Source organism: Magallana gigas, chromosome 9 (genome assembly GCF_963853765.1).
Source record: "Magallana gigas chromosome 9, xbMagGiga1.1, whole genome shotgun sequence".
Classification (NCBI taxonomy): Eukaryota; Metazoa; Mollusca; class Bivalvia; order Ostreida; family Ostreidae; genus Magallana; species Magallana gigas.
The window spans coordinates 2140425-2212513 of NC_088861.1; the positions used below are offsets into that span (position 1 = coordinate 2140425).

The 72089-nt window shown below is 33.3% G+C and overlaps 7 protein-coding genes and 1 long non-coding RNA gene across 13 annotated transcripts; 5 read left to right on the plus strand and 3 right to left on the minus strand.

The window, feature by feature from the left end:
• Positions 1–656: 656 nt before the first annotated feature.
• LOC105346280 (radixin) lies at positions 657–17495 on the minus strand. Of its 4 annotated transcripts, XM_034475887.2 has the most exons (15): positions 17381–17495; positions 15955–16041; positions 9133–9216; positions 7958–8053; positions 6575–6679; positions 5614–5783; positions 5022–5105; positions 4610–4756; positions 4397–4493; positions 3917–4190; positions 3541–3701; positions 3108–3137; positions 2291–2507; positions 1745–1848; positions 657–1396 (listed from the first exon to the last, which is right to left on the minus strand). In XM_034475887.2, exons 2-15 carry the CDS (start codon positions 15964–15966, stop codon positions 1232–1234), a joined length of 1746 nt encoding a protein of 581 aa, XP_034331778.1. In that variant the 5' UTR covers positions 15967–16041; positions 17381–17495; the 3' UTR covers positions 657–1231. The 4 variants fall into 4 exon arrangements, with proteins under 4 accessions (XP_034331778.1, XP_034331777.1, XP_034331779.1 ...); XM_034475886.2 differs by lacking the exons at positions 15955–16041; positions 17381–17495 and adding an exon at positions 15310–15458; XM_034475888.2 differs by lacking the exons at positions 15955–16041; positions 17381–17495 and adding an exon at positions 11049–11448.
• Positions 17496–25349: 7854 nt separating this feature from the next.
• LOC105346270 (pre-mRNA-splicing regulator WTAP) lies at positions 25350–34102 on the minus strand. Its single transcript, XM_011454780.4, has 8 exons — positions 34013–34102; positions 32570–32614; positions 32399–32451; positions 32191–32252; positions 31830–31951; positions 31379–31557; positions 27336–27490; positions 25350–26684 (listed from the first exon to the last, which is right to left on the minus strand). Exons 2-8 carry the CDS (start codon positions 32594–32596, stop codon positions 26062–26064), a joined length of 1221 nt encoding a protein of 406 aa, XP_011453082.2. The 5' UTR covers positions 32597–32614; positions 34013–34102; the 3' UTR covers positions 25350–26061.
• A 188-nt stretch (positions 34103–34290) lies between these two features.
• LOC105346262 (superoxide dismutase [Mn], mitochondrial-like) lies at positions 34291–37080 on the plus strand. Its single transcript, NM_001308918.1, is given in 4 exon segments — positions 34291–34349; positions 35280–35482; positions 35736–36035; positions 36688–37080. Coding segments are annotated over 4 exon segments (678 nt in total). The 5' UTR covers positions 34291–34317; the 3' UTR covers positions 36831–37080.
• Positions 37081–38990: 1910 nt separating this feature from the next.
• On the minus strand, positions 38991–42764 carry LOC105346246 (uncharacterized). Of its 2 annotated transcripts, XM_034475892.2 has the most exons (3): positions 42648–42764; positions 42276–42345; positions 38991–40893 (listed from the first exon to the last, which is right to left on the minus strand). In XM_034475892.2, exons 2-3 carry the CDS (start codon positions 42341–42343, stop codon positions 39906–39908), a joined length of 1056 nt encoding a protein of 351 aa, XP_034331783.2. In that variant the 5' UTR covers positions 42344–42345; positions 42648–42764; the 3' UTR covers positions 38991–39905. The 2 variants fall into 2 exon arrangements, with proteins under 2 accessions (XP_034331783.2, XP_065928465.1); XM_066072393.1 differs by lacking the exon at positions 42276–42345.
• Positions 42765–44483: 1719 nt separating this feature from the next.
• On the plus strand, positions 44484–50549 carry LOC105346233 (uncharacterized). Its single transcript, XM_020074527.3, has 9 exons — positions 44484–44637; positions 45319–45768; positions 46311–46420; positions 46667–46778; positions 47639–47739; positions 48351–48409; positions 48630–48707; positions 49118–49199; positions 49779–50549. Exons 2-9 carry the CDS (start codon positions 45324–45326, stop codon positions 49986–49988), a joined length of 1197 nt encoding a protein of 398 aa, XP_019930086.3. The 5' UTR covers positions 44484–44637; positions 45319–45323; the 3' UTR covers positions 49989–50549.
• Positions 50550–51964: 1415 nt separating this feature from the next.
• On the plus strand, positions 51965–52374 carry LOC117690973 (uncharacterized). Its single transcript, XR_010709286.1, has 2 exons — positions 51965–52070; positions 52289–52374. It is a non-coding gene; the product is annotated as an uncharacterized lncRNA (long non-coding RNA).
• A 5982-nt stretch (positions 52375–58356) lies between these two features.
• Positions 58357–61332, plus strand: LOC105333665 (uncharacterized). 2 transcript variants are annotated; one of them, XM_011436737.4, is made up of 6 exons: positions 58369–58548; positions 58850–58929; positions 59238–59343; positions 59579–59682; positions 60048–60348; positions 61132–61332. In XM_011436737.4, exons 1-5 carry the CDS (start codon positions 58449–58451, stop codon positions 60228–60230), a joined length of 573 nt encoding a protein of 190 aa, XP_011435039.3. In that variant the 5' UTR covers positions 58369–58448; the 3' UTR covers positions 60231–60348; positions 61132–61332. The 2 variants fall into 2 exon arrangements, with proteins under 2 accessions (XP_065927518.1, XP_011435039.3); XM_066071446.1 differs by lacking the exons at positions 59579–59682; positions 61132–61332 and having other exon boundaries at positions 58357–58548; positions 60048–60627.
• A 1096-nt stretch (positions 61333–62428) lies between these two features.
• Positions 62429–64608, plus strand: LOC105333664 (uncharacterized). The gene is made up of 5 exons (XM_011436736.4): positions 62429–62560; positions 62981–63060; positions 63209–63314; positions 63854–63957; positions 64305–64608. Exons 1-5 carry the CDS (start codon positions 62461–62463, stop codon positions 64488–64490), a joined length of 576 nt encoding a protein of 191 aa, XP_011435038.3. The 5' UTR covers positions 62429–62460; the 3' UTR covers positions 64491–64608.
• Positions 64609–72089: the final 7481 nt, after the last annotated feature.

The following is a 72089-nucleotide window of genomic DNA, read 5'->3' on the forward strand; positions in this document are numbered from 1 at the left end:
AATAAGAAGACAGATGAAGTGACCAACTGGAATGCTGAATGACGATTGGCTAATAATCACCGTTGTATAGACACCAATCAAATGGTTCATTTCTAACATATCATTTTCCTTAGGAATCCAAAGATAATTTTTTCCAACTTGCATTAATTTAAAAACTGAAATGAATAGCTATGCTATGAAACTCATGTTAACTAATGCAATAAACAATAAACGAAGCTTGTACAGAACATAATGGCAGTATATAAATAGGAATGATGTAAGCCCCAAGTTAACTCAAAATTTAGGCATGCATAACCAGCTGGCAAGTCTTTTCTTTTTGAAGTTTTACAACAACATAGTGACACAACCTCCTCGATGTAATTGTAACTAACACAATTAATCGAGAATACGTTGTTTGTCAAAATAATATCACAAGTCTACAATATCTTACAGGGGAAATTAACAAAGCTACAAAGATCTAATTGACTCTTTGGAATCCCAGATTTGAACACGTCATTAGATTTTCATATACATATATTCAGTCATATAAGGATCTAACAGGTACACTGAATCAAAATGCAGCCACGAAAAATTAGATGGTCTATTAAACAATATATAAAAATCTCTGCATACATTATAAACTTGAAATCTAGCAAAAAAAGAAAAGAATAAATATACTTAGTGAAAAATAAATTTATGTCACTAACAAACATCAAATAATATATGCCAGCTTTACAATGTACAAAGGTAAACTTTCCGATTACATCATTTCAAAGTTACAAAAATAAATCTATCTTGATGCCCACCCTCCCAAAAGTCAGTACTACAACTGAATAAACCTATACAGAAATAAACCAAAAAAAGTTTTTTTCCTTTAAACATAAAGCTTTGAATCTGTGATGCAATGTTATGAAATCTTTATCTTTGCATGTCGCCACCATGTGCAAAGTAATCAAATGAATGAATAACTATTTGACAACCCATCATTCTGTTGATGATATAACAATCTGGTTATAAGCATGTCTTTTCTAGTTTCAGGTACTATAGTAAAATTAACTTTCAAAAACAAAAATGAAGTAATTTTGTTTTCAGTCCATCTTTGATGCGTCTTTTTCACACACCCCTTAACACTTTGTGGAAGAGACCATAGTATTACTGTACACATGTCCCAGCCCTGGTAAAAACTCGGATTACAGACAGATGATATGGTCAGTAAAATATATAAATTTGTTCCTATGTATGCAGGCTTCCTCTACAAGGCTTCAAACTGATCCACTCGGTGCTTGGTGTTGCCACTGCGGATCTGTTTCAGAGTCTTATACTTGTCACGCCCCTGCTTCACATTTTGTTCATGCAAGACGTCGTTCAGGGTGGCTTTCTGGGCATCTTTGGATTCTTCAAGTTCTCGCTGTAATGCCTGCAACGACAATAAGAGATATAGATATGAAAGTACATGGAGAAACATTGAACAATAGCTAATGCTTCAGTTGCTTCATCAAATAATTAATCAATCTTTTAAAACAATAAAAAAATTGAAAAAATTCTAAAAAAAAGTAAACTGCAACAATCTAGTCTGAACGACATTCAATTCTACATTTTTTTATGCTGTAAAAATGCACAACTTTACATCAGTAAATCTAGTAACTATAGGAAGATCTCAACCTGATCAAATTTGATACTCCTGTTATAGAATTCAAAATAACTGAGTGGAAACCTCCTTCAGATAAAACTTGACATTTAACTTTCAGTATTAGTGGGACTTTACCTCTAACTGTTTCTGCAGAGTGATGTTCTTCTCGGCTTCAGTGATTCTCTCCTCTTCCGGTCGGGCCATGTCTTCAGCATTTTCATACTGGGTCAACTCAGCATCTAATGAAAAATCCAAACAGCATTTAGGTATAATCTTACTAAACATATCTAAGATAGAAGAAGTCATATATACTTCACTGGTCACCAACAGCATTTAGGTATAATCTTACTAAACATATCTAAGATAGAACAAGTCATATATACTTCACTGGTCACCAACAGCAAAAATACATAAACCTCATGCTCACTATTTGACAACCCATGTCTGTAATTGTACATTATGGAACCAAATAACCAATTGCAAAGAATACAAATTTCTTCCTATACCATGTATACAGAAGACCTTCTGTACCACAAAAAAATCATGGATATGCTGAAAACTGGAAGTCTCAGCCACTGTTTGTATTTTAACTATTATTTCTTGAATCTTTACATTAACACATCTCAAAAAATTTTTGGGTGACCAGATTTGATTATAAACCATACAACTTAACTAACTCACCATATGACATTCCGTTTTCACCGATATCGTTTTCCTCTGACTCGTGCTCCTTGACGTGGATGTTGGCCATGGCTTCCATCAGGGCCCGCTCTTTCTCCTCCCTCTCTCTCTGAGCGGACTCCAGGTCAGTCTGTAGGCGGCCCATCTCATTCTCTTTTTCGTTCAGAGTGGACATACTCTTCTCAATCTCCTCCTGGGCAGCGGCTAACCTCGCGGCCTAGAGTACAAAAATGACACAGCACTGTGAACCTTTTTTTGTTCAAAATCATCGTTTCATTTACATGTATAATGCAATGAAAAATAATGCTCATGTCTGTATCATCAGTTGTATAAGAATAAAATTGAAGAATACTTAGCTTTGAAGTACATTTTTGATACAAAGTATGCATGCAAGAAATACTGTTGTACCACTGTTTTAAATCTTGTTATGCCTCTGTTGTAATTTTGCTTTTTGTAAGAATGCAATTAATGAGCTCTTTGGTCATAAATTTCTGCTTTTTCTTTTCATTTCTATTTTCAATTTACCTATATTCCAATATGCTTGTATAAAGTGTTAGTTTGTTAAACATAAATAAATTGGGCTAATATATCATATGCTCTACTAGTCAGTAATGTTTGACTGGACAAGAATACCTGATTTGGATGTGTTAACAATAGAGTGCATTATGTTGCATCTTACATCAGGTGACTAAATCTATTACTTTGTCCTTATATAAAGTATTAATTGTTTCTGAGGTATTTTCTGGTATACTTTCTGTCAGGTGTTAAGATATAGCACCTGTAAGGATATACAAATCTATAAATTTCACAGACATACCAGTTGTCTTTTTTCTGTGTATCGGTTTTGCTATAATGATAATGGTCTGGGTACAGAGATAATGGAAACCAAGATTGCATACAGTACTGCACATTAATGTGGACACTCACCCAACCCCAAACAATACACAACTACTGGCCCATACCAATGCACAACTACTGGCTTCACCGATCAAAGAGACGCATAACAAAACACATTAATAATTTTCAACTTAAAAAAAAAATGAAACAGTGTTAATCCTCATAATTGAAAATATGTACCAATGTTGCATTAAAAAGAGCAATGGAAAAATGAAGATAAAATCAGACCATGCACTATGCCTCAATTTACTTCCCAATACCCCAAACATCCCTAATGGTAGATCGGCTCTGACCCCTATCTCTTCATTATACCATAATCTGTGTTGTACAGTGATCGAGAAACAATTGCCTACCATCTGTGCCTTCTCCTCCTCTGAGGCATGTCTTGTCTCCTCGAACTGCCTCTGGAGCTCATCAGCTCGCCGTCTCTGCTCGTCGAGCTCCTCCTGCTGAGCTTTGTATGCCTCCATCTCCTCGTTCAGCTCGCGGATCTTGCCCTGTTGGTCTTCCAGCTCTGCAATCATTGTTACCAACATTTAATACAAAACATTCCGAAACCAAAACTTTTTGATATATTATTTAAGTCCATGTATTTAACTGTTCTTTTTTATAATCTAATAAAGTGCAAAAAGGATTGTTCGAAGTAACTTCATCCATAGATTTCTATTTCTTATTTCAGGGTGGCATCTGAAGGGTGGATATTGTTTTTAGGCTTATTGTTTTTTATACCTTTGGCTCTCCTTGCATTTTCCTCTTCGTACAGCTGTAATTTCTCTAGCAGCTCCTGTTGCCGTTTCTCAGCAGACTCCCGAGCGTGTCGTTCCTGCTCGAGCCTCTGTCGCTCCATCTGTTTAGCCAGCTTGTCCTCACGAGCCTGAGCCTTCATCTGCTGAACTTCAATTGTGTCTGGCTTTCTTCTCCTCATGTACAGTTCGTGGTTGCCCATGCACAGAGCAAGAATTCGCTTGTTTATCCTCAGACGAGGTGCATAGAATACGAAGTCCTGAAAAATTATGCATCAATGGGTTTAAAACTGAAAAATTCAGCATCCATGATTTTTTGGAAATCTGTGTAAAGCTGAACTACCTTTTATATTGCCAGTCAAGTGTTATAAAGATTTTTGTTATGTAGCCTATTTGTTAGAAAAATGTATAAAGTAGCATTTCCTTTCTATTTTTATGTTGAACAGAATATAAAGTTAATACTTACAGGCGCTTTCTTATCAATGGGTTTAATGACGAATTTCTTATCATTAAATGAAATGTTCCTAATTTCACTCCAAGGGAAGCCTATTTTAGGTGTTAATCTGCAGAAGAAAAAAATTGAACAATTAATGAATATTTCAAAATTACATTTGTCTGTACTTAAAAACTTCTACGGAATGTTATTCACAAAGTTCAAGGTAAAATATTCCCCACTTACTTGTCCTCTTTGTCATACACATTCAGACCCAGTGCATCAACTCCTAGTAAAAGTTCTGTGCCTTTCTTGTTTTTGATTTCAAAATAATTAACACCATACATCTCCAAATCTTGTGCGATTTTTAAGTACTCCATCATAGCATCTTCCCTGCAAAATGCCAATTATAAATATGAATCATTATTTTCAATGACAGTAAACCATTTATTTTTCTTCAAGAAATGCATTCAGTGGTGATTTTGTAAGCTTTCCACTTCTACTAAGTCATATTCTTGACAAAAGATGTTTATTTCATACCAAATATGAATTTAACATTTATTTCAAGGAAAAATTGATAAAACATGCTTTACTCAATATACAAAGACAACAAACTACAATGAAGCACCTCCCTTAACATGCCTCTGTGTTCACTGACCTTAACATGCCTCTGTGTTCACTGAACCAGTTCTGTATCCTTTCCTCCCACTGTTCTTTAGATAATTTGTGCTGTTCATACACCCTAAAAAACAAAAAAAAAGTTTTGAGTTTATGAATTAACCCGGGGCTCTGCTTCAGGAATACATCAAAATTTTAATTCACACAATTCAAATGTACAGTCAATATGAAATTCTTAATTTTGGTACATTCTTAAAAATCTATTTTACAAAGAAAATGTTAAAGAAAAGCTTCAGAAAGATTAGATACATCCGAAAAAAAGCTTCATCAGAATTTAACAGACACAAGTAAAATGAAAACTGTTATAATTGATAATGCACTTGATGTTCGGGTTTCATCAATTTTCATTAAACACCAATTTTCTTAGATTACATTGTTGAATTGATCGACAAATTCTAATGCTCACTGTAGCGCAATTTTTAGTAATGCACTGAAATAGTACGATTAATGGCCACAGACTGAAGTAAGTGAAATTTTCACTAAATTAACAAAAATTGATGCCCAAAAACTTAATGAAACAACAACTTTTTAAACTTGACCACATCTGTGGAAAGTGGCCATGAAGAGCTTACCTCTGGGGTAGGAGTCTGTCATTGGAGAGGAAGCCGGGCTTGTGTTTCTCAGGGTCATGGTCTCCGTATTTGGCCTGACAGGCATAAGAGGCCAACAACACCGAGGTTTCTGGGGGACAGTAGATTTCATCATTCAGGATGCCTTCTTTCACTTGTAGGAAGAACATTCTCTATAGAAGTAAACAAGACATCAGTTAAGTCACCTTGCATGACTTTGTAATTTTTATTTCATTTGACACTAGCAATTCCAATGCCTGTTTGAAGTAATTAAAGTTGCAGCAGTTTTGTGCATAACATTTAATAAACAAAAATTAGAGACATTTTCAATTACATAATTGATTGTTTCATGGTGATAATTTGCATTGCTTTGATTTAGAGATTTTTACATTCTGTGAGTTGCAGGATTATCTTTCTTGTCCAAGAGACATACTATATACATAATCATCAACTTAAAATATTGATTAAGTATTTCACCCTATATCAAATTCTATATATGTCATGAGTTCTGCTATGGTTTGATGCCAATACTTAAACTAACGGAAACAATCATCATCGGTAAAAAAACAAAATAAATGTACGGGAAGGGCATCAAATGATACGTCTACTGCAAAAAGCGCTAAAAGACAGGAAGTATGTTCATTGCGTTAACATTACACAATCATGCATTTGTATTGCTGTGTGCTTGTTCACATTACACAGTGGGCACTAATCACTTCCAATGCTAGAGTTTGACAGCACTATTTCCAGTGCAACAAAGGAATCTTGTAAACAAGCAATCATGGTTAGCATCAACTGCTGCACATCAGAGGCGAGAGCAAGGCAGGGAGTAATAAAAAACCCAAAGAGGGTATATCCGTCATTTCTGTCTGCAATCATTTCTTTAACAGAGTAAACATGGACATCTGGCCCTTCACTGCTCTACCCTGCATCAGCCCACGATTGAGTCACTCCCCTTTAGTACCTGTGTGATTTCCTGTATAAGCTCTTCTGAGACATCCTCTGGGAAGAATTTGGCACGGAATTTGAATTGTAGAGGGGTTTCCTTTTTGACATCTTGGCTGAGGACCTGAAATGGAGAAATTTCAAATGAGATTGTCTGCTTTAAAATGTGTGCAGATTCACAAGGAAGTGATGATGGGGATTTAATAAGAGATTCCTAAGACTGCCACTTGAACTCGATTTTGTGTGTGAAATGACACATCAGAACTCAACAATTAACAATTACATCATTCAGAATCACTTTTCTACCATTGGCTGAGGCTGTTCACCTCAGTCTAATACAAGTAGACATGTGACCTTGAATTTGGCTTCATGTTACATTTCACCGAGTACTTTTATACAATGTGGTTTATCCCCACACAAAGCATGTGTTTGCTTAATTATCTACAATCTCAGTTCTCACTTGAAAACTAGGTTATTGAGCTTAAATCTAGAATAAGACCTGTATCCTCAAAAACTGATGGGGTGGAAAGGTGAAGATTTAAAGCTCTCTACCAACAAATACATATACCAGTTTTGTGGGATATTCATAAAATAGCTTCTATCCAGATATAACAGGGAGTTGGCACATTTGAACAATTATTCTGATGTGTATTTCAAAAGGTTCAACTAGGTTTTTACGACTGCAAGGCAAACAAAGGTATACATGTATGTACTTAAACCCCTTGACTTGCTTGAATGTTCCAACATTTCAAGACAGCGACTATACGAGAGAAGTCACAAGTTATGCTTGCATTTGACAACTTTTATAGACCCAGTGTAGCTTTTGAACTTGATTTTATGGACGGTTTCATTTTTCAAACCCACTGAAGCATGACCACACAATTCCTGAGTCAGCTGTAAATTTACATTTGATATACATATCTCAGGTAAGTTCCCATCAGGTATGGTCTATCATAAAACATACACTGCCTACTACAACAGGACAACTGAGGCCCGGGAACTCCCACTCAGCCAGTGGACGTGTTCATTGAAGACCGGAATAATAATTATAGGTCAAGTAACAACTTCACTGGCCTAGCCGGGTCCTTATTACAGGGGGAGGCATGGAGCAGGTCCTCAAACACCTTTAAATCAGATGTAAGCAGCACCCCAGCCTGACAATTCAATCTATTCAGCTATTCACTCGGGATATCAAATGTATGTAAATTTCGGGGTGATTTTTACCTCTTCCACTGTACATAAACTTTAATGTGATATCAGGCACTTAAGAGCATGGGAAAATATATGGTGGAACATGTCATAAAATCATATATTCTGAATCCATAGAATAAAAAGTTTTATAGACAATGCGCTTTTAAACAGAAGATGACAATGTCTCGTAGAGCTTGTCTAGGGTTTTTACCTTTTTGTTCAGCTTGAGCCATGTTGAGTAACCTTTGCTGTCAACATACTGTAGACCAAAGAACCAGATCTCACGCAAACCAATAGTCTTCACGACCTGAAAAACAAAATAGGTGTACGTAGAAGGAGTGTTATCTGAGATCTTTTATCAGTTCATTATCTGTATCAAATCAAGATATTATGACATAATCTACCCACATCAAAGCTAATCTATTTGTCAGAGATTATTTAGATAAACACTTAGCACATAGTATATGCGTATGTTGATACATTGTAAAGTTTTTCTTGAGGTACAATTCCTTTATAAAACAACCAATAAAACTAAATGTTTGAGAAGTACATCAGTCAAAGTTGCTAATATACACGTGGTTCCTTACTGATTATGGTATCTAACTTCTGAACTTTTAAATAAAGAGCAATGTCGTATTAAACATAGAGAGCATAAGCAGAAAAAAAAATCTCCTTGTCAAGGCATTGTATGGTAATTAATACAATACATTTAAGTACAACTTCTTATTATGCCTTCAGAAAATTACTATTTGATGGTCTTAGGTAAGCATTGACAGCCGATAAGCAGAGTACTTGGTAGAGTCGACAGACTGTAGTGTTTGCTTCAAATATTCATAAACTTTTTTAATATGACTATCTAGAATTGCATATGCTGCAGACATAGCCGTAATTAAATACCAGGATAAAGTGTCAACCATCATCTACATTTTGTTCAAAGTGCATGTTATATAATAAGTTGACAGATTGTGCTAGCTAGGTGGCATTATATTAAGCTTAGTTTCTGTTCTACTTAAATGTCACCATGCTTATGTCTCTATTTCTCACTCTTTTTTTAATACCAAATTTCCAAGTTCCAACCAGGAGTTTTTCTAGGTTTAAACATAACTAGTGTACTAATTTGTTTTATGACCCCTAGATTACCACTTGCCATTAAACATCTCACTACATGAACATGTAGATCACAGAGGAAAATGCTTAGTATAATTGGAAACGATGCAAGTCTAGAACATTGACACATGGAGATTATTCATCACCTAGGCACCCTTGAGTCTGGATTTTTCAGCAGACTAGCAGAACTTTCAATAAATGATGGGTATTTGGTGGTTGAGTTAATACCTTAGGGGGTGGGAGGGAGGGTGATAGGAATAACGTTATTTTTTAGCTTACCTGGTCAAAGAGCTGTTTGCCTGTGGTGCTGGTCTGGATGGCAAACTCCAGCTCCGCATCCATAGTCGTGACACGCACATTGTACTGTAAAATACAACAGTTACAGTCAAATACAGCATTACAGTCAAATACAGCATATCAGTCAAATACAGTATTTACAGTCTAATACAAACATTATAATCTAATGTAACATTACAGTCTAACATAACATTACAGTCAAATATAGATTACATTCAACCAACAAAGCAGAATCATACTCATTGACAAATTTGTTTATATAATACAACTTCTCTCCGTTTATATATTTTCAAAAAATGCCCTTGAAAATTTATGTAGGCATCACCTTTTCATCAATAAAAAGGTTAAATATAATCAGATAATTCAGAGAAGAACAAACTGGTTTGTAACTTGTTGCAAATCTGTATATCATCAAGCAGCTGCTGTCTGTCAAGCTTTAACATCACAACAATAATCATTACAAAAGAAAAAGATGTAAAAAAGAATAATTTCTTATATGCAAAATTTTATGCATGCTATTTTTGATCTCCTTTATAAACTGCCTTCACAATGTCATTTCAGACAGCTGTCTGTAAGCTCTTTTGATCTGCTCTGTACAGGACAGTCAACTAAGGCAAAGTTTGAACCTATAATCTCAGCTTTCCATTATTTCCTGTTTAGCAGTTCACATGTATTTGTCAAACAATCTTACAACACAACTAAAGGACATTATAAATTTATAGAAAAGAGCTGTTTTTATATACACATGTGGCAGTCCCATACAAAATATTTCATGGTGCATGCAATGTTTGGAAATGAATTGTTTCTCTACATCAATAGTCAATACCAATAAATGGACTACTAGTATTTTCCCCCACCTATTGACCTAGATTAGACCATGCCAAATGATAATCTAGTCTGTGTTGCCCTACTGCCCCCAGCCCTGTGCTATCCTATCAGCTTCGTTGCTAGTTTCATCACGACTATGGAGAAAATTCACCTGGCACGAAAATCAACACATCTTCGTCTCAACACAACATCGATACACAAAACGTCAAAAACACACAAGCCCGCCTGCCACCAAAACCTGTTGCAATTCAGCCATTATCGTCACTGAAAAATCTAGTATTAATCATCATACATACAGTCTAGGCAATACATCATACTATCCTTAGTTTTCCTGACTAAGTCAAACCTATAAAAAGCAGTACTGACGAGTCTTGGTAAAGTAGCCAAAATATGCCAAACTTTGCATTGCCATAAATATGCCAAAATTCCCAATACCATAGAACTTTGCAATATCTCATTTTGACAAAAACATAAATCGCTATGATATTTACAAACACATCTGTAGTTAATTTCATTCAAGAAAACCGGATGTTATAAAGAAATAAGTTATGGGTTCTTGGAAGAAAGTAATTCAGTGACTCATAATGGAGTTGGTGTGCTTAGTTGTAGTTAATCCCCTGGTCCAGCCTTTTATGCAGCTCACACCAAAAACGTGTGATGTACAAATGTCCATCTATTTATCAATGTTGAAGGCAAGACCTGAATGAACGAGACACGCCCAAAAACATTGAATCATGGGATATACCGGTATATCTCAGCTTTTTTTTCTCATTGAGAATTTGCTCTTGAAAAGAATTATCCCTGCCACAATTTAAACCTCTATTTAAAGCTCCGATGAAAATTAAATAAACACAACTTTAGTTGTTGACTGGTATGTGTGATATGCTTGTTACCATTTGTATAACTAGATCACTCCTTAGCACATTCTTAAGGCATGACAATAGTCCCTCATACATGCTTAATAATCAGTTTAGACAAGACCTGAACACCTTGACAAATTAACAGCTTGAAAAAAGTTGCGCTCAATAAACATAAAACGTATATATAGACATAAGAAATAAAAGTCTTACTGTCTTCATCTTTATATCCGAATGCTGAGGGGAAAAAAAATCCAATTATCCGAACACTTCAATCTAAGATCCTTTCGAGCAAGTATCAATACACAATAAAATAAAACAACAATTAATCCACAAAGATTTCAGTTCACTTCAAAACTCTCACAAAACCCCAAGTACTGTGTCAGCAGGGTTCTCTCCTGTTCTAGCTGGAGCAGCAAGCACTGATTCACTGGGCACCAACCACACTGACAGAGAGAGACACAGAAACACAAACCACAGTTATGTGTTCCTCCACCAACATTCACAAAGTGTGTGGGACTCGCAGCCTAGCCCACGACAACAAGTGGCTGAAAAATGGTCACACCTTGATTGTGTACAAGGAAAAACTCCTACAACCTTAATCCCGAACAAACTTATGAATTTAAAGGCCATCCATTACGTTTACAGTGAAGACGCTTGTATGCACTCTGTCATCGTTCATAATATATACACCTATACAATCATACAAAAAATCTCAGACACCAAGTTAGAAATCAACCATGCGAGACAGTTATCCTAATCATTTTGCTTTTAATTAATGACTCATTCCAATGGATTCTTACAGTGTATATATGTAATATATGTATGATTCAATTATGCTTCTGACTTAGCTGTTGAAAGTTATTTTTGTTCACTTGAATACCACTCCCATTTATCAAGAATACATACATTTATTTATTGTCCGCGTGTTTATGCTTCTCTCTTGTTCTCAATTTATACTTCTCTCTCATTTCAGAATAAAAGCATGCAAACAGGAAAGAAATGCCTATATATATCCATTGTTAAAATAGAATGTAATAATATTCAATAATCTAGTTTCACCAATATGCCGGAAAGCAGCTTGACATCATGGAGTGAAGGCAGTGTTATCCTCACTACATGTAGCCCTCTGGAAGTCAAGAAAACTTGGCAAGAGTTGTAGCTTTTTTATGGGCGTTTTCTTCCCCTTTAACTTAGGAGTAAAACCATTACGTTTATGTTTTCACTTGAGCCATGATGATCTTGACTTTAATGTATTTAGTGAAAACGAAGTCTATCATAGACATATGCATACAAAAACTCTCCCTTAAGAGAAGCTAGAGGTCTGGAAAGCCTCTTGAAACTTCTTTTTACAACACATACAATGTACAACAATTTATTGTTGCCTGCAGAGCAAACATCATTCTTGCCCTAGATCTGATATGTCTGAACCGTTTTTGCTTTTTTGCCTTGCATAACAACAAACACGACTTTAATTGCAGGAGTTTACCCCCAAGTTCTGTTACCACACTACCTATCTACACCTGCACTTCCTATCCGACTGAAAGTGAAATCTTGGCTCCTTTACATAGACTGGGAGGGGTCCCGACAACAAGCCTGAACTGGTCAACATTGTTTCCCAGGATGAATGAATATGTCCCTGTAAACGTTAGTGTTTGCTTTGTATCATTTATCTCTGATAAAGTGAATACGTAGGAAGAACATTCCTAGCTCGTCAAAGCACAATCTTTGTTACAAATCAAACCTGGATAATGGGGCGTGGCACCTGCGATGGCCTCAATGTGGCTCCCCTGGCCCCACCTGCCTGTCCCGGGGGCCGTTGGTCAGTGTCCTGGACATTTACAGTGACTAGACACTTTTTTATGTATCTCAATAATGGCTTTACAGATAGGCTGGTAAAGAAATGCTATGTTTGGGTAAAGAAGTCAATAAAACTGTCACCCTGAACATCAATCTTCCATAAAGAGTCACAGAGATGGCTGTTCCTCTTGTATATACACACATGATGCATTTAGGTCAGGTTTTAATTAATTTCCCTGTTTTAATCAACCATCTCTATTTAATAGATATTGTGGTTATTACAGATAAATGATTTAGAAAAGTATTTACTTAAACATTTATGTCAATTTCACATTTTATATTTATATTGATAGAAGTAAAACTTATTTTATGCATCGATATATCAGATGTTCATGACCTTAAAGTCAAATTCTGAAACTAATGATATCAGGAATTTCATACAGATAACTCAGAAATGTCATTTATTTTCATTTTTCATTTCTAGAGCTGATCTAATCTGGGTACATTAATGCCCTACACACCAGGGTCCATTCCGACCAGCAAAAAGAGACAAGTCTCACACCTTTTTGTTTGCTTAACCTTTTATCCACCCAGTTTTATGTGGTTAATCAATATACACAGGGCAAAAGTTGGTCTATGTGACTTTCTGTACACTTATTGTGATATCAATGAAACAGGAGTGGTTAATAACTGCTATGTGTATAAGAACGGTCATATTCTGATCTTGAATGGGGAAAAAAAGCAATTACATGTACATACTATAAAACAACATATTGTTCTTTCAATATATGAGAGACTAGACACTTATTATCTCTGTATGAGATTTTGACATCAATTCTTAAAATAAAAACAAGTGGTTACACGAATTGGGTTAATATAACAGAGTGTATGACAATTTTATCCGCACCTTTCCATTTAAGTTATTCAAACAGCCCTCAAGTTAAATTGCAATATATACACATTCATTATATTCATAAGGAATCAGTCACTGTGTCCTTTTTCAATTTTTCAACAGGCTAAAATACTTTTAAAAACTGTTGTAGAATGTACACATAAAAGGTTAAGGCTTTTAAAAATGATCATCTTCCAATATATACACGGATCACTGCACTAAACCCAACCATACACTGAATTTCTACAGTCCAACGAACGAGGAGGATAAATACTCTGCAGCTCCAAGTTCTTTCAAAAAGACATTGCTCAAGATTCGGTTTCTTTCCAAAGAATCCTCACTTGAGATTCAATCCGAGTACATGACTGGCCATTTACCTGTTGAGTGATCTGGTAGCATGTTAATACCAGGTCAGGTATCAAACAGGTGAATAAGGTCTCCCACCTATTGACTGTAAGGGTAAGGTTTCATATCCCCCTACTGAACATCTCTATTGACTCTCCAGAGTGTTCCTTCCCCACAGCATGCAGAACGACTTGTTATAAATCATGTCACCAGGGTTGTTGCAATATTCATGAATGAAAGAGTTGCAAGTATAGTTCTTACATGTACTAAGGCATGACCACAACTGTCACCTTTGAGTTATGATACAGTTACCAGTATTTTCCCCCAAAACAGGATGTAAAATTTTTGAGAGTGTATAGGCAAGTTAGAATCAATGCCTGCTGTGTCAGGCGAGAGTAAATTTTGTCATTTCACATAGAAGTGGCATCAATTGAAACTTTAAAGCTAATAAAATCTACTAGAAGCAGCCATCAGTGGTATCTTAATTAGTCTGTATCACACAAGAGTACAGCCCGGGGCTGGTTGTAAACTGTACTCAATACCCTTATCATCAAATCAACAGGGCCCTGTTCCTGGGTAGGTCATTCAGATTAAACATAAAACGTCATTATGGACACATAAACCACTGAGCTACCTGCAAATCAACCATCGATATCTCTCCTATTATTTTTACCGGACATGCTTGCTTGGCACATAACAAATCTAAGAGAAACAGCTGAACATCAACTACAAGTCTGTCAGCGTTACCATGCCCAGCTATGACAGTCACCCAGACATAACTTCTTTTTCGTGTGTCTCTGTGAGAGACCTCAGGAATGCAATTGTTACACTTGGGGCATTTAAAATTTCCACCCATAGCATATATATCTGTCAACTCTTTAACAACACAGAATTTCCACAGAACTGTCACTACATGGGTTATCATTACAGATACCATCCTTCCAGTGATCAGAGTATAACAGATCTATTATAATGGTGCTGTGTACAGGCAGTACAGCAGGAAGTGAAAACATAACCATTATATCAAACCCACGACAAAGCTGACAATTTTTCCCCCTTGGTTTTGCAGCTTATTCTGTACACAGGGTTGTTTCGGGAATGCAGGTGACCCCTTGTAGACTACTTATCTGCGATGACTATAATCAACAGCGCTGTCCCGTTACTAGGTGGTGGCAAACCAAAATATTCGTGTTCACCGTGTCTCACCTTATTCGGAGTATAAAATACCTCCTTTACGATAAAAATACACCTGTTTATGTCTATCTTGGTTCGTGTTTGAAAATACATAGGATATCAACCTTGTGATATCAAAATTCATAGAAAAACACATATTTCAAACCAGGAAATAATTCCACAAAGCATGCTAGTAAAGCTTTCACTGTCAAAAAACAATAGTTAATAAGCACATGCATTCATGTTATTAAAACAATAAGCTACCTGCTTCACTTTTGCCATTTCCTACTTAGTTTTGAATGGAAAATTGTATTCCTTAAGACTCCCAACTGATGCCTTTTCCAACACTATGACCTGTACATTCAAGTTCCAATGATATAAATGCTGATCTACACTAGGGCTGGGTTGAATGTTTCCTTGTTTTGTCACATGATCAATGACATAACTAAATACTGATTCTATCAAAAACAAGGCCGGAATATACAAAACCAGTCATTAATTAGATTGTCAGCAACATTTGCTATGGCATTGTCACCAGAATCAGTTGACAGACAGCTGCACCTGTTTACCATCATGAATACAAATTTGCTCCCCCATTTTACCAATATCCTAGCAATTGAATGTAATAAAGTATATGACCCTGCACTTTTACTGCAGATGGCAAAAATTAATTAACAGCTTAGAGCATCTGATAAGAATAACAACATCGAGTTGATCAAATGGTCTCTGCATTGATAAAAGATTTCATTACAGCCTACAACTTGTTGATTTTGATATGATAAACAGCTGAATTTATCATGTCATCAATGGGGCAGAAAGGCACACCCCCTGTTTGATTGACAGGTCACTTGTCCTGGGGCTTACTTTAAATTCTGTTTGCACTACTAAGTGATTGAATCAAAAACTCACTGGTTTAGGCATCTTGCTTGGTTAGCTGCTGTTCAATGCACCACCAAGAAACTGATGATAAACTCTTTCCTCCACTGGTGGATGGGCCTGCAAGGCAATTCCAGAAATCAAGGTTAAAATATGTGGTTTTACATGAACAGGCCTTTGGGGGGCATAGTAAAAGTGTAACAAGCTTGTCAAGTTTGCCTGTCAAATGTTTTAATGGTGATTCATGATAACGTAATTGTTTCCCTTGCTACTTTCTAACCCGACTTCTATCTAGCACACATTGAAGAATTTTGATGGGCCTTAGCATTTGTAAACAAATTAAAAAACTGTTGTGAAGATAACAGTGGTGCTTGTATTGCAATTCCAGTTATCCGATTATCTCTCATTTCTTTCACCCCTCCCATTCGCATTGTAACAAAAAAATATTTCTAAAGATTATGTTTAGTTCAAAAGATGTATTGATACATTTATGTCATTTTAATGTGTATCTTTGGACTGCATGGACATTGAACTGAATTAGATACTAAACTGAAAAAATATATAAGATTTGATTAAAAGATCAACGTACTCTTAACACTGCCTGGTGAAACGCTCAACGCTGATATCAAAATGATATATGTCTCATTTTAAAAAATGGTTGGAGAATAGTGCAACACATTATTTTATAAGGATATTAATTGTCATGTTTTTACTTTAATGCTATAAGCAATTTTTAACTGAATGTGAGAATTTCCATTATCAACAAATTCATAACAACATACATGGCTTTAGAGAGCATGATCAACTACTTAACACTTTCCTTGACTTCAAATAATGAATATATCACATGAACACCTTGTGAAAAAAAGGCATCACTTATATTCTATTCACTGTTGGAAATGATGACAGCGGTTATGCGATGTTTAATCATAATGATATAGTATTTAAAAGCTGTCAAACTGCTACGCATATGACTGATAAATGTACCTGAAAAAACATGTCTTCAATAAGATTCACAAGAAAACGTTAAAAATCGCTTAAATTGGAATTTAGTGAGACACAGGATAATAAGCATCGGTTTATTTATTGGCAATAAACATGTTATTTCACTTCTTTCATTGAAAGTTACAAGTTCTTCGTTATATTATTGTACGGAAAATAAAAAAACAAATCTCCAATCAATAATATTACATTATAAATATAAAAGCAACTATAAAAAATGAACGACAATAATCTTAATTAAACAGCGTTGTACTGCTAAGCCGCAGACTCGTCGAAAACATCAGTAACATGTGCTCAATACACATTGCAGTCAACGCAAGTGTCAGCGGAAACCGCCCAAGTGACTGCAAAGAGCGCGAAAGTCGTTTAGAATAAATGTCACAGGTTCAAAAAATCAACCAAAATTTTCATATGATCATTGCCCCACTTGCAATTGATTGTTTCATTCAAAACTTACCTTCAATTGAATTTAAATTATGCGTACGGTTCACTTTCAGTTCGACCGGTTTTACAAAATGGCCACCAGGGTGTGACACTAGTCTAATGATCAATACGTCAACCCCCCTCTGGACACTAATGAAGAATCTGAATGTCGAACCCGATCATATAAAAGGAAAACTGATACGTTAATAGTTTGAAAGTACAATATCGTACAAGTCTTGAAGATGCGCCCAATTGTCTGTGTTGTGTTCTTTACCCAACCTAACCCATAAAAGTTTTATTTACCATTCTTCTTCTTCTGTCTACATTCCGATGATAACCATTTTTGCCGGATATGCTCACTGATATTAATATAGGTGCTGTTTTCATCTAGTCTTTATGATATATGTTTCTTACAACTATATATTTAGGGAATTTTTATTAGATCATTAAAAAAAAAATGTATCTTTCTAAAGCACGATTTTTTTTATTTGAAAAAAATTTAAATTTTCGTTCTTGAATTTTGAAAGCTGTACATATGTGAATTAATCATGGAAAAAATTCAACATATTTTCGAGCCATGATAGGACATTTTTTAACAACCATTTTTTTTAGTATTTTGTGCTGCATACTATGGAAATCCATATACGACAGCCAACTGTAAGCTTCCAATTGTTTACTGCTTACTGCCAACTGTTTACTGCCAACTGCTTACTATCAAATGCTTTCTTTACCTTTTTATTGGTTAAGCGCTTTTGCAGACATTTATTTGATAATGGAGGGATTGATAGATTTATAGCCTTTATTTAATTTTACACATATTAGACACACATTAACAACCATATGTCAGCCCTGAATCACTGCATTCCATATCATCTGCCATTTTACCTTAAATCACAACTATAGCGAGCGAGCTATTTAGAGTGCCACGTATGCCACTGCATGATCCTACTATTTATATTACCCGATCACGTGACCAAAAACCTATTCGAGTACGTATGAAAACCCACCACGCACATAATTTCAAGTACACTGCATGATCCTACTATTTATATTACCCGATCACGTGACCAAAAACCTATTCGAGTACGTATGAAAACCCACCACGCATATAATTTCAAGTACATTAACTCGTGTTAACCACTTTTAAAAGACATGAGAGATAGTGGAGTTCTTGATTTGTCTGATGCTATCAATATACACGTGGAATGTTTAAGATTTTGTTTCATTCGTGTCATTCAGAATGACCTTGAAACAGTGATGGACGCATGGAATAATCATATATCTAAAAACAAAACACACTTGTCCATCGGGTCGTCCGTCTTTTTTGTAAAGCAACCCAAAAGTATTTGGCTGTTAGGATATGAAAAAAAGATGTAGACTTAAACATTAATTCTTGATATATTTGAAAATATAAAGGCAACTGAAAATGATTTAGTAATGGGCTCATCCAACGAGTTTCCTGAAATTGCTTTATACACGATGCTGCATCTAACTATTGCCCCCAGGCAAATTTTTGTTGTAATTTAAAATCCCGATTTCATTGCTCTGTACGCGATATTGTTACTAATATCCCCTTGCACAACTTTCTGCAAAGAATGTGCGCTTGGAAAGATTTTGACCACCTTGGTGTGAGCATATTAAATTAAAACTATACAGTGTAGGGGTGTGTTTAAAATGATTTTATTTTTATAGAAATTAATTTACTCCATTATACACTGAAAAACGTTATAAGGTTCCCAAAAAGTTTCATAGCCTCGTGCAACGTGCTTGGGAGCAATGATTGTTTCTACAGCAATTTCAGATCTAGAACACTCGTTAGATGCATGGACAAAGTGTGTTTGTTTTCTAATTTTGTGATTATTCCATGTGTCCATCACTGTTTTAATTAAGGTTATTCTGGATGACAGGAATGAAACAAAATCTCAGACATTCGATAGATATTCATTGGCGGATTCAGAGGGGGGGGGGGGGGTCCGGGGGTCGGAACCCCCCCCCCCCCCCTTTCTCTGGGACAAATGATTTTTTTAAAACTTTTAATGCCTATTTAAAGACAATTTCCCCATTTATAATATAAAATTAATACTCTAAAAATCTCAAATAAATGCTTATAAAATTGCTTATTTAAAGAATTTCGTACAACGTACCATAATTTTGTTCCTATATATGAAAAAACCCTATAGATTTTTTTTATCGAAATAAAGTACTCTCCTTCAGCATTCGGTGTTTACTACACCGAATAAACACGTGGGTTATGCTATTTTTCTGGAATGCTAGCTACCCTCATACCCACACGAGACACAAAAAAGCCTTTATTTTTTATTTTTTTGTTTCCAACAATCGGAAATTCTGTTACAAAACTACCGTGTAAAAGGGTTATATATGTAAACCATTATGAAAATGCAGAACTTTTCAAAACTTTTCTAAATACATGTATGGTCGCATCTGTACTACTACCGGATCATGTAGCGCATGCACCCATTACAGAAGTACCCTGGGACAACAAATGCTTGTACCATTGTATTACACATGTACCATATATTCAGCAGATAAATTATCCCCATTCTTTTGTCATATCGGATCATTTAGACCTTTATTTAAGAAGGCAATCGATATAAATCAAAATCGATAAATAATTCAGAATTTAAACATCAAAGACATAAAAAATTACCAACAAAATCCATTTTTATAATAACTTGTCGTAATTAGTCCGAATTGTTTTTTGTTTTTAGTGTTTCTTTCTATTAAGCATAGACGCACGTTCTTATTGCTGGATATTTGGGGGTTTTTTTAGGCTAGAAATTATGCAAATCTTCTTTACCTAAACCAAAACAGCAAAACGCTCAATAATGCAGTGCACTCTGCTGTTGAAATAGATGTGAAATAGATAGTGATGAGATAAATGTTTATTAAATTTACGCACGGAAAACTTTCAAAAAGTCATTGTTTATTGACAAAGTAATGAATTTTGCACGTATTGATTTTCAGCAATTGGAACCCCCCCCCCCTTTTTTCCGAATTGCTGGATCCGCCTCTGGATATGGATAGCATCAGACAAACGAAAAAATTTCACTATCTCTCATGTCTTTCAAAAGTGGTGAACACTAATTAATGCACTTAAAATTATGTGATACTGGGTTTTCATACGTACTCGAATTGTTAATATGTGTTTTTGTGTAAAATAAAATAAAGGTTATCAATCTCTCCCTCCTCAAATAAATGTCTGCACATGCGCTGAACCCAATAAAGAGGTAAAGAAGGCATTTGGCAGTAAGCAGTTGGCAGTGATTAAGCAGTAAACATTTGGCAGTAAGCAGTAAGCAGTTGGCAGCTGACAGTTGGCTGTCGTATATGGAATTCCATAGCATACTTCATATTGGTTTTTTTTTATCCATTTTAAAACAAGACTCACGGGACTTAATGGACCTGTCATGGAGTCTCATATTTGCATTTTTAGGTTCATTTTAGAGTCTAAACCTTAATTCTAGACTTCTTTTCACCACCCCAAGTCTTTAACATAGTTTTAAACGAAATATGTTTTGAAAATTTAATTAAATGTGGTTCAGAGGATGCAATAAGGATATATCATGTATAATTCAAACCTCTTTGTACATATAAATGTTACATAAGGTATAAGTAATTGAATTATATATAAAAATGTTTATCTATACAATTTAATTTGTAGTGCTCAATGTAATTCGTAACTTATTGATGCGCAGTTTTTTAATTTATCTTATTCTTAACTAAATTATTTAATTTAAAAATCAATAATTCATTTGTAACATAAGATGATTACCCAGGGAAATTCGAGAACCATTTGTATGAATGTTTATCCGATGCAGTCAGCAATTTATATGAGTATACAATTGTTTATCCATATTTTTAGTTAATTAGTATATAGGTTTGATTGTACGTGGGTATTCATGCATAGGGTAATGTATATGCATTCATTAAATTTATTCGCAGTATAGATCATTATCAAATATAATTTGTAATAAAGAAGATGGGGGAATTAGATGGCGCAAATGCCCATTTGGTTTAGTCGTAAAATACAATTACAAATTTAACATTTTTTCAATTAAATATATTTGATGTGTTATAATTATAATACAAGTTTACAAAAAGGTAATTTCTAATTATATTCAGTCTGAAATATTTCAAAAAACGATCAGAAAAAAAACCCAAATCCTCAAGTTTTGGGGGCATCGAACCCACAACCTAAAAACCTAAGTTCTATAACGTTACCGTATGTCTGGTGCTCTAACCACCGAGTCATTTCATTCACAACAAAGTGCATTGTTTAAATGCTGTATGAGACATTGGCCACGAATTTACGGACTTGTATTATTTTTCTAAAACCTTCAATTATATATTGGGTTACAAAATGACATTTTTAAAGTTCAGTGGGTCAACTCTCCACATTTTTGTTGATTAAAATCGGTTTATATTCCATTAAACCGCATTTAGACTATGACAAAATTATGGAGCTCAGACCCACTCTATAAAAGAAAAGGCATTTAAGTTATAGAAATGACACTATTTGGAGGTTTTGACTCGCATACGCCATGCAGTTTAAATCAACCTATTATATGAATTTAAAATATTGAAGGGTTACAAACCGATGTTGCGTTAAAAATACACTGTTTTTAATTTTTTTTTTTAATTATCAGATTTAATGATATTTTTTAAAAAATGGGCATTTTACACGCCTTATTCATCATCTTCTTTGTTTGCATATTTTTTTTTCCCCAATGTAATTCGTTCAATTATACCCTATGTAAGCATAACGGTTTTTTTTAAATCTAACATAGGTCATAATCAATTCATTCGTATAGATTAATTGCTTAGTGTTTAACGTCCAGTCCAAAGTCTTTCATTCAATCTATTGACCCGTCACCAGATGCGGATGAATTAAGAGGGATAGGCGGTCATGACCATTTTTAGACTTTATAAATCTCCTTTAGAAAACATTAAATTTTAAAAATATTGAAATTTTCTTTACTTAATAATAGTTTATAGCTAAACAAATCATTTAAACAAAATTAAGGTAGATCTGATGGTTAATTTTGTTGAACATACAACCTCCTTAATATTCTACGTCCCACATGAGTTTCAAGTTACAGTGTTCACGTCTAAAATTAAGGTTGTCCATCCATAACTAAGTTGAATTTAACAATTTTGATTGATCTATACTACATCAAATACATATTTTAATGCTATTATAAGGCTGACATGGACCAAACTTGGGTGGATGTATGTAGTCAATTAAATGAACTTTGTGCACTTAAAACTTTTTTAAAGAGTCGTCTGCCCTTTAAGAAAATTGATAAAATCATTTTTTGAAAATATGTATGGTAAACTATGAGTCATTTTCGCATATACGAATACGGAGAAAGCTTTTGCAACTTTTTACCAAGAGAAATGTGAGAAAATTACATGTACTAAAGATATATATTTAAAAAAGCATTTTCCCCATAGACTTCAATGTTAACTTCAACATATGATAAATTTATTAAAATTAATTTTTTTTAAAGATTTCAAAGGTGAAACTTTATTATTTAATAAACCCCTTAAAATCACACTAACATTTTAGCGATCAAAGTTGCAATCTATTAGATATGAAATATGATAGTTATGGATGGACGACCTTAAAGAAAAAATTGACTCCTAAAAGGTCCTATACATACATATGTACGCTGCTTGCATGTATCATGACAGTGCATAAAATTCAAAATGAAGCAGATTGATTTCTTTAGGTAACAGAATGTGTGTGTTACGGGAACTCGGTTTGTAATACATATATAAAAAATGCTAAAAGTATTATAAATATTTATACCTTGATCTCAGATGGAGAGAACTAATATAGGCTATTTTTGCCTGCTGTTTAATCCAGATTCATTTTTATACTTAAATGTATATTTTTGAATAAAATATTTCTTATACTATATATAAAAAAGATGTCTAATTCAGAATATTTACATTTGCATACATGTTTCCTTATATGAACCAAAAGAATAACGAAAATGTTCAGTTCAGTATGAACCTTTTCATGACGTCTCAATGATAATAGCAATCGCTTATCGCTTGGGTTATTGAAAAAAAAAACTAGTTAATTTTAACAATCGTGAACGATTTGTCTTTTTCAAACGTAAATATAAGTAATAAACCGGGATATGAGCTTGGTTGGTCACGTGATCAAGAAGATCTGATCGAGAAGCCCTGTGTGTGCTTAACCGGATTTGACCACGTGACAAACCAGGTTCATATCCCACTGAACTTTTTAAACTTGCTGTTTATTTCTTAAATAAACATCTATCTACTTTGTTCCATGGGAAGTATCTCAAAGAGGATTGGCCGGTAACCTTTGTTCGCGGATCAAGAGGGGTGGCGTCTGGACAAGTTATTTTTATAGGTAATTTTTTCAACTGTTATCCTCCCAAACAGGCACTATTTATTTTATTTTACTGAATGTCTTAATTTTAGAGAATATTTTTACTGCTTTTATATAGAAATGACGTGAATTCTACGGCGAACCTTACGCGCATAATTTACGCGCATGTAACAATTTGTGTTGTCGTTGTGTTACCCGTTGCTAAGTGTGTTGCTAACGCTGAGGGTAATAGAACGGATTATCAACTGCGTCTAAACCCTCAGATTTCAGTATTTAACATGAAAGTATAATAATATACATTATTACTCGATTGCTCTGATAAGTCATTAGCCTTTTTGGGTTGTAACAACATTTTAGCACCCTCAATCGCATGTCCTATGTGACCCCCTCCCCAAAGCCAGTAATGCCAATTAGCCATGATTTGCGCTAAAAGTTCAACGATCTAGGCTTAAAGGGAAATTGAAAAATAACACAAAATGATCTATAACATTACAACACGATTCACAACGTGGGTTGGGCAATGTATTTTGAAATCCCAAGTTTTTTATCAATATAAACGAAGGTCTTACTACATGTATATCAATCATCATTCGCTGATGTTTGTGACGAAAATCTTTTAGAACAATTTTTAAGAAATCTATCTTATTAGCAGCTATACGGACATTATCCATTATCTTTTTTTCAGTTGGTTACCATGTAAATGTAGTTATAAAGATAATTGATTAATCATTTTCTAGCTATCAAATCTAATACGCACATTCCAAAAACCAAGGTCATAAAATTGAACCACCATATAAAAATGTACGATGCTTTGATTTAAAGCATAAGGAATTATTCTTTGAGTATTATGAGCAGATCAAATTTGTTCGGGTGATCAAATCCAATATAGCCCGAAGAGACTATGATGCATTTGATCACACCCGGCGATACTTGATCACTTCATACTCAAAGAATGAATTACATTGTATTACGTATATTTATATATTTTTCAGCGATTGTTCCATTCATTGATGAAATGTATTTGACTATATGTTATAAAATCGATTTGTAGTGTTCTCGCAGACAAATACACTGAAAAAAACCCCATACCATCATAGTAATTAAGGCGTGTACTGGACTAATGATCATGTTATATTTTAGAAAGTTAAGTTAAATTTTCGAGGGAATTAATTAGTAATGCACTTCCATAACTGTTCCAAAAATCCTAAAACCATGACTTTACATCTTGGATGGCAAAGATTGAGAGACACTCCAAGGTCTCAACAAACCCCAATGAATATATCTTAAATAAAAAAAAAAAGACTGAAACTTTTCTTTGAATATCAAGGCAAATTCAAATTCACCCCAGTGTTCACCATGCAGCCTAATAGTAATATCTGATCATACTGCACATGATACACATGAATGGAGCATTTTTTCATTATATGCCATCAGTTGTGCAGTTTTAATGCTAATTCTGATCTTGTACTCAGTGATGGGTGTAATGTTTACAAAATGAGAAATGAATTTTTTATTACTTTCCCCTATTTACCCTTCCTTTTCCCATTGCATATTACCGGAAAATATAAGCCAAGCAAGAAGTCTTCAACCAAATTTTACAAAATACTGCAGTGGATATTTGTCAAGTTAATTTTAATAAGAATTCACAAATTACCATGACAACAAGAGATCAAACAAAATCTATCACCTTCATGTCTTTCACAGACTGGTAAAATCAGAATCCCTTTTCAATATGGCAGCACAACTTCATACATTAAAAAAATATTCATTATCAATAATAAAAAAATCTGCTAGCCAATGTAACTTATAATATCAAATGATTTTTTAAAGGATGGCAATTCTGAAAGCATAATGTTATTATTTGAAAAATTACTGATTAAAAATGAAAATTTCTTTTTAGAAAAATGTCATATCATTTAAAGATGAAATCAAAACTTTAGCAAATTTCAATTATTATTAATATGAATCAAGATTTCCTATCTTGAATCAAGAATGCATTTTTAAGATTTTCAAATATATTTTTGTCATCAAGAAATCTATATGCTTGATTTATTACCTTCCCCCTAAGCCTGTCATAGTTGTCTCACAACATCATAATATATTTTGTTCCTGTTTTCTGGAGAGAAACATTAACAAAATCAACACTTAACACAAGTTATAACAAATACAATCATGGACCATATGTTTTCTTCTCTACAGTAATACTTCATTTGATTGGTTATATGAAACAGGTTCACAGCCAATCAAAATGAATTTTTAAGAAAAGAATTCTCATAATGATGATTTTATAAAAATGACTACACTGAGCATGTGACTTGGTTGTTATATTATGCTTCTCCCACTTCTTCCTTCAATGGAGTCCTATTTACCCCATTTGGGATTAGATCCCCACCACCCCCAGAGTACCCCTTGTCACTAAGGTGGTCCATTTCGGGCGTACTGTCTGATTGGGGGGCATGTTTGTTTGATCCATTTATATCGTCTTTGGTTTCTGGATAAGGACTGGACCAGCCGTCTTGTGAGCTCTCATAGTCTGAACACTTGACGCCCGCCGTCGGCTGGAGTCTGTCTGCAATGTGATTCACCTCCGGAACATCCCGGGAATCCTGATCAGTGTCCATCATTTCCTCCTGACTCGACCATCTATGTAGAGTTCTTTCCGAAGCCTCCTCAAACTCTGTTGTCCGTTCACATTTGATTTCCTGTTTGATAGGGTCCGTTTCCATTTCCTGTTTCATGTTCTTAATTTCCGTGCTGGGACTGGTTGGAATAGCACTATTAGGAGTCTGAGACTGGGCACTAGTTTGTACAGAGGATTTTAGAGTCAAGTTCTCCTCCTCCAACTTAGTGACTTGTTCTTTAGTCTCTTTCAGTTGCTGCTGTAATGCATAGATCATGCTTTGCATGCCTTCTACATCCTCTTCCAAGTCTCCTAGAAACTCGTCCAGTTCTACAAACACAGAAAATGGAAATAATTGATAGAATTTTACTTGCCAATCATATTCAAGCTTATGTTTGATTGTTAGACATATTTTCAAAATTCTTTGCAACAAGCTATTTAAAATCAGATCCTTCATGCTCCTTTATGGTCATTAGATACAGCAACAGATCAGAACACAAGAAAGTAAACAAGATGGATCTAACTACAGGAATATTCAAACATACTCCGCAGTATCCGTACTAATTCTGGGTACCTATAACTCATCCCTTGTATTAAGGTGGTATAGAACACCTCCATGTTGTGACATACTATTTATCAAAATATGGGACGTACTATTTATCAAAATAAACAATAAAATCAAGAGTAATTGATAAATAGTTTTTTTCCCCGCATTTATAACCTTACAGCGTAGTGCAGTGTGTTAGAAGGTTCACTACAAATCTGTAAGTTGCGATTTGATTCCCACTGGGCATATTAAACTTTCAACCTTTCCAAAAAGTTTTAAGAACATAATTTTTGGTGAAATCTTGTGGAAAATTTCTAAACCGATGAAAGTATTTAGATCATTATGTACTTTAATCAACATTAATACTGACCGATGTCCCATACCACCTTAATAAGAAAATGAATTTACAACGATACAATTTGTGAGTCAGTTACCCGATTGGTTGCCTTTCATTTCCTGTACGAGCTGTTTCTGGACTGCTATTTCTCCTTCTAGTTTAGCTGTTCTGCCTGATGTGATGACTTTTCCTAATTCCTCATTTTCTTGTAGCAGCATTCGACATTTAGCCATCAACCGCTTGCCAGTTTGACTGCAAAGAAAATTGCAAAATTCCATTCCAAATTCCTGTAAAATTACGACAAGCATTTTTTTTTTGCCATGACTTTTAACCCACCATCACCATAAATCAAATGTGATCAAGGTCTCCTTTTCATAAAAAATTATCGGTAAAGCATGTCTTTTTGCTCTCTGAAATAAACATCATGCATGAAAGAAATGTGACATCTTGACGCTTTTTCATATACAGGTTTTTCTTTTTCAATTACTTTCTCCTCAACCAATTTTTTACTACATAAGCATGAATATAAGTGCAAGCTGGGTATACAGATTCAAAAGATATTGCGCATCAGTGCATTTGTAAGCAAAATTATTTTTAATGTAGAATTACGTCTGTCATTTGAACCTTACTATTTTCAGGTCACAGCAGAGTCAAAAACTCTTAATTAAGATACATGTTGAATTTTACTCCAATTCTAAACTAAAATGTTACCATTTCAAATTTGATTTCAAATAAAGGCAATTTTTCTTGTTACCTGTTTGAAAAAGTAACAATCAAACAAGCCCTTCTCTAGGTATTATGTTATATGATAATCTGTCAACATTTATATTCATATGTAAAATGCAAGTATCAAATATCAGGACGCTAATAAGCATTAATTAATTTTTAGTTGATAATAGCTCTGATGTGTCTGGTCATCATCCTTCTATAAATGATTCCTGCAATCTAGTTTTTTCCTTATTTGCAGTAATGACATTATTTGAACAGACCGAAAAACATAACTTTTAATAGTGGATAAAACACAATTCTAATAGCATATAAAGTCTGCCCAGCATTGCTGCTGCAGGTTCAGATATCTGTATGAATACTTATAAAAGAAGTTAACAGATGCATTTTAGAAAGCAAAAATTCCATGATCGGTCATGTTTTTTTTTTTATGATTATTTTTTTCTTGAGATATTTCAAAATGTTAAGTTTAGGCATCTCTCCTAGCCAAATGTCCATCTGGTGAAAATCCCCAATATGACACTTTTCTAGCAGAGATGCACTCCATAGTGCTGTGACAGAGAAAAAGGAAAGACCAACCATCATTGCAATTGCTAAGAATTAAATAATGTGTACTAGTTTTGTGATTGCCGATATAAATCAATACATAGCAACAACATGATTAAACATAAATCAATTTCATATCTATAAATAGAAATTAAAACTAAATTTTTTTATTCTTTTACAAGTTCTAAGTCTGAAACAGTTGGATTAGAAATCGGAATGTAACCTGTAATGTAAACAAGTCAACATACCAGTATGACTTGCTTAACACTACACGTTTTCCATTTAAACTGTATCTGCAAAAAGCAATACTGTAGATTCCTAAATAAACCAGAGGAAATAATATCTGCATAAAATCATGAGCACATTTCGCAGATTTTAAGTTTTGCTCTTATTTTCGTTCAGATGTAAACTAAATCAATCTATTATAAAAAAAATTTGGCATAAGCAATGTTAAATTTTCGTGATTTGATACAAAACGGGTGAATTGCAGAACTAAGTACTCCCGTAAAATAAGAAATCTATAGTACCCCTAAGGCGATTCAAAAGAAAAACTGGTCTTAAAGGGGTAAGGAAAAATTAGGTAAATAAATTTTTTTGTGTTCAAAACTAAAGAAATCTTGTTTTCTATTTCTGTATCATGCAGATTAAAAAAGTCATGATTAAAATAAACAATAAATCTGCAAAAGAATTAAGAGAATTTAAACATCAAACAAACAAAATGAATACAGATATAAGAAAACAGTAAGAAAGTTTTAGCTTTTCTCATTAAACTTAACTGATATCAACAAAGCAATCAAAGCTATAATAATGAAATAAGTTGACTGATTAATGTTTTATAAATAATTTAATATACAAGCAAATCCCTTTTACAGCATAATATAGTGCAACTGCAACAGCACACTTCTTTCAGAATAATTTTCTCTCTTTTCTACAGCTTACACATTACAGCTGTATATCTTCCATTTCAGAGTCAAGTTCAAGCATCACAAATCTTAATTTAATTTCCTAAATCAAATCAGTTTCACATATCAACAATCTACTCTCTGAACATTTTCAACAGCATAGTTGTACTTCCACATATCAAACAGAACACATATCTTCTTCAGGAGTTTCGAGGGTTTGGTCCCTCTCCTTTGGGATAGTGACTTTCTGCTGTCAAGGAAATTTCATATCTTTGCACAGTCATCTGACCTCATTTTTTTCAACTTTACACACACTGATTGTCTTTTTTGCAGTTTATTCACAAATTTGCTTTTAAACTATCATCAACTTTAGGAGTCATGATCCATAGTAAGATCACACACACACAGTCACGATAAACAAACAGTATCATATTGAACAAGATAGATGGGTAATTTGTTGTAAACCTTGAATAAATGATAATCACTGATTATAAGAGAAACCAGTCAGAAAACCACAGTAAATCTCAAATACTCTATTTGACCAAGACTGAATTTTTCTGTTTCATTTTCATTCTTCTCTAATCTCTATTTACCAATGAAAGTGAGACTATTCCCTTTTTTTGGAAGATATAAATTTGCAGATCATGTATGAAAACATGTTGTTTATTTATGCATGATAAGCACAATTGGTGACATTTGCTTCACAATAGTGTGATGGAGCCAATCAAGACACGGCATGAATTATTCATGAAACAAGAAAAATTCAAAGAATTGTCATACGGCTAGTAAGACTATGCTGTGGGTTTCCAGCAATGAAGGAAAAATGTATTGGCCTCTTTATAGTGAATATATATAAATTTGCCAATTCTCTTTGTTAATGTTCTTCAGTTCTAGTGCAGCAAAGGCTGAGCTATATTGCTGGTATGAGGATTTATAAAAGCACAATGTTTTCCTTTCAGTCAAATATTAGATATTTATGACAACAAATACCCTTCTGATTCTAAATATCCTTTTCCATTTTCTAAATTATCATACAACCATAATCAAAAGCTACTGTGCTAAAACTCAATGCGTTGTACTTTAAAACAAAGCAAGGTGAATTATCTACTCTTGATTATGATCAGTCTCTATGAGAAATGTCACACTAGGTTCACCGAAGAGCTGCAATGAAGCATTTAATGCCCTGAAACATCAAAGATTAAAACATTTCATCACACACATATGACAAACAGTTAATTACCTGGTATAAATTGACTTCTCTGTCAACTAAGTCATTGTTCACAATTTTCCCAAGTTGATGATCTGTACTTACAGTCTCTAGGTAATACTAGTATAGTCACATTAGTATCTGTCTGTCTTAAATAGTAAAGTTAAGCAAGAATGTAAGAAAACCTGAAAGAAATGCAATTGTACAACAACGGTGACAGTTTTGGGTAGTCATGGCAGAAAAAAAGCTCACACACAATTCATAAATCAACCGGATCTGTGTCCGAGTTCATGTGGACAAACTCCCAACGATCCGACTTGATCAACACTTTGACGGCTCCCACCAACCAGTGGAGGTCTATTGTTAAAGTGTTACAAGCCTACTCACATTGTCTCGTCACAATGCAGGACGTATTGGGCAGTTGGTGAGAGAAATAAAGTAGGGGTAACCTAACATTGTATCCAAGTCACCCCAAGTTTCTTTTGCCGGGATATCTTAAATAACATGTTCTTACTCGATTCTCCTTGGCCCAAAATAAAACAGCAAAGAAATTGAAAAAAACAACATCGCCTGAATGTCAATGTGCTAACTGACATCAAGCCCAGTGTTTCAGATTTTGGTGAATGTCAAAACAGTCGACATCCGGGAGGGAGAGAATTTTTGCCGGGATGGAAAAATACTGAATCGCGATAAGTGTTCAAGCCTTATGTGACAGCGGGAATGCTTTGGACATTTGTTACCCATGAACGAAATAAGCACCTGTCGGGTGTGAACTTCCATGCACTGAGTTCGTTTTGAGTTTGTTTCAGTTTCTCTTGGCATTCTTCCATTTCTTTAGTCATCCTTTGAAATACTAGGTTGACTGCAGGATCAAGAAGCATTGTTTGTAACTGTGCTTTGTTCTGTGTCTGTGACTGTTTGAATTCTTGGATTTGATTCTGAAACAAGAGTAAATGTTTGTTATTATAGATAAATAATATACATTTTTTTTACTTTCTTCATAATGTGTTACTTGGTTTTTATTTAAAATCTTAATGAATAGAAATTAAATTTCTGAACTCCTTCCCCACTACATTTAACCTTTTTACATAGAATTTCCCATATTTTGTGTTTTCAATTTTCACATAAATAAGACTGGCTGATATTTATTCTATGTGCATTCAATACAAAATCACACGAATATCTGCAAGTGACCAATTAGAAGACTTACTATATAATCCTGCAGTTCTTGTTCCTTGGTTGTCAATCGGTGAACAAGAGTATTTTCTCTGCGTGCAGCATCTCTCTGATGCTGTTTTAATTTTGCCTCCAAGTCTTTTATATCTTTTTCATCTGCAAATTTATATTGAAAATGATTTAGTCATTAGAAAACTCTTTAATCATCATAGTTTTAGCTTGAAAATAAACATATGTATTAATTTTGCATAAGATTTTTGAGGAACCGATTACTGTTTGTAAGTTGATCTTTTTTTTTAATCTTTGATAACATTTTCTCAATGAGTCAAATGTAACATTCAATGGCAGTTGATACCTAGAATATATATGGCATTGTTTTTATTATATTACTTTACCTGTTTTAGAATTTCTTTGCTTCTCTTCCAACTGACGAATTACTTTTTCTTGGTCTTTAATTCTGTTAAAGAATGAAATTATCCATAAGACAAAGACTTCAAATGATAGTGGTTATATTAGAGAAGAGAAAAAAATACAAATAAAGTTTACATCGTTTCAAGTTAGGACACAATCTTAAACTCTTTTCAAATAGAAATGAAATCTTACCTATTAACAAGTTCTTCTTTTGATAGTTCAGTCAAATCAGCATCAGACCTTGCCTATTTAAATATTATAAAAAAGTCAATTTTACAAAAATGGTTTAAAATCATAAATAAACAATAAAGCATCATGGCGGATATAAAATTTAACTTTCGCTTTGATAAATCTATATCTTACCCTCTTTGGGGAGGACGGAGAATCCATCTTGAAAGAAATCTATATCTGTAAAGTAAATCGGAAGCAGAGGTGTTAGAATTTATCCATCAAATTGGCAGACTGAGAGATATATGTTCAATGATCTATGTCAGGTCCCCAATGTGTCAGTGTACCTTTACGAACTATAGTAACTAAACAGTGGGGCCAGGAAGTAAAAATGTATTTCCAGAAAACAAGCTTAGTTTCATTTTCGTTAATGCAGTGTTAAGATAGGTGTTAAGTTTATTAGCATTTGCTAACGACCAAATCTGACTCTTTCATGTAAATTAAAAATATAAACACATGCTGTCAAAGATTCGCTGCTTAAACATTTGCACACCTTTTCAGAAATGCGGCGCGCACCTTCAACAAGAGTGCGGGACGGTTCGCCCCTAAAGACCTTTCGCGCTGAGACTTTTCGCCCCGAGATGTTTCGCGCCTATTAATTATGTGGTAACAGTAAATTGATATCAGCATGGAGAGCCTCCAAATAATGAGTTATAACACCTTAGGGTAATTAGAAATTTGATGAGACACATAATTATGATTGCTTGATTTAGATGTTTTGCGGCTTTTAATTATGTGGTAACAGTAAATTGATATTAACCTACCATTGAGAGCCTCTAAATAAGTTTTAACACCTTTGGCTAATCAAATTATTCTAATATATGATTATATATTAACATCGGATTATAAATTTCTGTTAGCCATACTTTTGTGGAAATGCCGAGCAAAATTGAATTATTGTCGCCCTGTACAAAAATTTATCTGTTGTATATTCCTTAGAAGAGAAATCATTCTACTGACAAAAATTAATGATTTATTCAAATCTTATTTACCAAAAAAGTTTAATTTCTCCTCTTTAGCTTGACATGGAGAGTCTCCAAATTAGTTATAATATCTTAATTAGAAAACCGATTCAGACACTTAATAATGATTGCTAAACAAACATAATTATATTTGAACGTGGATAGAATAATCGCTTTTTACATTATTAAAATTATCAGTGAATGTACCACATTAAACATGATCATTTGTGGATATGTTTTCAATAAAGTCAATTTTAATTTTATATATATATATATATATATATATATATATATATATATATATATATATATATATATATATATATATATATATATAATATTTGCCTGAAAACATCGCAATATATATAATAAATAATATAGGTGCGAAACGTCTCAGCGCGAAAGGTCTTTAGGAGCGAAACGTCTCAGCGCGAAACGTCAATAGGGGCGAAACGTCCCGTTCCCCTTCAACAATTGTGTTTAAAATGGCGTCCCAACCACGCCTTTTGTTTACTAAATTACTGCATAAATGAGCATTCTTCATCAAGACATTGTTGTGATTCGACAAATCTAAAACGTCGTTTTCATTCATGACTTATTCAAAATGAAGATTTACCTTGCTTTCTTCGGAATTTCTGCAATTTATTTATGGCAATGTTTAGGCACTCTTAAGCAGGAGGCGGCCATATGTAATTACAATGGCATTCTGGGAAAATTCAATAAACTTCAATCAATAAACCAAATTGCAAATTTAAACATCATAATATTTTTATCAAAGTGAATTTTATACTATAAAAATATTATATTGCATATTTTCAGAGCATATAAAGGTACCATTTGTATATCTGTTACTTTTGTTTTTTCTTCGAGATTGTAAGGTCAAGGTTAAACTTCTGCTACGAACTAAATAAGAAAACGAACATGTTGTTATCCAAGGTTTCAGTGGCAAAATGGTAATGTCATGTGTTAATTTAATTCACTTTTTTAAAAATTTGCAATATATTTATGACTTTTAAGTTTGCAATTCTTTGGAAATTAAAAAAATTGACTAAACATGCTTAAAGGCATTTGTAAGTTTGGTTTAATTTGGTTTTGACCAGTAAATGGTAAGCTAACGTTATGCCATTTGCAAAGATTTAATTAGGATATAGACAAAATAGTATTTAATTCATTTTCTTGAAGCCAAAATCATGACTCTATTATTTATTGAAGAAATAAAGCAATAAATTGTATAATTTAATTCATTTTCTTGAAGCCAAAATCATGACTCTATTATTTATTGAAGAAATAAAGCAATAAATTGTATATATCTGTTGTTCAATTACTAACGTTATAGAGCTTGTTACAGTAATTTCTTTTTGTTTGTTAAAATGCATGGAACAATACTGGCCTGCCACCAATTTATGCCAAGTACTATTTCTTGCCGGTGCATTGTATAGTAATAATCTTACTTGTTGATAAAATGACGCAACAATGCACTGGCGAGAAATGTTTTTTGGTGAGAATTCTAAGGTCATGAGCTATTGAGATATCCAAGTATTCAAGATATAGATGGTAAAATACGTAAAAAGAAAAAGTAGTGGGGACTTACAAATCACTTCGACATATCCATTGTATTCAAGAATTAGTGTTCAAGTTATCGAAGTTCAACTGTCTATAGTTTAGCAGGGGACTTGCATATAATTTTTTTATTGCACAGATTGTGTCAAAACCTGTGACTGTGAGTAAGTGTATTCTTTATGACCAGTTTTGTATGCTTCATAGTAAAACAAAAACAAAAACCAAAAAAAACCAAAAAAAACCCCAAAACCAGGTACCTGCTCGGCCTCTTTATAATGACCTTTAAATTTCTGGTCTGAACTTTTGTTTATGAATTTTACCAGTGCTTTAACAAAGTCAATCAGTGCCCTGGGAGCGATGGGCATGAGGATGAAGCACACCTTACCAGATCTGCCCTATGACTACAATGCATTGGAACCGTACATCTCAGCTGACATCATGAAGCTCCATCACAGCAAACATCACCAGACCTATGTCAACAACCTCAACGTAGCTGAGGAGAAACTGGCAGAGGCAATGGAGAAAAGTAAATGAATGACCCAAGTTTTATTGCTGACCATATTCCCTAGACTTATAATCGTTAATTATTAAATTGAAAATCTATAATAAAATGCTGGATTTGCTTCTACGAGTATTTACATAGTAATTTCATAGGTCAGTACTGACATAATTGCTGAGCCCTGTTTCATAGAAAAGGGTTTTTTGTCATTCTTGACAATTAAGGGATAATGTGAAATACCACGGTAGCTGAAATTACACTGAACACTTTTTTTTTCCAGAGGATGTCAACAAAATCATTCAGTTGCAGGCAGCCATAAGATTTAATGGAGGGGGTCATTTGAACCACAGCATATTCTGGGAGACCCTCAGCCCTCAGGGAGGGGGAGAGCCCCAGGATGGGGCCCTTAAAGACTTGATCCTGGAGGAATTTGTCACATTCGATGCTTTGAAGAAAGCATTGACAGAAGCGTCTGTTGGGGTCCAAGGATCAGGATGGGGCTGGCTGGGCTATGACAAGGCAGCCCACTCTTTGAGGGTTGTTACATGTGCCAATCAAGATCCTCTTCTAGCTACAACAGGTGAGACAGAGTTGCATATGTTCATATACTTTTTGTACCATTTTCATGGTTGTGAGAAAATAAATTTGACTGTTTAAACTTTAATGGCAACATTTTAGAACACGTTCTAAATTATGGGTGATAATGCACACACTTTTGGATGAATAACTCTTGCTAGCTTACAAGTGTTGTTTGGTTTATTAGCTAATGGGTGACCCTCGAGTTTTAGCTCATAGGTGATATCTGTGATGTTAGCTTACGAATGAAATTGCATTATTTAGCTTATTAGTGACAGATGACAATAATTATTGAAGTCCTACAACATTGCACTCTATAGCTTATCAGCTACAGTGTATTTTAAGTGTATGTATTTGCTTACGCATAATGCCATGAGTGACAATGCACTTACTGGCTTATGGGTAAAATACAGGTTAGCTTATTGGTGGCCATGAATGTCCGTTGAAATTGTTAACTTAATTGTCATGGCAAGCTCCTGTTTATTAATGCATAATAAATTATACATGGGTGTGTTAAATTACTATCATACGCTGTAATAGGAAAAAATACATGCAATGAAGCATTCAGGCGGCAAAGTTATGCAGGTGGATGGGAAATTTCGTTTGCCAACAGGTTGGCAGTTTTGTGTTCACACCTGTCTGTTTACATTTTGTAGGTCTTTACCCTCTTTTTGGAATAGATGTTTGGGAACATGCTTATTATCTTCAATACAAGAATGTGCGACCAGACTATGTCAATGCCATATGGCACATCATCGACTGGAAGAGTGTCACTGAAAGATTCAAGGCGGCCTTGTAAGGCAAATCTGGAAAAAGCTAGATTTGTCTCCCTTTGAGCAAACTGAAAATTTAATGCATCTTATTTTGTTTTGGTGTAATAAGGCATTAATGGTGCAAGCGATGCAATTGATGTTGTTATAAGAAGTGTTCTCAGAGTGCTAATGTACAGGCACATTCCTTTTTATGACACAGTGGATTAAATTCATGTCAATATTTAAAAGTTTTGATTGTGTGCGATATATAGTGAAATAAAATATTGTATGACTTTATTGTTTTTGTAATTTCTATGATGACTGAAGCAAGCCAATTTTTGAAAGATTGTTTCAGGGTTACACTTACACATTTATAAAGTATTTAACATGGTTATACTGAAAGGGCAGGGATGTGCCTTAGTTCCTGCCATCTAGTTCCTTAAAAGTTAAAACACCAAGTTATATCTGATCACTTAAATTTTTAAGATAAGAGGAATGAAAGTGGCAACACAGAACACTGTAATCATGTTTTACTTTATATGGGTGTACTATATTAAATCATTGGTATGGAATCAGTATCTTCAAATGAACACAAGGCAAGATCTCAATTTTGACAGGCAAGGAGTGTGCACTGATCTTGAATCATGTTTTTAAGACCAAATGCCAAGGTCAGAGCAGATGTATGTTTAAAATCCTTGTCCAGAGCCCACTATTTTCCCCTGTATAGCTCTATCAACTATTCTACACCCATAGTATGGAAAGATTTCAGAGGACTTTGCTTTGACCTTAACCTTTGCCTTTCAAATTTAGTTCAAGATCATTTCACATCCTTGTTGAGAGTGCTTGAAAAATGATAGATGTGCAATACTCTTGAACTAAAGAGGTATAGCACCTTTTTCCATTATTTCGCCTACACCTGTGTTTGGATGGAAAGTACCTGTTACTAAAAATAGCTTCAGGTACCTACACATGTAGCTGTCGCAATATGATTTTCGAAACCTAGATACTGATTTTATAATGGTGTCTGTAAAAGCTCTTTCATCATAAATTAGGGAAACACTGTGTAAAATATCAGTTGATAATCTAAACTGTGATAAGTTACAGCAAAATGCAGTGGATCTACATGTAAGTATAGATAGAGTACATGTAAAGTGTTAATGAAGAGATATGTTTATATTGGGTGTGCTCATTCTAAAACTGAATTAAACAAAATATTTTGTTTAATAAAATCTAGAAGATTAGATACATGTAACTTATTAATAATCTCTCTATTCTTTTCATGTTTCAAATAAGTGAAAAATATTTACTACTTGGTGGATTTGATCCAGCGACCACAAAATCAAAAAGACATCCGCGTTACCACTAGGCCGCACATCCAACACTTCCACAAGATGTATTTCTATATATATGGCTATATACATAAATGTATTAGAAAAGATACCAATTGAAATATTTGTCTCATTTTCAGTATGAAGACCACGTTAAAACAAAACTAATTCAATGTCAAAGTGTACTAAAATACTTGTAGAGCATAATTTTAATCAGATTTCCTTGGTTAGAGTGGTTCAAATAGTCCAATATCCGATTTTTTATCGTATACTAGCTATTTTTCTATTTACAATGTATCCCTAACAAAACCTGAATATTTTAATGACGTCCTGTAAGATAATTCAGACTTTAGCTTTCATCATGGTAATTCTTTAACTTGCGTTTCTTTAAATATACATGTATCTTAACTAAATATTGTATAATATTGAAAATGTCTGATGTCTGCAAAAGTGATATATTATAGGCAAAATCTTATATCATGTGCACTATACCTCTTTGAAAGTCAGACATTAAGGTCATAGCAAAGTTCTCTAAAATGCTTTTCCTCATGTCCTTAATTAAAGCAGGGATGGTCATCATCTCAATGTCATTTAAGTTTAATCTATGGTTTTTCAAAGTGAGGAAGGTCTCATCAACTATGTTTCTGTAAAATTCAAAAAGATATTTCTAACATGTATGGCCCTGCCTCCTCAGATTTTGGACACCTATTCAGGTATTAGATATTATTGCATGCAAATCATTAAAGCAGATACATATGTGCACAGCACAAATGTCTCTGACACATAAATTTACAGTACTATAAGATTATCATAAATATTAATATACCAGGTAAATGTTAAAAAACTGCACAAACCAAACCAATAATTGAACAAGCACAGAAAAGTTACTCATCATTTATTTTGCAAACCCTGATGATGGTATCACAGGTATCATAATTATCTTTCTTTTAAAACTACTTCATGGAAATTTGAACAGCTGTATTTTGATAATTTTGAAATATATATAATATATTTTTGATTATTTACATGCATTTTTGACAAACTCTGTTGACATAAGAAATTGGTAAAATAAAACTTGGATTCCCGGCCACAAACCATAACTTGGTTTTAAACACTTTTAAAGACAGCGTAATTTTTAAAATATAATAACTAATACAAATCGCACAAAGATATATTTTAATCTTTAATTTCTGATTAAGGCAAGCAAAAAGAGAAATATACATTATCTTTTTAAAACTTTCAAAATCTTAAAAAGTCTAAAACTACAACTAAAAATCTAGCACTAAAATTTGATAATCTAATCTTAAATCTAAAACTACCACTAAATTTCAAGCACTACAGTTCATAAAGAAACTTATGTTTACAAACGTGAAAGCAAATGTAAGGATCATTGATGAACACATTTTTGACCATTCATAATACTTTTTACTTATCATGCTTATGCAATACCAGTAAGTTCTTTTAATCATGCAAAATATCCTCCACATCCTTTTTTCATTGCAATGCCAATATTAACTCATCTGCTTGAGTATGCAATACAAAGAAATCAAATCATCTCTGCCTCCACTCCTTCTAAACTTGAGACTGGTCAGTTATCAAAAGAGTACTTCTGCATACTTTAGCAAGTTCTTGGGTTGTTTCACATTTCCATATTCCATTCCAAGTCTATTGATCACTTATTCTGATTTGTCAGTAGTCATTACAAGTCAGGTTCATGATCACGTAAACACATTACCTTGTGGTCCTGTTTCCAGTGTTGCTTCTGGAACACTTGTTCTGATTGGTCGGCAGTCATTACAAGTTAGGTCCATGATCATGTAAACACATTACCTTGTGGCCCTGTTTCCAATGTTGCTTCTGGCAATGAGGAGAACAGTACCTTGACAACTTACACTGGCCGCAGTACAAAAACTTCTCATTCTGTGTCTCCAGCTTCCGACACGCAGGCGAAGAACAGAAGATGAAAACTTCCAAAAACTGATCAAGCTCTTCCATGAGTTTGTCTTTAGGAATCCATTCCTCAGGTTTCAATTGGCTATAAAAGCCGCTTGTGAGGATTCTTACATGGTCGTGGAATTGCAAGACGTCTTTTACTCCTTCCAAATCTATCTTTGATTTCTTCAGTTTCACCACATACACATTTAGTTCGTTTATTACATTGGACTTTAGAATAGACTTCCTTGCCTCTTTGTCACCAAGTTGCAGTAATGCTGCTAGAATTTTGGCACAGTAGGAAACGGCTTCAAGACAATAAATCCCAAAAGCTCCCTGTCGACACTTGATTTGTTGAAATATATGCCTGATGATTCCATGCTTCAGGTACGGAGCCACTAGTGTTGATTTTCCCACAATGATCATTCTATACAACACGATAAAACCCTTCCTAACAAGTTCTGGGTATTCTCTTTGTTCTAAAGCTGAGAAAATGACTGGGAGAAGATCGATCTTGTAGGTATTAATTCTCTTAATGAAGGCCACTGTTGTCAAGCACTCACTGAAAAATCCAATCACGTGCAGAAGGTGGGATACCCGATGCTCTCTACAACAGGCTTGTGGACTCTTGACCACCATGTAGATCAGTTTGTTGGCAGCTACCTCTCCGATACATTGAAGCACTTTCCAGTAGTTTAGGTAATGCTTATCCTTTAAACTAGCCCTCATTTTGTGCAGGGTTTCGTAAACGTCGCTCAAATTCCTGTAGTCCAATTCATCAATATATTTGCAGATGTCCGACACATAGCTCTCAATACTTCTTGTAGCAGCCATTTCACTTTCAAATTTACTAAAAAAAAAGAGAGGAAAAATTCTTAGACAGTCTTGAAAATTCATTCATCATGTTCATTACCAAGAATAAAGACAGTAACTTAATCATTTAAGGACACAGGCAACGTTCCTCAGTTTTTTGATAATTTCCCTTTTTAGATTATTTTTACTTATTTGTATTTACACCTGTTAATGCCCAAAAATTGAACGTGCATTACCAGGCTATTTTTTGAGTTAGAATATTTTGCCTTTTCTTCTTATAGCATGATATATGCATATTGAATGCATAAAAAAAAAAATCATAGAATGTATTTTCCATTGAAACAATATCTACAAATAGTAAATAATCATATCATATGAAAATATAATTTTTTAAATAACTTAGTGGAAATCTTCACATTGCCAAGATAGAAAAATAGTAAATAATGGAAGATAAGTAAATTGCGTCACAGAAAATGGTTTTTGTCTTGTTTGCTGCCAAAATAATTTCTAGGACCTACATTTCTCCATTAAAAACTATGAAACAAATAGGTGATATATTATGATAAAATTTCATAAAAGGCTAACTCTTTTTAGATGATCTTTTACTTTGACAATTGATTCAAAAATTTTATCTTTGAACTTATGTAGCATGCCATTCCATCTTTTAATAGCTGAATAGTCTTTGTGATTACTCCACTGCCATCAGAATTTGTTAACAAAACCATCATTGTAACATACTGGCGTGCAACCAGTTCTCGCCAGTACATTGTGATGTGATGTCATTTTATCAACACATAAAATTATAGACGAAAAATGACGTCACAATGTATTGGCGAGAAATTGTACTCGGCGAGAACTGGTTGTACACCAGTAAAGGACCAAAGAGTAAAATTGTTTATTGGTGCAATGGTACAATACCATACAACTTTCATTGAACTGTTGATGAGCTTATTATTTTAACATAATTTCAGTATTTCACTTTGAGGTTGATGAGGTTGTATCAAGTATTAAAAGGTAAACTTGGTGGTGTTTTTAGGTCAATAAAAGGAATGCACTATAGGAACATAGGCATGCTCTAAAAGAAGTTGTTTAAGACTGTATTCAAAATATTCATGCAACAAGATATTTACAAATCTTATGCAAACAAGTCATTATTTAAGTAGGTTTCCATAGTTTCTTATAGCAATGTTGAATTAGCCTAATGGCGTCACCTACCAAACTTGCCTATATAAGCTCTTGACTGTTGGTAGATTTGGTGATTTCATTTAAACTAATGGTCAACATTGGTTACCAATTTCTACCATGTGGAACCATGCATTTGTAGATTTGGTGACCCAACTTGCCGTTAGTAACAATCTGGTTAACTTTGAATGCACCTTCTATCTTGCTGTTATTCAAAGAGAATATTGATATACATACACGAAATAAAACCACCGTTTCAAAGCGTCCACAATATATGATATGAGACCTTGCAGTTCTCCTGCCATGCCTGCAAGTGATGAGGTAGACATCATATACGTCAGTATTTATAGACAAGTTTTGATGAGTGAAACTGTCAATTAATGTGTACAAAATATGTAAAATAGGGTGTATCATGCATCCCGTCAAATTATTTTCAATCAGCATTTGTTTAGCCAGGCTTGAACAGTAATCAAACAAATTCATCTCTTCAATAAGCTGTAAACCCAATTCGCTCGAAATGCTGCGAATGCTGTGATTTTCAAGGATAAAGATATATTTTTTTTAATCTGAAAGGTTATTATTATTAAACTTAATCATTTCTGGACCAACCTTGCAATCGTTGATGCTGTGCTGTGAGGAACCGGAAGTTTTCGTATCAAGTGTCAAGTTTTCGCGGGAAAAATGACCGTCGGCGGATCAAGGTCAGGCGTAGCTTATTTCTGTCCCGTCTTAAACTTCATTCATGGAAATCTTATGAAAATAATTTACTTGGCAAACTTTTATCATGAAAAACAAACGCATACCACGCACCCGGGTAATCTGACGTGGTTTACAGATTAGAAAGGGGGGGGGTGTTCTGAGGTATAATTTCGCAGGGGGATGGGGGGGGGGGGGGGGCGGTGGTCGCAGTACTGGTCTATACTAGGTAATTTGCGTTGAGGTTTATAAGTTTGGATTTTTCCAGAGTTGACTTATGAGGGCGTCTGGACAACCGACCCCCATCTTCAATACAGGTTTCAATACACATTCAAAAATAGAAAGTCTACGGGGATTTCGCATTTCGGATCAGCCATTAATAAGCCCGGATGATAACGTTGAAAAATTTCGCGAGGTATCCCGAGTACTTCCGAATGGAGAAAAGATGTAAACATTTCCCATTATAAATCTCCGTAAGAAATTTATTTTCGATCCTGTGAACTTTTAAGAGTGAAAAATGATAATTGTTCAATGAAGATATCTTGGATATTTTCCCTTTCATCGATTTCAACTGTATTTCTTTCACAGGTATGTGTATTTTTATTAAAATCATAAAAAAGTGATGGAAGCAATAACTTGGGACAGACTATACCTTCCCAATGAAATTCATAATGTTCATGAATAGGTTTAATTAAAGAATGGGAAGTAAATATAGGGGAAGAGGTAGTAAGGAAATTCACCCAAGGAAGGTGTAACCCTTTATATAAATCAGGTTTATTCCACAAGAAAATTCCCGTTTAGTTTAGAATGCCAGATTTTTTAATAGCTCACAGGCCTCTCTCTCTCTCTCTCTCTCTCTCTCTCTCTCTCTCTCTCTCTCTCTCTCTCTCTCTCTCTCTCTCTCTCTCTCTCTCTCTCTCTTACCCCCCCCCCCCCCCAAAAAAAATGTGAGATTAAAATGATACGCTATTGTTTAGTATTGTACGACATATTAAATGTAACAAGCACATATATAGTAACAGGAGGTGCGGGCCGGATATATAGATAGGGATAACTGCCTATGATATATTTATATACATTTGGTAACAATTACGTAATATCATGAAGACAACTGAGGCCTGAACAACCCCTCCCGAGAACTTTTTCTCATAACCGACATTTCTTAAACATACAGAAAAATTATTTCTGAAGGAGCTGGTCTCCCTATCCCACTTTTTTGGAGTATATGTAAAATTAAATTATTGGGTTACTGATACTACCCCCACCCCGCCACACATAGCAGAATAAGATTTTAAAGATTTGTGAATAGATTTTTTTGGTAATATTGTCAAGATTAAAAAAAAAATCAAAAATATTTTGTAGTAAACTTTCGTCAGTGAGCTCCTGTAAACATAGCGCCTCTCTCTCTCTCTCTCTCTCTCTCTCTCTCTCTCTCTCTCTCTCTCTCTCTCTCTCTCTCTCTCTCTCTCTCGTAATGAATAAGTACTCTCTTCATCCCTTAAGTAACACTTTTACGCTGTAGCGATCCTATTAACGTCTTTGCCAAAAAAATTGCCTTTTTTTTAAGTCTTAAATTCAAGAGTGGGAGGTAAAAATCGGAATCCTTAATTTCAGCTAGAGGAAGTAATTGATGCGTGTATTTATGAAATTGTAAAATTGAGGAAGTGTTTTTCAAAACAGAATAATGAGTAATTTTGCGTGTTATCCTTTTAAAAAAAAACATTAAACAAAGGACATGCCCTGATGCTTACTTTGATCACGTGATGACTATTGAAACCTTTCAACTGTCCGGTGCTCACTACCCCACGGTGGGTTTTCGTGAAACGTGATTTCGTTCCATAAATAGGAATGCAATTGTATAAAGCTGCACGCTGCAAATTGCAAGTACTAAAACTTGAATAAGGTAAGTGTTTTCTGCCAATTAAGTCCGAGGAAAAATATTCTGAAAGCAAACTTTTTGGCTGAAGCTACTTTCCTTCCTATTTATTAGGTTAAACGTGCTATTTTGCTACCCATTTTTAATCTTGATAATCATAATAGTTAAATATAAATATTTAAATTTAATAAATTTATCATCAAAAGATGATTTTTGAACCCATAGCGTTTCCTTAAAACCCGGAAAAGTTCAATTTATTTTCGATTTCCTTCATGATTTTACATTAATAAAGATGAGCTATTCTTAATCCTTTGAAACACCGCCGCATATAATAGTATTCACTTTGTGTCTATTTTGTGTGAAATTGGTTAAAAAAGCATTGCTTAACAAAACATTTTTATGTAATATTTTCATCCATTTTTTCTGCACTGATATGTTAATGAGAATACAGAAATCCATCAATTATTTGAATGGCTAATTTCTAATAACAACTCTTTAGTTAAATGTCATGTTGATATTATTTCTTCCTGTTTTAACAAACAGATAATCGATGCATAATGATGCAATAATTGCTATATATTAATAGCTCAGTCAGATCTTTTTGAACTGTGGTACATACACCAGGAATCAAATAAAAGTAATATCATCGATTTATAACATAAATCATAAAAACATTTTAAAATGTACATCCTTTTTATTAATTATAAGGCATTATGAATGGTGAAGAAATGCAAAAGATTTCATCAACGAACATTTGTGCGTCACGCAAGTGTCGTGCAATGAAAGTTGAAAACGTGCAAAACCCCGTATTCAGTGCCCAGTCCGACCAACTTAAGACTAAGTCGCCAGAGAAGATAGAAGTACTTTACTCTAGAGCAAATGGACACAAGGTTTTGGCACTTGGCTCCAGCAGCTCTACAAGTTTTTCCGGAAGTGAACCCGTAGAACACGACGAGGAAGCGGAAGTGAACCTGTCAAAAAGAGGCTCGTCTCGAGGACTCTCGGAGAGTTCCGGTTACACCGGATCCTTGGACAGAATACCTGATCCAGTCCTGGACAGGATTCCTTGTGATCCGGATGTTCCCATGATGGCTTATTTTCATAGAAATTCTAGAGCTAGCTCCAGTAGCACCACGTCAGATTTGTTTCCCTGGGAATGTGAGTACAAGAATTTGGATTGTGTTTTCCTGAATTCGCATTAATGGTTATATGGTTCGATTCGTTATTGTTCTATATTGCATTATGATAAATATATATGCAACCAATATAAGTGCATGTTATATATATTCTGTTCACAAATTATGTTAAATTTAAACTTCTTACTGAATTTTTTAAATGTTGTTATGAAGGAGTCAACTAATTGTAAAATTACGAAAGCAACTGCATGTTGTTGTTATAAGATACATACATATACAACAGTTTGTAAATGAAAATTAATATCTATCTGAGCACTCAGTTGCTCTTTGAACGACGTATATATTTACAATGTAGTATCAACACTGAACAGCAAAAAGGATTTTCTGTCTTTGATCTAATATTAAGTAAGTGTTTTCTCATAGGGCTTTTCAAATTTGCAATGAGGCCTTTACAACGTAATTATATTTCGAGACTTATCATAGAATAGTTTATCTTTATACTTTTTATCGGAAGTGTTCAACAAAACAAAAATGTGTTTGACTTTAAGCTTTTATCCTATAAAGGTTCGACCTGCAAAATGTTTAGAGATACAGCTGCATCCAAAGAAACGATGGAGTTCTGGAGCGAGGTTGAATCTCCAAGTCAAAACAACACAAAAAGTTGCCATTCCAAGGTTCATGTATTGCCTGAATATATTATTTGAGAAGAAATGTAGCTTTCAAAGATTACTGTTCATTTAGACGATACACATTGGAATATTGTTTAGCGGTGGGGGTCTGAGGCCTATACTTTAAAAATTTACTATTTAAATTTGATATGTTTGATTATTCCGAGGGGAGGGGAAGTCTCCCCCCCCCCCCCCCCCCCCGGAATAAGCACATGTACAAAAACCTTACATATAGATATTATATTTTTTCAGTTTTGGATAAGATTTTATGAAAAATTAAAAGAAAAATTCCCTAAAGAAGATGGACTGAACAGTAAACAAACCAAGTTCCTCTTGAAGACATTGCTCGAAGTGTGTGATGACGGTATGTGTCTAAGTAAAATCACTCAAGAAAACTAGTTACAACCATTTTAACAAGGCCTTGGACTTTCAATAGGACGTATCTATCTATTTCCTGCGTCAAAACAAGTTAAAATGACGCTGGTTTCAAGTGAAATATACACTGATTGCGTAGTCATAGCTCAAAAGCCAGGCAAATCTTGTTGATTTCAAAGAGCAACGGCTGTGTGGCCTACAATGAAATACATAGGCCTACGTCACAATGCTGTTTGACACCAACTAACTTAAGTCCAACCTCTTGTTAAAATGGTTCTATATACACTGCTACATGTACTTCTGTAAACCAACTTGTTTTCGCGACAACTTTATATCGCGATTTAACAGAAGTAAACTGGTTCGCGACGACTTTTTTCGCGATCAAGTTTTATTTACACTTCAGAAGTCTTTACACCCATACAGCAAAAGCTGCTTCACGGAGAGAAATATTCGTGACGACGAGCTAAGCTCTAGCAAACCTCGCGAATGTATCTCGCACGTGAATGAAGTTGGTTTACAGTATACAGCTCAGTAATATACAAACTTCGTATAACGATGTGAAGTTTGATAAACAAGATATTTCCTTTCGCTATAAAGAAATATACAGATAATGACCAACATTGGCAGAAGTCTAGATTATATAAAAACTATTAACAAACGTGGGGTACATATGCATTTTTCCTGAAAACATATATTTAGATTCATAAATTGGTAACATGGTGTGTCGTATCAAATGTAAGTTTAAAATGATAGCATTTTTAGTTCTAAATTTGTTTTTATTAAATATTCAATGTTCAAGCATTACATTTAATATTAATTACTTAGTTTTTAAAATTCTTGATTTTACAGTGGAAGGAATTGTCGAGTTGTCCAGGTTCTTGAAGATCGTCAGGTTTTTTGGTCCAGTTAAAAACGATGGCGACTCTGGAAGGTGCTGTCTCGTTAAACATGTAAGAAAAAAATCTTAAGTTAAAGTAAATGAATATCATTCATACTGTAATAAACATTTACTGCTAGTAGGCTAATGTTGTTCTAAACGACTTCATTCATAGCATATATAACTCATTATAAGTTAACAATGCAATGCAACTGAAGAAGACTGAAGAATGTAAAAACAGGCAATTGGAGCGTACTGCATAATCATAGGCAATCCGTGACTCCGAATGTCGACTTATGTGCATGTTCAATATGGGTTTCCAGAAATTTCCGTGAAAGATTTTTTTTCATTAGGACGAACTAATTATGAAAATAAACTAACCGTTTAGAAATTAATTTCTTGACTATCTGTCGATTAATCTTGACCAAACATAAACTTGATTTGTAGTTTCTCACAATAAAGCTTCACAGCAAGTTTCAAATTAATTCACCAAACCATAACAAAAAAGTCTGGAGAACCAAATCGGGAGAGAATGATCGACAGTCAGACGAAAATACAGTGATATAAAGGCCATAGCCCCCGGGTTTCACCGATATGGGACTAATAACAATTTATGTAATCCTAATTTGGAAACTTTCTTTATCTTTCCTCAAACTCAATGAGATAATATCTATATTATTACAGCTTCATGATATCATGCAGAAATCTGTACAAAAAGACGCTACAACCAAAGAGAGAGTGAGGTACAGTAACTGTTACTGAAAGTGAATCTGTGTACAAAGAAAATCTATAAGCAAATAAACATGATTACCATGCATATCCCAGAAACACATTCTCTGTGTGATTAAACATAATGGTTTTACGGAAATTTTATTCATTAAGAAACTTCTCGTATTAAACCTTACAAGATAGACAAAGAAATTTAAAACTTTTACTCAGCGGAATATTCCATATCTTCTGTAGCTGGTTTGCCGGTGAAATGTCCAGAACTGAAGCCGATAGTTTACTCCGAAACCAGAGAAACTGCACTTTCTTAGTCAGGTAGTTGATACATCACAGACGGATACTACTAAGGAGGGTTCGAAAGCCGTGGCCATTTTTAAACTATATATATCTCCTTTTGAAGAAGAGCTCTTGATGAATATCTGAGAAAACGTTCATAAAGCTAAAATATATTGAATTTTTTTTTTACTAAATGACAATTCATGGCTAAAATTATAATATCTAACCTTTTTAGGTAGATTTGTTGACCATTTAGCTATACCCAAAAATATGATTTGTGAAATGAAACAAACATGAATGAAATAAACCTTTTCATCTTTATGTAATCTGTAGTTCTAAATGCTAAACAGAATCCATCAAAGTAGGACCCAAAGTGGGATTTAATCGGATTTCCCCTCCCCCCCCCCCAAAAAAAAATAAAAATATTTTAATTGCTTTTGTTTCATCAGAATGAGTCAGAGCGGGTCAGACAATGGTGACTTTGTGGTATCAGTGGTAGATGGAGAGGAGTGTGTCCACTTTGAAATAGAGGCAAGTCAAATATTTAACAGCCAGTTGAAATAATGTTTACCGAAGCAGAGTCGACTGTAACTTTAGAACAATATTGGTTGCATGTTTTTTATTGTAAAATTTAAACACAGTATAGGTAACCTAATGACAATAAAAATGTTGGTTCATTGTTTGTCCGTGTGAATTACTGGGTTACAGTGACTGATTGAAGCATTCAAAGAATATTGTCGTCCAACTTAAATTTGGTTGATCTATTTTACATTACAGAAATCTTTCTTTTCCAAAAATGTAACGATTAGATATAAGGTGTTTTAAGTAACATATGCAGAACATCGCCCCTAACTATGGTCAAAGTGTTCTGCTAGTATCTGCTAAAGTATACGGAATATTTTGGTTCATGAATTGCTAGAAAGTTTAAACCGTGCATATTTGAATTGTCATAATAGCACGAGTTTACGGGGAAAACTGCACAAAAAGACAGCAAAACGCAGTTCATTTTGCTTTAGATCAAGCGACTGGTAACAGTTTTCCTTGCACATGGTTTCTTTCAGCATGAAAGAAATTTCAACATCTCTATTTTTATTTTTACTCTCTCAATAGGGTAATCCCATGGAGTCGGCAAAGAGTCCAGACTTAAACTGCCACCTGCGTTTCCTGGGGAGGACCTACCGGACGCTCCCTGAGGTCATAGGGGACCTCCGGACCACGCCCCTACATGACGAGGACAGCGGCGAGGATATCTGGTGTAGGCGAATCTGTCCAAACCTTCCCTTCAACAACGTCATGACCCCGTATAAGCGCACGAAATGAAAAATGTTCCGGACACTTTCTACTATCTACGAATGATACATGGAATATTGATCACTGTTTTATAAAGTGCATGGAATACATACAGTGTTATAGCTTTTTATTTTTGAAAAATATTCATAATCCAAAAGGCTATGGTAAAAAAAACTTTAAATTCTATGGGCTCCACGTAATTAAAGAAGTTTCTAGGTATTTCTAGAATATTCAAACATTGCACGTAAAAAAAATCTTGATTTTTAAAGGTTTTTTATATTATATGTAAAACTGAAGAATCTGTCCAGCCCTTCCATAATAATGTTATGATCCGGAATTAGCGATCTAAATGAATGAACGGTTCGGACACCGTTTATCTATGCTACACCAAATATAATTTAATTGTCTTGTTATCATACTTCAAATATACTTAATCCCTCGGGCTCCACACAAGTATGAACATTTCTAGGTATTTCTGGTATATTTAAAACGGTATATCCAGAGCCTTATATGAAGTAGGTAAAATGAGAGATTAGGGATACTCATAATTATATGTTTTTTATATTTGTTATGTGAATTAAAAATATTCAACGAAGGAGTGGTGTTTTTTGTTTTGCAAATTCAAAGTGAATGCATGTTATTATATTTGGAACAAAATTGCTATCTTTTTTTTTCTTTTTGCTCAAGGACGCATGCAATTTAAAGATGGCACATTTACTTATCGGTAGCACGGCCGTGAAATATTATTGTTGTTTATCCAAGCAATATATTTGTGGTTAGTATGTGTGTTAACTGATTAGTTTACTGGTCTGTTGCGTGGTTTGTTAGCTCATATTTAGGAAGGACTTGCTCGTTGCATATAATATACGTACTGAAAATGATTTGATGTGTTCCCATGTAAACACTTTATAGTAGAGAGAGAGAGAGAGAGAGAGAGAGAGAGTATTGAATTTTTTTAACCAATAAACGCACTGTTTGTTTGTTTATTTTCATATCAATGTTTTTTATTACAAAATAAAAACGTACATCATATCCTATTTGATGCATAGTGTTTACATTGTAATTTAATGAATAATTCATATATTAGAATTTGTTTTCATTTAAATCGCACAAAAAAGGAATTGATACCTATATTTAAAGTAAACTATAGGATTTGTGCACAAATCTGAATTGATACTTTTAAAAATGTATCAATCAAATATCTTTTTAATGCATTGAATACATGCTAAAACGAATTTGATGCCATGCCAGAATGAAAATCAAATGTCGCTCACATGAGTTTTTATGAAAATAACTTTTCTACATGGTTTCAAGGTCAGTCGGGCTATAAAAAGACACACGTCGACACATATAATGCATTCTGTTACTTTCGCTCCATTTATCAACACGTAGTTGACAGGGAGGCCTTTCCAAACATTATTCTTATTGCTTGTTTTTTGTGAAAACTAATGATGATAACTAATGAAAATCATCATTAACAGATTAACCTTTGACCCCAACACTTGTTGACAGGAAACGCAACACGCAATTTCAAACATGGAAGTGTAGTGTACAGAATTTAACTCGATCGTTAGAAGAAGTCCTATTGCTCATCTTTGAATAAAGGAAGAATAGAACGTCGCGTTAAAATATTTCTCACCCTGACACATTTCATATCCCTTTTTGATTGCAAATCCAAAACACATGACTATTATTATTGAATCAATTTTTTAAAAGTTAAAATTATTACAGAAATATATCTTTATTTCATAAATATCTTTATATCATAACAAAAAATATTTAAATAAATTTCGAAAAAAAGATACTTTTGGGAAAAACAAAAACAAGACGAAACCCAGCGAAAATATTTATATACATGTACATGTTTATTGTAAATAAAATTGAAACGCAATTCAGCGAAAGTATTTTGTTACAATGTAATATGAATTTGTCTTGCGTGGAATGCTGTGTGTCATAATGTAAATAAAAATAATTAAAATTGAAATTTGCAACACGCATCTTGTACGCGGAACCATTTTTCATTTTTGAAGAAATTCGAATAAATACCGAAAATCCACGTGATATCTTCATTTCTTTCAGTATTTTAGAGGACGAAGAATCATGATAACTTGGGTAAGTCTTTGAGATTTTAAATTATAGAATATATTTTTATTTAAACACAAGGCAATGATTCGTAACTTAAAAGTAACTGTTAAAAATATATTCAAGGAACAGGAGAGAATGAAATCATGAAATCATACTATTGATCTGCGAATTTATTAATATTAAAAGATAAACAAAACATTGCGTGCTAACGGTGGAAATAAATATCATATTTTTGTATATTGCAGGGTATTTTATTGTCCGTCCTCTCTGTCACTGTCTCTCTGACATCCGGGTATCTAAAACATCCGTCAGAGGACTGCGAGGACTACTGCCTCCCAGAAAAAACAACGTGTAGCGTCACGTGTAGACGGAATCATCTGTTCAACAAACTTAGATTTTTTGACTGTTCAAGATTGTGCAAATCCTCGTTCTTAAAATGCTGTGACAAGTGTAACCAAAATGCACAACGGAAGAAACTCTCTTGGCAAAACAGGACTCAAAACAAACAAATTCACACCATACAAGGAGAGATTAAAGGCCCAAATGTCAATAAAGGTGAAACCACCAATATTGGAAAAGCACTGACCAATCAGACCAGTGGCACGCAGGGACTGGCCAATCATACACAAGTCAAAGAAGCACATAGTAATTCAACCACTGCTACGCAAGAGCCATCCCAACAACTGCATTCATGGACAACGATGAATCCGACATTGATGCGACAACAGCCGATGCCACCGGGAAAAGCGTGTTTGATCGTGTGTACCGCGGAGCGGTACACTTGTCAGAGGGAGTGTCAGTTGACCCCATACGATTTTGGGTGTATGCCTGAATGTGACGTTGATTACTATGACTGTGAACGAGATTGTCAAATTCAGGCACGTTATCACAGACATCCGTTTGGACGCTGAAGAAAATTCATTTGTGTAATATGTAATGAACATTTTTTTTTATTTAAAAATTTTAATATTTGTTATTAATATATGATGTTTGTCTACCAACAAGCTTATGGAAAAGTGTCTCTCAAGCGTTGTTAATTGAGTGAATAAATTTTTGTCCCAAAAAAATATGGTCATTATGGTTTTTTTCTATTTTACAAAACCAGAATCTTTGACGCAAAATTAGAATATCAAGGATACATCTGTCTACAGAGTTCCAAAAATGTACATGCATTTGTGATTAATCGCTGTGGTCTAGAAAAACATTATCTACTGTTAAAGGCTTTCATAAAATATCAACCAGTATTAGATTATATTTTAAGTTTTTAAAACCAGTATTGAGTGGGATTCACATTCAGTCTATAACCATTATAAAAGAATACTTTTTCTGGCGCATTATCTTTTCTGGTATGCATCATAGATTAACATTTTTGTGAGAATCATATGGTCATGATATACTGTAGGTTGAGAAAGATTTATGATGCGGTGTTTATAGTACATGTGTCGTCACTTAAAATGGAGCTAAGCTGAAAAGAAAACAATGGTATTTTAAAAAAATATTTGAAGTCTTAATGTCATTGCATGGCGATGACAGTTTATGATCGTTCTGAAGTGAGAATAAATAACTTAATTAATAACTGGGATAGAAGATAGTTGACGTAATAAATTGATATTTTTGAAAGTCTGATTTTTCTTATACTGAACCAAAACAACACATCTGGCTGTATTCTTAATGTTTTTTAATATCTATATTGTAAAAGTAAACGACGAATAGGTAATTGAATGCCGAAATGGTTATCCCTTCAAGTTTGTCGCATTTTTAATTTCAAAAATAAAGTTTGAACATCATCTGGTCATTAGAAATCGCCACAAAACATGATTATTCTGACGAAAGAGTTGTCTTGTTTAATAGGTGACAACCGCAGTTTAACAACAGATTCGTCGTCAATCAAATATTACAAACCTCTATTACTTAAAATGACTTATTCTTGAATTATTTCTAAATCAACAAACATGTTCATTTTCGAGAAATTCCTTACCTTGTCATTTAAAAAAAAAAGACTTATTTGTATTTGATGAAATGAAATGAATAAAAACGATGTTACCTAACGTAAAAAGTTGGAAAAACATATTAATCATTATTCACGAAAAAAAAGAAGAAAATTAAATGAAAAACACTAAAATGTGCTATTGACTTGCACATTTTCGGAAATATTTGGCTTACTTGACATATTTCACATACTTAAAATAAAATATTATATATATGTAAGCATACAATTTAATGTTTATAGTACATCTGTCATCTACTAGAAAAGAGCTGTTATAAAAATAAAATGTTATTAATTAGAAATTAATATCTTAATGTCCTTTCATGGTAATGACTTCATGTATTATGACTTCGCTTATGATAATCATGAAATAAGAAGGAATAATTTACTCATTCACTGCGAAACGAATATCATTGATATCATAAATTGCAATTTTTTGAAATTCTGATTGTCTAAAGATACTCGATCAACACAGAAAATCTGGCTGATTTTTCGAAATTTCTTAATGTCTATGCTTTTATAGGGTTTTAAACGGTAAATTATTATATAAAACAGATGTCGAAAAGCTCATGTATTCAATTGATCGCATTTTATTTTCATTCAGATTTAACTTTTCATCATTATTAAACGCTGCATAAAATGATTTCTTTGTCTGAAGTAACAATTGTTTTGTAAAATAGGTAACAAAATTATGTTAAGAAAAGTTGCGCAATCAAGAAAATCCCACACCTTTATTCCCATAAATCACTTTTACCTGGAAAAAGTTTCTATTTGAGGGGCTCACGTCATCTTAATTCAACAAATTCGTTCATTATCGAAAAATTTCCTCTCTTATTTTTCATGAAAAAGATTTGCCTGTATTACATGTACATAAACAAAAAAGACACAGATATCATTAACCATCCTGATCCCAAACAATCATCCTTACAATCTGGAAAAAAAGAGAAAACATTAATGAATATTTAGCAAATTTCAATTAAGAAATGAAACTAAATGAAACAAAACTGATACACGTTATAGATTTCACAATTTTGGAAGAAATATTTGCTTTACTTATCACAACCATCAAAAACTTTAAATTAATTTACCTCCAATTTCCGGTCGATTATTCCAATTTGTTAAGACTTTAATCCACTAACAAATTACATTTCTATTACACATCTTTCCATAATAACTTTTTTTTATCAGGTGATAAATTCACGACCACGTACGTTTTAAAATTTTCATTTTACGTTACTTTTTTCATCAATATGAAAAAATTTCATTACTATGGAAACTTGCAGAATATGCATTATATACATTTTATTCGGGTGGAAATGAATCTTCCATGGCAACCATTTCCTGAGAACAAAAGACCAGCTACAGACAAATGCGTTATCACCCCTGACGAATTTGCTAGAACACAAAAAGGATATGGCCTTGGCCAATGTAAATGGATTGCTCCAAAAAGCTGTATGTCCTTGAGATTGACATTGACTTGATTTTATGCGACGAATTATGTACTTCGAAATAAAAATGTAAAATCAGCCATTCAAGTAAACGTCCATTAATTGCCAACTCTATGCAACGAGAAGGTGTTTTGCAAGTTTCATATATAAAAAATGACCGCCCTTTATATTTCATCTGTTTGTAATCAAATAATTGAATTAGTTGGTATTGTTATATCAATTATATATATTTGCACTAAAATAAAAAAATCAATGATACATTCAACAGGTTCTAGTAAACTTACTAATAGCGATACATAGTTGTGTATCTCTGACGTTTAAGGATAGTTAATCATTATCTTACTTTAAAACAATATGACCTATTCAGATACTAGTAAGACAATAGACATTGGAAGTGTTTTCTGTTTTCAAAAATTGATCACATACCTAATTTCCTATGATTTAAATAAAAGTATAATAGCTATTGAATAAAAATTAAATAAAAAAAAGAAAAGAAAAAAGGTTCTAGATTAAGTAAATGTTGTAAATGTGTAAACTGAACTGTTGTCAGTGTAAAGCAATAACAACATTTTAAGAAAATCGAGAATTTTTTTTAGAATATACTACAATATAAATCCTTTTGATTGTAAATATAGATATTTATAGTTATTTCAAATGATCACACTTGTTGTGCTGTTTTGTTGTCCTAATTATGTAGATAGCTTTAAAAACCTGATTTGAGGAGTGACACATTTGACACAGAATTTGAAATTTAAAAAAAATTATGGTTTCATGATGTGCCTATCTGTATCATTACATTACATTACATCATTACATGAAGCAATCACCAGTTCACAATGCTTTTTGAAAAATTGCGCACTTTGAAACAAAATTTTTAAAGTGTGTTATATTTGGAACGAAGTCAATGCACTTCGACATTTTTTTTCAAAATTTTTAATATGGTCGATATTAACGCACTTGAAAAAGAATGTGCAGAGTACATTCGAAATTGTTAATACCCGCAAACATGATATGATACTCATATAAAAGATAATTGTTTCAACCTAATTTTGCTCCATGGAACAATAGAAAAAGGACTCGATCATGCATGCTGTATTTAGTTTTCTGAAAAGCAATTTTGTAATGAAAACGTTTGCCGATAAGATCATTCAGTTTGATAATTTGCACATAAAAATAATAGTTCAAGAGTTTTTGAGCTCGATAACCTGCTTATGATATAATGTTTAATGTATAAACCCTTACTAAAAAGACAAATGCTATTAATTTGTACATAGCAGTTTCTTTCATGATGATGTGTTTGTGAAATACAATTGCTTTTGAGCCAAGTTGCGATGTATTAATAGTTAATAGATCGGAATTTTGTGTTTCCTTTTTATTGGTGCATCAAGCTTTATGTTTTAAGTCATAGAATAATAGATGAAGAAAAATATCTTGGGTCTTGTGCTTCTTGTTTAAAGTCTAGATAGTGATTTTTCTATGAATTGTTCAGGGACTGTCTGGTACTTATATATAATTTTTTAATCGATTGTATTTGGCTTTTGAAATTCATTCTCAAAAATGCAATTCATCATGTTAATTTCAAAGACCATCGTCGAATGATTATAACAAAACGAAACTTTTTGGGACAAACGGTAAAACAATCTTAATGACTGTAAAAGGTAAGCGTGCATGAAAAACCTTTCTTTTATACAACTCAAAATAAACTACAGAAAAAACATTTAAGGTTGTCTAGCAAATACTTTAATTGATGGAAAGTGATTTTTATTTTATTTGTGTATATATTTGAAGTATTTTACCAGGCTATGACAAAAAGGCCAAAAAGATCTTATTGCAGCCATTGCTAGTTGAAGTTAGAGGGGACACCTGTTGTGGACAGGGGGTCTAAATAAGACATTGATGCCCTCAGTGGGGTCTAGTGGGGGCTCAAGGGGCAAATCTCCGCGACACACGCGGTGTTAATGCTGTGATTTTACTTTACTGGGTACCTATACCTTCTAGATAATTTGATAAAGACCCCAAATTAAGTTTGAATAATTTAAAAAAAAGATTTGTCATTATTTATACCTAATCATAGTCATAGTCAAAATGATTAAAATAAAGAACAGTGTAATAGACAAGATAGTCGTTAAACTAATATACTTGCTAAACGTTTCTATTCGGGTGATTAGTTTTTTGAATAGAAAACTAAATTTCCTCATGAAAGTTAGACTGAGATATATTTTTGAGAGAATGCTAAATATGTATGTATTCTCCATTAAAGATTACATTAATTTCATTTTATTACTTTGTATAGATATTGTTAACATCAAACTGAGATTTTAAATGTTGTGTGCAATACTGTATACCATTTCTGTAAAAATTTATGTGTATAATTCATTTTATCCCTTATTATCTTGGCTAGCGATAATTAAATGCGCTCAGATTTATACCAGAAGAACTTATTAGTTCTTAACTCCCTGTATAGAATATCCATTTTGGTCATCGATTATATCGATTTGAGAATATTTTTTGAAGCTGTAAACAGCAACGCAATTATCCCTCACTCATAAAAAATAATGAAGGCCTTGCATAAAAATCACAGATTATTCCGAGTAGAAAAATTTGAACGTTTTTCAAATTGTTAAATATGAGATGTCAAAATATACGATTTTAGGAAAATATGTATTTGTTTCAAATGATAGTATGATTGCTGAATTTTCAATTTTAATGTTGATTATATCTGAACATGATGAAAAATATATTAAAAAAGAGAGACGCTAAGAAATGAGACAAAATGTCTGTTCTCCCACTGAAAATAGGTTCTGCATATGACACAACTTAGGTTAATATTGAGTCCACTCCAATATAACGTGCACGATTAAATGAATTAAACGGCGCAAATTTGTCAATCAAACTAAAAACTTCAGCTATAAATATTGCACGGCTTTATAACATAAGGACTGTCTGAACTTTTCGACTGTGTGGACCAACATGTTGAAATTTCTTTTGATTCTTGGCGTGATTTTATTTGTACAAGGTTGCACTCCACTTATTGAACACGATCAAAACAAGTACTGCCGAAGTATGTATGGTAAGTATTAATCTTTTCTGAATTTCTGAATTTCTTATAAATATTTTTTAATGTATCATTATTCGTTGAAAAAGTGTCCTAGGCCTCTATTTACTTCTTGATTAATTTACAAGAGAATTCCAAAAATATCTATTGACATATAAATTATCAATCAAAGTATGTTTGAAAAATTCTTTGTCGCCCGATGTATAATTCTAATTTTTATATCTTATGGGGGATAGTGTAAAATCAATTCATGCCCCGCCCATCACTACATTTTTAGACGTATTTTATCGATGATTTTGATAAATTCTCGTTTTAGCTTTCACTGCCACTGTACTGAGTTCTGAGGAAAGAAATGTGGAAGCTGTCTTTAAAATACGAGTCAATGAGAATATAAAGGTATATTATATTTCTATTTATCTCTGTCAAAAGGGAATTTTGATAAAAACTTTATTTAAGTTTTTTTTTTTAGCCCTTGCTATTTTTTTTCAAAGACATAATAAATTTTTATGTAAAGGATAACCAGATGATTATTGATCAACTTTTTCCATTTTCTTAATTCAGTTGATTTAAATGATTTGTTCTTAGCTGTTTTGGCAATACATTTGATCTTAAGTTTCCTTTAAAACATACTTGTTGTTTGTTGGCGTTCACCAATAACTTTATTTCTAATGTTTTCTATCTCAAATTTTGTAATTTTCCCTCAGATGGTACTTGGGTACCCAAGAGAAATAGTCACCGTGTACGGCAGAGGTACTCTGCATTCGTGTGGTCCCACAAAGCTGGATAAATACAAGGAATATTTCTTATATGGTATTCTTTTTATTTCCAATACAATATAAAAAAATATATTATTAAATGTGTGAAACATAAACTTTGTTCTTCAGATTCTTCAAAGCCTTAGCAATCATTATGTTGTTCATGCAATTGAAACATGAGAAAATAGAGCTTCTAATTAACACAAATTGAAAAAAAAAAGAATTGAATCACTGTTCAGTTAGTTTTAATTTTAGTGTTTTAAAGAATGGATTTATGAATGAATTTGCAGTTTCCGTAAATGACACAACAACAAACAAACCCATAATCAACCAGTTCCATGAAGCAAGCTTTGCAAATATCACCAGAGTAAACAGCTATGTTTGCTCATGCACGGTAATAACGAACCAATTACATGTACATTATACACAAAAAAATCGATGTAGGCCTTAATGTTTATTGACCTTGGGGATTTATATGTATATGGCATCTGTGTAGTATGTAAATGTTACAATAATAAGTACTTTTCATGTCTATGAGACAACAATGTTTTTATAGTTATCACTATTAACCGAGCAGGCCTAATTTTCAAAGGATTGAGAACAGTGCCTGCATGCATCTAGATTTTTCGTTATGTAATAAAAAAAACCTATTTCTTTATTCATTACGATAAACTTATTTAATCATAATATTCCAGGAAACATATGCATGAATTTCCAATTGTTTACATTGAAGTGGGGTTATTATTAATACTTATCTAGGTGTTGGTGAATCTTCCATGGCAACCAATTCCTGAGAGTTTAAGACCAGCTAGGGACATATGCATTATCACCCCTGACGAATTTGACTGGTCATTTGAAAGAGGATACTGTGCAAGAAGAGGCGATAGATCTGGCTCTGGTCCATGTAAATGGATTGCTCCAAAAACTGCTGCGTGTCCTTAAATTTAGTATTGACCTAATTTTATGAGACAAAATATGCAAACCTTTAATAAAAAGTGAAACATTCTCGGAAATGTAATTTAATTTCCTACAATATGCAGAAGAAAAGAAGAAAAGAAAGGTATTTTAAAAGTTCCAGATGAAAACAATTTGACAAATTTCTATATTTTCTTTGCCGATAACCCGATAATCACATAATCACATCAGGTGGTAGTGTTATATAATTTACAAGTTTTCACACTGAACGAGAGGATCCATGAAGGTCAACAACACATAATAGTTGTCATAATCCATTTCATTTCATAGTCGTTATATGTTGTTCAGTATTTCTTTCATTTATGGATTATCATTATCCTCTTATATGAAAAATTATGACCTATTCAGATAAGACAATAAATGTCTTTTTTTTGGGGGGGGGGGGTGGGAGGGGATGGAATAACATGTAACATATATAATTTTCTATCAAGCGATTTTAAAGTATAAAAGCTTTCAATTCAAGAAAAGGTATTGTTACCACGCAGGCTATAGATAAGTAGTGTTAGTGATTTAGTGTTGCCGATGTTTTATCTAATGTAAAGCAACGGCATGACTTATTTCAAAAATGTCTTATCAAAACATTAAAAAAACATATAAAAAGCGTCAACGAACCGACCTTTTCTATGCTAAAGTAACAAGTTTTAATTTATTAACAATTGAAATATATAACGTTACTCATTGAAAAGAACGAAAAACTCTCGGATCACCCTCGATCAGCTCGGATATTTAAAAAAAACTGACGTATGGAAAATGACGTCATTATTATAGGCTAACATGCGATGTTTAATTTAACTTTGGGCTTTAATTATGGTAGACAGTCGGATTGAACTTTGTAGGTTTCAAATGAGTTTTCTTATTTCTTTAACAGAATCAAAGTGTACTGTCTCTATTTGAAAAAAAAAAATCTGCGTTCCGCCCAACAGTCACCACCTACACCCATTGATAGAAGTGTCAACTTGATTTTTTATTCTAAAATCGATTTCAGTATTTTAAAAATGTTTGTTATATTAACAATGTATTTAATTTTTTTCTTTTGTACTTTGAAAATAAAATATCATAATACATTTAACATTTTGAATGAGTTTTATTATTCGATATTTCGCCGGTTCTTTTATCATTCGAAATGAATAAAGTAACTCGCACACCAATTTATTAAATCGCACCATTCTATTTACTAAACGAAATTTAGTTAAAAACAATGTAGAATTATTTCTCATCAGCAGTTTCTAAGGATTCCATAAGGAAAAAAATCATAAAAAAAACTACATTTTCCTCAGAAGAATTTCTGCTTTTTTAATATTTGTAAAGTTTAAGCTGAATTAAGTTCAAAAAATGTATATATATTCTATAGCCTGTACAAAGTAATAATTTTATTTTTTGTCAATTTTATTGAAAATAAACATTCCTTTCATGAAGTACAATTGAAATCGATAATCAATGATAGTTAAAAAAAAAAAAAAAGATCAATGTGTACTAAAAGGAAATGGAACGGAGACAGATTTATTTCGGAGATAATTATAAGAAATTTTGACATCTTTTTTATCATTAGGTAGTACTTGGGACACCTAGCACAATTTTGTAAATAACATCATCCGGGAAACTTTCATATTGTTTGCAATGCTTTATGAATATCAAATAATTTAAGTAGATGCGCTGGAAAAATATCATGGAATAGAGTCTTTCACATAAATGGTTGCACACGGAGTAACCACACTTCACACACACCAGTTCTACCACTCCCTCCCCAATAATTAACATTAGCAAATCAATAATAAGACGAAAATTGTACTTTTTAACTAATTTTCAAAAATGTTATAATTACTATTTAACAGTAACAAGTGATTGTGTACCTGTTACATCCAAATTATAAATTCTCTTAAATTTTAAAATATATTCATAAAAGTTTGAATAATTCTAACACACTGAATACTGTGCATTTTATATAAAAAAAAACCTGATAATAAGTAGATACACATTAGCATTTGTCGGTTGTCTTTGAAATAGGGTTTTCCACTGACACATCAACCTCTATTAAACAACAAAAAGTAACCTTTGTTGCACCTGGATTGTCACGGGCACGACGAAATAAATTAAAACCGCAAATTGTTACAAAAAACGGGAAAATTTTGCCATAAATATGCATCGCACGGCTCTAATTCATCAGAACAGTCTGTACTATACAACGGTAAACACAAATATGTTTGAATTTTTCGTGATTCTTTGTGTGATTTCGTTGGCACATGGGTGTTCTCCAATAACTGAACACGATCAAACCAAGTATTGTCGAACTCAGTATGGTAAGTGTAAATATTAGCGATCTCTTTTTTGTTAAGATATAAAAACTCGTTTGACAGGAGACAAAATATTATGATCTTGTACTCCTCATTTGATTCACATGAGTTAACAAAAAACCAAAATAAAATCACTTTTTACTGTTTACTGCTAGAAGAACCTAGAATGGCAAAGAAGCTTGCAGTAAGATCATGATTGTATTGCAATTACATTTTGCAATAATACTTGAGAGATTCACTCCTCGTGTTTATTTTCCAATGCAAACTTGCATCCAGAATCCTTTTTATTAATCCAAAGATGTGTAGAAATTGAGATTTATGATTTCCTGTGGTTTATAAAAGTTATGCAAAGTTTACCAAGAGATCTTTACAAGGATTCTTAATTTACTACTGCAGAAATAACTTTGAAAGACATTTCTTTTTAAGCTTTCACTGGCACTGTCATCAGTTATAAGGAAAACGACATTGAAGCTGTCTTTAGAATACGTGTCAATTCAAACATTAAGGTAGGTTTATTTTCAAAAAATAAATACACGTATCAGTCAACACGGTTGTTTGTAATACCTTATCATTGTGACGTTTTCACGATTTCGCTTAACATTTGTTATGAACATAAAATGTTTGATTTTTTTGCATCTCTTTTCCCTCCCCCAGGAGCGACTGGCGAGTCCTGGACAGATTATCACTGTTTACGGTAGAGGTACTCTGAACTCTTGTGGTCCCACACGGCTGGACAGAAACAAGGAATATATCTTATATGGTAAAATGTCTGTTAGCTGTATCAAAATTGAAATACTATAGCAAAATGATAATACGTTGACAGAGGTTTTTTTTTCACTAGCGCATTTGGTAAATGTACCAGGTAACTTATACTTAAATCTTTTGTACAAGATACAGAAACACGAAATTTTAAAAAGATAGATGAAATTTGGATTTTTATCAAAAATTATATAAGTTCTCCAAAAAAGTTTTCATTTTGGTTTCGATGTTAATGACTTACTGTATATCTACGAGATTTACGAATAATATCTGCTCATATATATTTTTCTGTTGTGGATAAATGTACTTTTCTCTATGAATTAAATAATCAGTGATATTATGCTCGTGAATACATTAATAGCGAATCAGTTCTGAACTGGACATTTGCAAATAAAAATGACACGCAAAATATTTGGTTGACAACATTGCGGAAATAAGACTTCAATTAACCCTACTTAAAATAGATTATACACTTTTACAGAGTTTTTAATTGTGAAATTTGTATAAATGTGTGCTTTTATACGTCATGTGAACTTGCAGTTTCAATATATGATGCATCCACCAGAAGACCTGAAATCAACGAGTTTTACGAAGCCACCGCCACATATGTCAACAGAATCAACAACTATGATTGTTCATGCGAGGTAACCACAACTTAATTCAATATCACACTTAAATGAAAATTCCAATGTAAGCATACGTTGATTTTATAGTTTAAAATATATTTATGACACCTGTGTAAAATGTGAATGTGGCAGTAATGTTTACCCTGTGCGACTATAACATGAAGAATTGTATGCCTTCATAATACCGGAAAGCAAATTTAAGTTCACAAGTTTATTTTAATTGTGCCTACATTGATCAAGACATCCTTTTGTAAAAAAAAAAGCCATTTAAATATTTCAAATACTCATAAAAAGAAAATAATTCACTTAGACGTTCATCGGTTAACTTTAAAGAAGAATAATTTTCACTACATTTTTTTTTATAGGTGGAAATGAATCTTCCATGGCAACCGAGTCCTGACAATACAACACCAGCTAAGGACAAGTGCGTCATCACCCGAAACGAATTTGACTGTTCATTTGAAAAAGGATACTGTGCAAGAAGACGCAATAGATATGGTCTTGGTCCATGTAGATGGATTGCCCCAGACATCGTGTGTCCTCAAAATTAACATTCAAAAGTTTTATGAGAGACAAATTGCCCAAGATTTTATTTTATATCAGATACAATGATTTAGCATTCATTCAGTGCTGACAATACTAATAAATTGAAGAAACACTGGAATCGATCATTGTTTATTGATATTCATTTGACACTGTTTAATAATTCGGTGTGTACATATTCATATCAGTAATTACGAAATTACATGCATTACATTTTATTATTCAATATGGTGTCTAAGAAGGAATGCTTAATTAAGTTGTATGGTGCATTAAATATCTAGGAGGTTGTATGGTCATCAAATTACCTATTCTTGATTTGGTTTAAGCCTTATAAGCTGCTATCTATATAAGAAAAATTCCATAACTTTTTAACTTTTATCTTCGAATATATTTCTCTGTTGCTATACGGAAAAAAATTATTTTCCGACTAAGTTTCTGTGGCGTAAACAAAAGAAAACGTATAATATATGTGCTTATAAAGGTATGGGACACATTTCGATATAAATGTGGATAAAAGTGCATTGTCATCTGAATACTTCCATCGGTGAGAATTTTTTAAAGTTGGCAATATGAATAGAAAGGTCAGTATCATAAAAGCCCCAGCTGCGGGATTAGAATTCATTGCTTACAGATTCCTAGTTAACGCTCTAACCTACGGTACGGTAATTTGCAACAAAACTCGAGGGGGGGGGGGGTTAATAAAAATATACCTTATTGCGTGGACCCTGAGGTCCACGCAGAAAATATATAAGCGAGGTTAAACCGGATGCTATGGGGAAAATTCAGCCTGCGCATGAGCTAGCCTGGTTCCTGTGCGTAATAGGTAGCGCAGGGAACCAGGCTAGCACACGTTTATCTGAATCGGGATCGGGATTTCGTGCCGTATGCACACATAAGTCAAAAGGCGCTGTAATTGTAAAGTTGTCGGTAAACAGTACAGAAACAAAGTATTCCTTTTAAAAATTGATTGGCATGTGATATGAACTATCAGTATTATGAAATAAGTTAATGTTATGCCGAAACTACAGCATGCATCAAATAGCATAATTTGCAATGTTTTGTTGTTTTCCGAATACACAAGTAATTTAACTTTACTTTTATAGTAGGCGAGGCTAGAGAAATTCCCGATTAAATTTTTTAAGCATTTAAGTATGATTCATTGAATAATTATGTCACTGTATAAAAGTTTAAATCTCAAGAAAATTGCATCATATGAATATGAAATTTTTAATTTACACAAAGCTGTCACTGCATAGTTAACAAAGTAGTGCGAATCGTAATGTGTGCGCAAATAGTAAAATTCACCGAATGCCTGATACTGTACATGCAAACTTCATTCATAGATAGATCATAATTATTTTAGAAGTATGAATCCTTTAAATTCTGAGAAAAAAAGTCAGTGCTATACATACATATATACGTAATACAACGTACAAATTTAGTGGTTAAAAGCAGAGGGCTAGAGTCGGTGGAATCTCTGATAATCTTAAGGCTCTCACTTTTTCGTTGGAAACACATACAAATGGTCCACGTATTGTAGTCCTTTTTTAAAGGACAGCAACTTGTTTTATTGATTATTTAGGTAAGATGTTCGTCACAATACGGAGGTGTGCTATACCACGTTAACAATTAAATGAAATAAATCTCAATTTTGATATTAAAAAAGACTTTAAAGAAAACAATACTGTTTTTGAGGTGACATAATTGATTTCATAATTTGACGTGGCATAGAGTTGAAACAAACTATCTTACGGAAAACCATAGCTGTCTTAAGGTATGTAAGGCCATAATACATAGTAGGATTCATAAAGTAAATAATCGTTTCTGAAATTTCAAGACAACGATTTTAAAATGCCTGTAAATTACCGGAGACAAATAATAAGTATCTTCTGGTTTTGTTAAATTTTGATTGGTCACCATGAGGGACGAGGCACAATTTAGTTAAGTACAGTGAGGGACGAGGCACAATTTAGTTTAGTGAATAGACTTTATGACTTCATGATGTAAAATTTATTCAAAATGCTATACCAAATACATTCTTTGCAATGGAACAATAAAAGAGATATTTATTGACCCATTTTTGTATCTTTTCACCGTTTAATAAAAATACAACACTTTTCAATTTATCGTTGTCACGATTTCAGTTTTTTCTAACCAGCTGAATTTGGATGCACACCAAGCAATGTATTGACGGATTTTGAGCGTGGAACCATCCATTTATTATTTACCTTTCATTCTATAACTTAGAGCGGTGTCCATTTAACATAATGCACTGACCAACTGATATACGAAAACACCATATAAATGTGGCTGTGGAATTGTTTTACGTTCTGAATCATTGCTTAATTGTTCAAACAATTTAATATAACTAAAGCACCAGTTATGTCATTATTACTACCATTTAACGTGGGTTTGCAACCATTTTAAAGTAGCTAGAAACAATTTTATGTACATGTATTTAAACACTTTTAAATACGTGTTACCCACATATTTATTATGTTATATACTTTTCACCCTATAACAAGGGCTGGTGATCATTTATATACAAAAATGACCTTTTATTTTATAAACCTCATCATGTTTTATGACGCACCATACCCTAAGGCAGCTATTCTTCCATATTTTTTTTCCAAGTTTGTGTAGTCCGATTTTAATTAGATAATATAACAATTTCTGTTAAAATTTGTATGTGAACAAAAACAAAGTCTGGTTAGTTGACCAAACAGAAACCCAGATATTTTAAAAATAATGCATATTTTATTATAATTAATTATTAAAAATAATTAACTGCAGATTTTGCAGATGTAAACAACGTTGTATATTTTTTATTATATATGCGTCTGTTATGTTTAAAAATATTCATTTAGATATTATTACAGTTGATAATAAAGTGGAAGCTAACGTATTACTACTCCTCATATTTTGTAAAGTAAATATATGATTAACATAAATGATTTTAATATTTTACAAATATAATACTATTCTAAAAATTTATCAAAATGTTGAAACACTGTGCCCAGTTATAATCCCAATGAGAAAACTGATCTCTAAATATCAGCTTCTGGGATAATTTTATTGTATCTCATTTATACTATTTTGAATTTTAAAGTATCCATGTCTGCAATATGATAATAAATGAAGCATGCATGTCTTTAGTGCAGAACTGTTCGATGTGCACGTAAAGTAAGACAACTTCGTTGTGTGCCAAATCATTTAAAAATTGTGACAATCAGTCCTTGAAGTTTATTGTTTTGTTCTTATTTTCTTACCAAAAGAAGTTTATATGTATCGATACATGCGCAGTCCGATTGTCTAATTTGGAAAGAAACTGACCGTAACTCACAAGACCAATTTACATTGATTGCACAATTTGAACAAATATTTATTTACGTCTTAAACTTTTCGCAAAAAGGCTGGGTTAGTTGAATGCCTGCAATAGTGTACCTACCAACAGCACAATGTACATAAAACAAAACTTAAATTTTACATCATGCAGTTTCCATCGGATTCTCCAAGCATTTCTGGAAATAGAATAAATATACAGCATTGTTATAAAATCGGGTGTCATTAAGGTTTTCCGCTCTCAGCGGAAAACCTTACTATTATTCTGAAAAATTTTCAAATTTCTTATTATTTTTTTTTCTTCTAGACGCCAACTTTGATCCTTAATATCTCGCTCGTTTGTTCACCGATTGTTATGAAATTTTCAGGACTGATAACATGCCGCGTGATGTTGTCGTTGCATATTTAAGTTGAGGAAAATCCCTATCCGGTTTTGAGTTATTCCCCTTTTAGTAAAATTTAACGACTTCTTTTGTCCTGGGGGTTTAGCTTTAACGATGACTGGCAGAGTCTCAAAGATGGGCTGGTTTGGAAGCTAATACATTGAATTTGTGCGAGATATATTTTATTTATTATTTAAATGCAAATAAAAGGGGTGGTATAGATGTTGAAACAAAGGTAAGAAAAAAAATCAAAAAAATTCGCGTATTTTCCGTGTTAGTTTTCTACCTGATAAAAATTTTTTATAACATGTATTTTAAAAGTTTTTGGTCTTGCCCAGACCTTTCATTCGGTATACTGAAAAAGGGGCTGGCCCTTATAATTAGGGAGTTAGAGGCGTCCAAAGTTTCTTGTCAATAACTTAAAAAGGAATAAATATTTCTAATGCATTATTGAAGCAAAGTTGTAAAGAAATTAATTTTGAATCCTTCTATAGTATTCAATTTAATGTTTTCGTAATTTATAGTCAGTATTTGCAGAAACAATTGTTGTCAGTTCGGTCCATTTTTGTGGGGGTGCGCACGTTTATGAGGTTATGAAAGGGCTTCTTGTAATGCACTAACTGATACATGTAGCGCGCAAAAATAATTCCACATAAAATTCCCAAATGTTTTTATGCATATGTACATTTTCATTTCATATAGATAAACCTCTTTGACCTTATTTTTGTTGTTTGTTTCATAACTGTGCCCCTGTCTATATTTAGATGCATTACGATACTCAGGTAACCGATCGATAGGAGAGTCGCTAGCTGTATTCAGGCCGTCGCCTAGACGACAGTGCATGTGCTTGTAGAGCTGGACATACACGATTAACGCCCCACTGTGTTACTGTAACAGAGACATTTTGAATTGTTTCAGTACTGGGAGATGTGTTAATAAAATGGTTCCAATGCATGGTAATTAAACTCAACTTTTCTACAATACGTATACACGGCCGTCATATAAAGCACAATGTGTATTACTGACATGACAATTTAAACGAACGCGGGATTGCTCCCGATAGAACAATTCTTTTAAAGCAAAAAAAAAAAATACTGATTTGCGATGGATATAATATAATTATCATCGTGGAGATGATTTTAAAAAGTGAACTTAATATTCGTATACGATAATATTTGAATCCAAAGCCGCTAGTTTTAAGTTACGGTTATTAGGGATATTAGTTATGACTTGCCCCGTGTTTCAGGTTTTTTACTTGCAAAGCATCTACAAACGAAAATACCAAACAACCTTCAGCAGCAACTTATAAATTATTTATTCCATACACAATTCTAAAGAGGTAATTAAATAAATTTTATAAATGCTTTATACTTGTATTCGCCATCTTCCATGGAAAAAAGTGGCATGGAAAAAATGTTGTTCAATGTTCATCAAATACGCTGTAGCCTTAGCAATCGAAAATAATTAACAAACTGTACATTGATAGATTGACATATCAACAAACATTCAGACCCGCATTGTGTTTTCTTACAAGTTCTATAAAACGTAGACTCAATGACTGAATTCTTTACCGTTTTCCGTCTGGGTTATTTTGAATCACGTGTGTACGTTATGTGTAGCCATATAGATGAACACTTTAAGTGTTTGAATTTTAAAAGAAATTGTGTACATGCAGAGCATTGCAATGCTAGGACAATAACATTCCAACAATGTATATTGTGAGGCCGGTCAGACTGATACTGGTTCTGCTTGTTCTACAAATAGCGAATGTAAGACGAAGTATTTGGGTGTTATATTTTAAACAAATATAAGTATTGCTTTCTTAAAAGCTTGCATTACTCAACAAAGTATTTTATTGGGATCATTCTTAGTTACCTTAGCTGCATACATGTACCGCTCTGTCTGTATCCCGGAAAAATTGACTACTATCCGAAATTTTTCATACAAGGTCTACAGACTTGCAGCTAACATTACCTTTAAAAATACATTTTAGAATTTGCCGCTGTTTCTAAATTCATTAAAAAGACGCGCAGAATCGAGTGGTTATATGGCGTTTGATATGGGATTTATGACGTCTATTTATATTGTTTTCATTAAAATTATTTCATTATTTCAAGCTCGTGGGTGGAATGAAATCAGTTTCACATGTTATATGACATAAAGATGTCCTCTCCCCACTTTTTCTCGATGCAACTATTTTTATAAAATTTACATAAAAAAAATTGAATTATCATGGAGTTGCCCCCCCCCCCCCCCATTTTGGTAGCATGTAAAAAAAATGGTATGAAATTATGAGTGAAATTTTGAAAATTTTGGAAAATTCAATTTTTTTTATATTTTTTTGCTTGTCAAGATTTGTTGGATGAGTTTGCCCCCCCCCCCCCACTTTCAAAAACGATGCTACGTGCTTGGAAATTACTCATTTCTTTATTCCCCTCTTTAATAATCAAAACAAACTAACAAACATAACCGATCCAGATAAATATAATTACATGTATCAAAAATAAACTTAAAAAACAAACTACACATTCATCCTTCACCCACAATATTGCCTTTTCGATATTTGTCATCGTTGTAGACCCGTGTAACAATCTGTTAAGTAGGTGCTTGCACGAAAAAGAACCCCCTTGCTGATCTACATTTTCATTAACGCATACAAAGAAAAAATATATATTTTGATTTATTTTTGCATTTCTTTTGATGTAAAAAAAGAGAGAAGAAATTGGTTCTCAGTCTCTCTTTATGCCTGTTTGTTAGCGGTTAATCCAAGTTCATTCTGAATATCCTTTTGTAATTTAAAAAATGCGATGTAAATTTTTTTCATGCAATATTTCGGATAAAGCAATGAAGAGTTGTTTCTTGAAATTTTATTAGACCATAAAATTGTAAAATGCTAACATTGAAAATTGTGCCCGATTTCTTTCTTTTTTTTAAGGTAAAACTTTATTGATTTAAAAAATGGTTCTTTGAGACAAACAAATTGACATAATCAATAAGAGTTTGAAAATCTCTAACTGCAGGTCTGTAGCTTTTAGTCAGAAAAAGAATCGGATGGACGACCTAGGACACAGATCGTCCATCCGAATTTCTTAAAAATTGCCATTATTTTCGTACGCGGACGCAATACTCACCGAGACTAAATGGTTCGTATCTTAAAAATCAAATCAAATTATTGCAAAATTTTGTTTAAACACTTCGAAGATTTTACACGTATTGTTTACTTTTTACAAAGAGATCTGTATGAAAATAACTTGTACTGAAAAAAATGTACTTTAATAATAGACTCGTTTGTCGCTATTCATGTTTTTTTCTAATTCCAAAGGTGAATTCTTAATAAGATTTAAGTGCTTTGAAAGGTAATATTGGTTTTCTGATAATTATGAACATGAATAATTAAATAAAAATGGTTAAAATTACAGTAAAATTACCGGCATCGGTCTTCTCCGTGCGCGGATCTAGAAGGGGAAGGGTTCCAGACACCCCCCCCCCCCCCCCAGCGAAATTTCTTTCAATTACGTGTACATTATAAACTTACCAAATATGCCTCGGACATCCCTTGGCAAACTCAAATAACCGTCTGACTTTTCAACCCCCACCCTGGAAAAATTTTCTGATCCGTGCATCATGTTCCCCCACCTCGAAATACAAAATTATTCTTCAAAACCCCTTGTAAAATTTCCAGGATCTCCGCATATATACTAATAGATTCATTGGCGCTTGCGTTCAATAAAAATGCGTGTCAAACGTTTGCCAGTGGTCTTTTTACCATCGTACCGGGCATAACCACAGTCCCACTCTGTGAATAAAATGCGGCAAATCAAACTAGAGACAACGTGTTAAGATCTGTATTTGCTTTTAACATGTAGTATCATCGTGCAAAAT

Excerpts from the sequence above, each read along its gene's own strand:
- LOC105346233 (XM_020074527.3), top strand. The coding sequence starts at position 45,324 with ATGAATGGTGAAGAAATGCAAAAGATTTCATCAACGAACATTTGTGCG. Across the intron at positions 45,769-46,310 it reads AGATTTGTTTCCCTGGGAAT|GTTCGACCTGCAAAATGTTT; the intron begins GTGAGTACAAGA and ends TATCCTATAAAG. Across the intron at positions 46,421-46,666 it reads CAAAAAGTTGCCATTCCAAG|TTTTGGATAAGATTTTATGA; the intron begins GTTCATGTATTG and ends ATATTTTTTCAG.
- LOC105333664 (XM_011436736.4), top strand. The coding sequence starts at position 62,461 with ATGTTTGAATTTTTCGTGATTCTTTGTGTGATTTCGTTGGCACATGGG. Across the intron at positions 63,061-63,208 it reads GTGTCAATTCAAACATTAAG|GAGCGACTGGCGAGTCCTGG; the intron begins GTAGGTTTATTT and ends TCCCTCCCCCAG. Across the intron at positions 63,315-63,853 it reads CAAGGAATATATCTTATATG|TTTCAATATATGATGCATCC; the intron begins GTAAAATGTCTG and ends GTGAACTTGCAG.
- LOC105346246 (XM_034475892.2), bottom strand. The coding sequence starts at position 42,343 with ATGGCAGGAGAACTGCAAGGTCTCATATCATATATTGTGGACGCTTTG. Across the intron at positions 40,894-42,275 it reads AAACGGTGGTTTTATTTCGT|TAAATTTGAAAGTGAAATGG; the intron begins GTATGTATATCA and ends CTTTTTTTTTAG.
- LOC105346270 (XM_011454780.4), bottom strand. The coding sequence starts at position 32,596 with ATGGATTCTCCGTCCTCCCCAAAGAGG. Across the intron at positions 32,253-32,398 it reads AAAGAAGAACTTGTTAATAG|AATTAAAGACCAAGAAAAAG; the intron begins GTAAGATTTCAT and ends ATTCTTTAACAG. Across the intron at positions 26,685-27,335 it reads AATGAAAGGCAACCAATCGG|AACTGGACGAGTTTCTAGGA; the intron begins GTAACTGACTCA and ends CTGTGTTTGTAG.
- LOC105333665 (XM_011436737.4), top strand. The coding sequence starts at position 58,449 with ATGTTGAAATTTCTTTTGATTCTTGGCGTGATTTTATTTGTACAAGGT. Across the intron at positions 58,549-58,849 it reads GTACTGCCGAAGTATGTATG|CTTTCACTGCCACTGTACTG; the intron begins GTAAGTATTAAT and ends TTCTCGTTTTAG. Across the intron at positions 59,344-59,578 it reads CAAGGAATATTTCTTATATG|TTTCCGTAAATGACACAACA; the intron begins GTATTCTTTTTA and ends ATGAATTTGCAG.
- LOC105346280 (XM_034475886.2), bottom strand. Across the intron at positions 3,702-3,916 it reads AAATGCAAGGAGAGCCAAAG|AGCTGGAAGACCAACAGGGC; the intron begins GTATAAAAAACA and ends CAATGATTGCAG. Across the intron at positions 2,508-3,107 it reads ACACAGAAAAAAGACAACTG|GCCGCGAGGTTAGCCGCTGC; the intron begins GTATGTCTGTGA and ends TTTGTACTCTAG.